This window comes from Gossypium raimondii, chromosome 6 (genome assembly GCF_025698545.1).
Source record: "Gossypium raimondii isolate GPD5lz chromosome 6, ASM2569854v1, whole genome shotgun sequence".
NCBI classification, from domain to species: Eukaryota; Viridiplantae; Streptophyta; class Magnoliopsida; order Malvales; family Malvaceae; genus Gossypium; species Gossypium raimondii.
In genome coordinates this window covers 28015842-28073612 of record NC_068570.1, presented here as the reverse complement: position 1 = coordinate 28073612, position 57771 = coordinate 28015842, and the positions used below count along the sequence as shown (strand labels likewise).

At 33.5% G+C, this 57771-nt stretch overlaps 2 protein-coding genes and 2 long non-coding RNA genes across 8 annotated transcripts; 1 reads left to right on the top strand and 3 right to left on the bottom strand.

Annotated features, from left to right (window-relative positions):
• Positions 1-3888: 3888 nt before the first annotated feature.
• On the bottom strand, positions 3889-26168 carry LOC105772551 (4-alpha-glucanotransferase DPE2). Of its 2 annotated transcripts, none has more exons than XM_012593867.2 (23): positions 26005-26168; positions 25519-25878; positions 23582-23699; positions 23450-23505; positions 23224-23351; positions 22988-23114; positions 22697-22893; positions 22264-22342; positions 22111-22149; positions 14935-15054; positions 14719-14820; positions 14476-14559; positions 14105-14347; positions 13831-13956; positions 13650-13724; positions 13123-13191; positions 6832-6951; positions 5970-6067; positions 5685-5844; positions 5482-5580; positions 4715-4912; positions 4481-4574; positions 3889-4338 (listed from the first exon to the last, which is right to left on the bottom strand). In XM_012593867.2, the coding sequence occupies exons 2-23, from the start codon at positions 25870-25872 to the stop codon at positions 4181-4183; spliced, it is 2844 nt and encodes a 947-aa protein (XP_012449321.1). In that variant the 5' UTR covers positions 25873-25878; positions 26005-26168; the 3' UTR covers positions 3889-4180. The 2 variants fall into 2 exon arrangements, with proteins under 2 accessions (XP_012449321.1, XP_052488321.1); XM_052632361.1 differs by having other exon boundaries at positions 25519-25905; positions 26005-26145.
• Positions 26169-26533: 365 nt separating this feature from the next.
• Positions 26534-30072, top strand: LOC105772550 (uncharacterized). Of its 3 annotated transcripts, none has more exons than XR_008196764.1 (3): positions 26534-26923; positions 27901-28349; positions 29711-30072. It is a non-coding gene; the product is annotated as an uncharacterized LOC105772550 (long non-coding RNA). The 3 variants fall into 3 exon arrangements; XR_008196763.1 differs by lacking the exon at positions 29711-30072 and having other exon boundaries at positions 27901-27924; positions 28256-29247; XR_001126810.2 differs by lacking the exon at positions 29711-30072 and adding an exon at positions 29003-29247.
• A 501-nt stretch (positions 30073-30573) lies between these two features.
• Positions 30574-35227, bottom strand: LOC128041850 (uncharacterized). Its single transcript, XR_008196765.1, has 3 exons — positions 34962-35227; positions 31581-31656; positions 30574-31452 (listed from the first exon to the last, which is right to left on the bottom strand). It is a non-coding gene; the product is annotated as an uncharacterized LOC128041850 (long non-coding RNA).
• Positions 35228-35787: 560 nt separating this feature from the next.
• Positions 35788-42725, bottom strand: LOC105772548 (lysine-specific demethylase JMJ30). Of its 2 annotated transcripts, XM_052632553.1 has the most exons (7): positions 42114-42725; positions 40119-40328; positions 39289-39328; positions 38348-38499; positions 38116-38259; positions 36922-37014; positions 35788-36210 (listed from the first exon to the last, which is right to left on the bottom strand). In XM_052632553.1, the coding sequence occupies exons 1-7, from the start codon at positions 42597-42599 to the stop codon at positions 36019-36021; spliced, it is 1317 nt and encodes a 438-aa protein (XP_052488513.1). In that variant the 5' UTR covers positions 42600-42725; the 3' UTR covers positions 35788-36018. The 2 variants fall into 2 exon arrangements, with proteins under 2 accessions (XP_052488513.1, XP_012449320.1); XM_012593866.2 differs by lacking the exon at positions 39289-39328 and having other exon boundaries at positions 38348-38482; positions 42114-42724.
• Positions 42726-57771: the final 15046 nt, after the last annotated feature.

Sequence of the window (57771 nt, the reverse complement as noted above, 5' to 3'; positions counted from 1 at the left end):
TGAAGCAAACAGATCGCCTAAGGTCATACGAATTGTGAGACGAAAGGTCTAGTCCCGTAACAAGTGGTATCAGAGCTGTTGGTTCGAACCAAGTGGTATTCGAGCTGTTGGTTTGAACCAAGTGATATCTAAGCTATTGGTTCGAAGGCACCATTGGGATGTCGAAAGAAGTTGTTGATCAGAATGAGCCAATAGAGACCCGTGGGAGGGCCAGAAAAGCAAGTCGCTCGAGGGACATGCTGACAGCTTTGGAAAATCGAGTGGTTAATCTTGAGAAATCTGTAGAGAACATGAAAGAGACGCTTGAATTGGTCGAGGGACACACGGATGGGTTTGACTTAATGGAAGAGCAACTCAAAGATTTTGTGTTGGATTCTCTCGGTGCCAATGCAGAAAAGATGAATGAATTAGTCAATTCTACTGCGAAAAAACTGGAGGAGAAGGATGAGAATCTCAAGGATATGATGTTAGCCATGAAGAACGAAATGGAAGAGCTCAAGAGGGAGCTCATGATTTATAAAGTTGCTTTGAGTAATGGGATGTTGTCTTCAAGGCCGAAGCAACAAGCAATGGATGTTCCCAAATCGAAGAAGTTCAAGGGTGCAAGGTTCGCAAGGGATGTGGATAACTTCTTGTGGGAAATAGAGCAATACTTTCGAGCGATGGGCATCGAGGATGATGCCATTAAGGTAAACATTGCTTCAATCTATTTTACTAATGTGGCTCTTTTGTAGTGGCGTCATAGGTCCACGAATGAGAAATGTAGTGGTAACGTAATTGGGACTTTGAAGGAGTTCAAAAGAGAGTTGAAGAAGCAGTTTTACCCACAGTATGTCGAGAAGGAGGCTCAGGCTAAGTTGCGTCGTCTCATGCAACAAGGTACTGTTCGAGAGTATGTTTGGGCATTTAGCGAGTTGATGCTTCAAATCTCCGACTTAGGCGAGAAAGCGTTCTATTAGTTTGAGGATGGGTTAAAGCCGTGGGCAAAGCATGAGTTACGAAGGCAAGAAATCACTGAACTTACTATAGCCATGGTCGAAGTAGAGTCCTTTGTTAAGATTGGTCTAACGAAAGACAAGTTTGAATCGTCTAAGCCTAATGGAAATGGCAATAGTGAGAGAAACCATGAGGAAGATGAAGAGAGACATAGCGATGATGGCAGAAGTACCGATAGCACAAGTGGTAATAGGAAACCACGAGATACGAAGCAAAGATCCAACAACCCAAGGGACAAGGGGAAGAGGATAAAATGCTTCATTTGTTAAGGACCACACATGGCACGAAAATGCCTGAATAAATCGATGATTTCGATAATCAAAAAGAAAGATGAGTCAAAAAAAGAGGCAAAGCCTATTGAGGGAAAAACATCGAGGTCAATTCGATGGTGCTCATTCTTAAGAAAAGGAATGGCGAAGAAGGGTTGATGTTTGTGGACATCAATATTGTGGGTCAAAAGCAGAGTGCTCTTATTGATACGAGAGCATCGGACTTGTTCATATAGAAAAAGGCTGCGAAGAAGCTTGGTCTGTCGATTAAGAAATCGAATAAGAAGATCAAAACAGTAAATTTCGAGGAGGCCCTAACTGTGGGAGTAGTTCACAATGTGGAGCTACAAATCAGCGAATGGAAGGTAAGGAAGACTTTGAGGTAATCCAATTAGATGATTACGATTATGTACTTGGCTTAAACTTCCTTGACAGGATTTAGACAGTTTTGTTTCCATGGGCCGATCAAATTCATATTGTCACAAGTTCGTTAACAAGAATTGTTATGCCGGTGCATCGGGATATGAAGGTTAGGACCAAGGTGTTGTCGTCAATCCAACTAGTCGAAAATGTTTTGTATGGAAGAAACATTAACTTGTTAGAACGGAATGCTACGAAAGCTCCTTCGGAAGTGTTAGTGGCGTAAAAGATCAATATGAAGCCTACAGATTCGACTGTGGAGCTGACACCTTTGGGAAATGTGGGTTGTACATCGGGATTTGAGGGAAAAAGAGCGATGCAAAAACAACCGGGATGAGTAAATGCTGCGAGTAAGGTACATTGCAAACACTCTGATAGTGTTTTGAATTCTGGCTTGTTGGCTTGGCAAGGTTGTAGGGACCCTTTCAAAGTTCTTAAGCAATGAAGCCGAAGGACTGTGGGCGGTACGAAGCCAAGATGTGAGAATCCAGGGGATTCTAATGAGAACAAGTCAAAATTGGGGCAAGTTAGAGCGAAGACTTCTTGCTAACGGGATGTACCAACGAGTGCAACGGTTCAAGTTAAGAGGGGACGAAAGTCGAGGCCAAAATTTCGAAGGAAGGGACAACCCAATTGAAAGACAAGTCGGGAAGAAGCCAAGACAACGAGAAAGTTCTAAGGTGAATCAAGTTAGTGTCATTCAGAAATCGCAACAAGGGCGTTGCGAGAATAGGTGGGGGAGAATGTCACGGGCCAAAGTGCAAATCCCGTGACCATGGCACAAGATACACCCCTTGGAGGTCTATCGATTAGATCGGGAACATTTAGCCCACGAAAACTGGTCCGATTCAATGAACTGTTGGAGAAGCCTATCAAATTGAAGCTTGGTTGGCCTGATAATGAAGATATGAAAACTTAGGCTAAATTGGTAACTAATATTAGAAGATTGAGGGAATCATATCTTGTAAAGATTAGATTAAATTTGATGTGACATATCTTGTAAATCCCTAAAATCAAGGGATATTGTTAATCTCGTCCGTCGATGCAAATGTATCTTGACCGTCGATTTTTGGGAGAGCTCAATTATAAATAGAGAGCCTCCATCTCATTTGTACTATCCATTGTAAGTTGAATTCTTAAGAGTAATAAAATTCTTTGAGCATTTACCCAAACACTTTGTGTGCATTCTTTCTTTGGCTTTTTGTTGTTCATTTGTAGCTTCTTTTGGCACAACCGCTTCCGCTATACAAATTGGTGCCTTGGAGGAGTTCTAAAAGGATCCTCACTTTTGGGCGTAAAGGTTGACTTAGGCGAGTTTGAAGCGAACGGATCGCCTAAGGCCGCACGAATTGCGAGACAAAAGGTCTAGCCCCGTGACATAAGTACAAACAATATCAATATTTTGTTATGCATAAAACATGCCAATGTTGTCAAGGACATCCAATGTTACAACCTCTTAGGCGTAAGGCACAAAAAAAAATTGATCATGATCACTCAAGTAAGTTAAGGTGCAATCATATAAATATAAATATATATTTAAAGTATACATAAAAACATATGTAATTAATACATATAATTAATAAGTATTAATTAATTAGCAAACGAAAGATATATTTTAATTTTATTTTATTATTATTTTTAAAAAACACTTTTGAGACAAAAGCATAAATAAACTAATTTTTTTAAAGTGTAGTGTTTGTCTCAAGAAAAAAATTGGCCCAAAAATAATTTTTCGAGAAGCTGAAAATTTAAACTTCTCTTCAAAAATTTTTTTTTTTTCAAAAGTACTTTCGAAAAACTTTAGTTATGATAGGCGCCAAACCCAAGTAAAGGAGGATGTTACACTAGGAGACTTCACGAAAGGTGCAGGAACTACAATTCTTACATATAATACGTATCTATAAGCAGCTCATCGAGGGCTTCTAGGGTGATCGAAAGGGCTTGAGCTGCTTTTGTCTTACCTTCTATTATATTCGTAAAGGGCGAAGGAGGAGCGCGTGAAGGAGCTCTTTTCAGTGTAGCAATTCACGGTCTTTGAACCAAGATCCAGGTTCCCAATGCTTTTTTTTAGCCATACTCGTGTCCTTGTGTTAATAAAAACTATCATATCATTGTGTACGTGTTGTATTGAACATTTCAGTGTTCATGCTTCATAGGTCAAAGGTGAATCACCATCATTGTTTTTCATGGCTGAACTTTGCAATTTATTAAGAGGCAAGTCCTTTATTAGTACTGAATAATAATAATAATAATAATAATAATAATAATAATAATAATAATAATGTGTTTCTGACCTATCCATAATTGTAAAGCGAGCAATGGAAATACTAGGCTCTCTTCGTTTACAAGGATTACCTCCCTTGCTTGTTATTTAGTAAACTGGAATTCCAAAGTAAAGAGCTTACACACGAACAACCTTCGTTTTGTAAAGGATTACCAACATGTCCTTTCTGTGAAACTCGACAACAAATTATATCTGGACCACTCACTTGGTGCTACTGCTTCCCCAGAGCTAAGGCTGCTGTTTCTCGACTCAACTGCCTTTCAGCTTCTCCAATGTGAGGATATGATCGTCCACTCCCTTGTATAAGATCTTTAATGGTCGTTTTTAACTCTTTATCCTTTATCAAGGACTCCATTGTAACATGAACACCTGAGTTAGAAGCAGGATAAAGTATTTAAGTGTACCACTTTCAAGTAAAGCATCATTATCAATATCAAAACAGGGATGCTACTTGAATGAAATAATACAGACAAATATCAGACCAATTTAGGGGAGGGCAAGAGTTACATACGGTATCTCCAATAGTGCTTTGGATTTGTTGGGTCATTTATCGTTTCCTCTGTTGCAGGGCGAGTCATGTACTCTTCCTTAAGAGCTAACAAATCCTGATCATCAAACCCACTGTTTCAAACACTTGTGTAATAGGTATTGTAAGGCTTACATGAAAAGGGACACCAGCCAACAGCAGTTCCAAGACAAAATCATTGTGTTTAAGTTGATATTGCTACCATGTTGTATCACGAACCTGAAGGGGGAAAATTGCCCACATTGATGGAGACTCTATATGTTGCCTTATGATCAAATGTGCCAAATCTGGGACACATTGACTCGGTGGTAGATCATCTGACCCAATCACAGACTTGAAAAACCGGTGTCGTCTCTCTTCATCTTCTTCCCACCAGGCACGCAGGGTGGAGCAGTCATGACATGATGGAGCACACACCTGAAACATATTGTTATAGCCAACTCCTCAATTAAGTTATTTCTTTTTATGGGAGCAACTCTAGTTAACAGTTCAGTGAAAGCTAGGGATCAGGAAAACTGAGGAACAAAAACTCCATTTAATTGCCAAAGACATTACATGATTTTGGGGTAAAAAACATTACCCATCCTTCCCACGGAAAAGAAGAAAATTTTGTAACTTCTGATGCGCACTGTTTAGCCAGTAATACTAAAACAACATGCATCTCAGAGTAACAAGGACATTTATATGCTCAATGACAAGCCACACATTCAATATACAGACAATGCCCTAGTGTCCAATGTCAAGTATTTTAAGGTAAAGGCACACTGACTTTCTAATCAATGGCCAGAAACGACTTTTCAGATTAGGACAAGAAGTTTTCATTTCCATAGAAGAATCTCTGACAACGTACTAAATACTAATTAAAATATACCAAAATTATATAAATAAATTGTCCTAGTATCTTCACCTACTACATGATGAAGCAAAAATGAAGCTGATTGACAAATAATATGTGCAATTGAAATCAATGTGATATTGGCTCTTACTGTCATGTAGCTGTACTGAGAAGGAATACCAAATTCAAGATCTGGTTCACTGGGCATACGTTGAATCCGCAAGCCAATTAGGCCAAGTTCTTGCATAACCTGTATATTTAGATGAAAGGAACAATTATGGATCATACAATATATGCTAATTGTAAGAAGAGAGGGAAGGTCAATCAGGTTTGGGAAGCTTCAAATAAACATACAGGATGAACACAAGCCGGAATAAGACCTAGATCCTCCCCACAAGCTAGCATATCTGATGAGTTTAAGAGCGCAGGGAGCGTCTTCAAAGCATTTTGCTGCCACAACTTGTCTTGCCGGTGGAAATAGTAATCATAGTACAATCTTTTCAGGACATTTTTGCTACATTATGCAACAAACATTTAGAGATCCATCAATTGTTGTGTTTCAAAATCAAAAGAAGGCTATGAACTGAATATTATGATTTTGAATTTGACATAGAATAAGAGTTAAAATTATCACACTACCTGTGATCATCCAGATCTCTAAAACTGGAAGTATCTTCCAGATTAAAACGGGGATAGAAACTTTTGTCATGTTCTGGATCTCTGATAAGAACTATGTTCTGCATAATGCGTTTGGGCAATGAAGTCTACTATTAGGGCTATGACATATTGAACGATCAAAAAAAAAAAGGAAAAGCACTCAAGTTTCCACATGCTTTTTATAAGATGACTATGAATGACTCTTTCTGACATATTAGCTTTTTACTTTAACATGCAATTTGCACGTGAACCATGATGTTTCATCTTAATTATTTAAATAAATGATAAAACTTGAAGAATCGAGATTAAAATTAGGATACAAAGTTTTTGCATGCTTTGGATCTCTTGATAACAACCACATTCAGCATTAAGAATTGATAGGACTATGAAGTCAAAGATCAGGACTGTAAAATATTGAACATCAAAAAAATTGAAAAGAAAAAAGCTATATCAATGAATCCAACATGCTAGCTCCTACTTGGCATGCAATTTGCACATCGACCATGATGTATTATCTTTATTATTCAAAGAAATAATATAATATACAAGTTATTCTAGTCAAATAAGCATTTTATCGACTTCAAATTTCAATAATTGTTTTCAACTAAAATTTTGTAACTAATTATTCTATAAATCTTTCTCCAAGTTAATTCCTTTTAACCAAGTAGTTTTACTAAGTTTTAGTATTTATCAGTTTGTTCAAGGTTGTTTGTTAATAAAGATTATAGAGATTACTTCTATTAATAACAAAATGACATGACTGGAATTTGATTAAAAGTTAAAGGGCAATAGTTTCACATCCTTTAAGCCACATTTATTTATAACATGGATATATATTAGCTACCTTTAGAAGATCAAATAGATCACAACGTATCTTGTCTTCGCTCTCTGGTAGCAAGGACTTCTCTGCACATGAGTGCACCTTGGCAGCAATTTTTTTCTCTGTGTTGCACTCCTCCTTGAACTAGAATTTCAGGGAAGAAGCAATGAAATGATTCAGTGTTGATTCTAGAATACCTGATCTTTGCTTTATAAAACAGTAATGCTAACAACCCATAAAAAACAAATGGTGAAAAAAACAACTAAATTAAGGATGCCGATTCACAATTCTTTCTAGTGATAGAAATTGATGTTTCATAGCCGCAAGGAAAGAAACAGCTAAAAGCATTGGTTAATAACAATAAGAATCCAAGGGCAAACATACATAAAGCTTCCGATTAAAATTAAGAGGACAAGATAGAGGTTTTTACATAAAAATAAGCTCACATTATATTTCTCTCTTTTATATTTAAATTTTTTAAAGATCTTTTACAGGATATACACCATAGATTAATAGTACCGTAGAAATTAAATTTTATTAAGTTCATTTAAAGAATGTGAAGAGAGAAAAGGCTAAGAGAACGTATTTTTTATTTCTCGATTTTCTGCTTAACCTGCTGCTACACAGTAGATGAAGACAAAATGCGGAGACAGAATCAGTGGTTACCAGATTCTCCTTAATTTTCAATTTAATTCTTGATTTTATTATATGAATTTTTGGGATTTGGAGATCCCCTACTATTCATAAAAACAACACGCCTTCTCAAGCTGGGCTGTAGATGTTGAACAAGCCAAGCTTGGAACTGAGAATCTTGAATGTGATTCTTGGAAGCGTCTTTGTTAAGATATCAGCAACCTGAGCTGATGTAGGCACATAGAGTAATTTGATCGACCTTTCTTTTATTTTCTCCTTTATAAAATAATGATTGACATCAACGTGCTTGGTCTTGTCATGTTGTAAAGGATTATTTTGCAATGTTTTACGGATGATAGATTGTCACAAAGCATCTTCATAGGACAGCTGATTTCAGCCTCTAGCCCCTTTAGTACTCTTTCAAGCCATATTCCTTCACATATACTATTGTGTCATTGATCTATATTCTGCCTTGGCACTACTTCTGGAAAGCACAACATGCTTTTTGCTTCTCTAGGTGACAAAATTCCCTCATGTTGAAGTACAATATCCAAAAGTTGATTATTGATCTTTTAGTGAGCCTACCCAGTCCACATCAATGAAACTTCAATACCTCAGCTGGTATTCCTCTTGAAGTAGAGACCTTTTCCAGGAGTCGTCTTTAATTATCTTAGAATTCTATAGATTGCTTTACCGTGTTTTCGCGGAACATTCATGAATTAGCTCACACCACAACTGAGAAACCAAATTCAGGCCCTGTGTGTGACAAATATATCAAATTTCAAACAAGCCTCTGATATCTGCCTTTGTCAACTAGATTGCTTTCATTAGACTGCAATTTTTGACTTGTATCCATTGGGGTACTTGAGAGTTTACATCCAAGCATCCCTAATTCTTTTAACAGATCAACAACATACATTCTTTGAGAAACAAAGATTGCATTCCTTGAATGCGCTATTTCCATCCCTAGAAAATATCTTAGTTGTCCAAGGTCCTTGATCTCGAATTCTTTTATCAATAACTTGTTTAAACTATTCATCAGCACGATATCATTCCCTGTTATGATTATATGATCTACAAGCACAATAAGAACAAAGAGTTTTCTTTCTAACGTATGTTTAAAGAATAACGTATGATCTATTCGACTTTGAATGTATCCTTTCAATTTGAACAAGTAGATTGCTTGAGCCCATATATTTGCATACCTTGTTTTTTGTGGAATGTTCATGTACCCTTCTCCCACTAAACCTCCATTCAAAAAAAGAATCTTAACATCAAGTTGATGTAAGGGCCAACAAGGTTTGCTGCTAAGGAGAGCAGGATTCTTACTTGTGGAAAACATTTATCTTTCGATTTATTGTATATATCTTGTAAATATCTTGTTCCTAAAAGTTTAGGGATTAGATCATTGATTTTTAGATAGATTTTATTCTTTCCTTTTACTCACTCTTAGCGCTCTTTTGGATGGGTAGTGCGTTTACCTATGGTTAATGTAAAAACAGCGGTGGCGATGAGATTAAATATTGTAGCAATACTGTAGCGTGAGACAAGAAAAAGCTAAACGCACCGCACTGGAGGTAAACGCCCATCTAAAGGAGCCCTAAGTCTATAAAATAGATGTGTAACTAAGGGAATATACAAGACAGAATTTCAATTTTACAACATGGTCTCAGCTTAATCAATTTTCCTAAATTTTTTTTGTTCTTCCTTCAAAATCCACTGCTGTGGCATCTTGCTTGAGGCCTTAATTACCTCACCTTTTCCTTATTCCATCAATTTTTTTCCTTGCGACAATAAACTTAACGTGGCCTTCATTGCCACAAACCTTTTCTTTGGCAACCAACAACAAATTGAAGGAAGAGAAGAGAGATCCAATGCTTCTTATATTGTGGTCCGCATAAGGTGCAAGACTACCCACAACGATTCAAGTTTATTGCAAACAACAAAAAAGAGGAAACGGAGCTTAAGAAGGGTAGACTATTGAAGCTTGGGTCAATGTTACTCAATTATGCTAAAGCGAGGAAGGATTGCAAGCAGAAATAGTTAATGTTTGTGGACATCAAAATCACAGGCCAAAAGAGGAGTGCTCTTGTTGATACAGGAGCATCTAATTTGTTTATATTGGAGAAAGTCGCAGATAAACTTAATCTCTTAGTTAGCAAATCGACTAAAAAGATCAAAATTGTAAATTACAAAGGGATCCCAATAGTGGGAGTAGCACAAGAAGTCAAGCTACAAATCGGTGAGTGGAAAGATAATTTATTTAGATAATTACAAACTCGTGCTTAATTCGAATTTCTTTAATTGGATTAATGCTCTATTGGTTCTTTTTCCGATTATCTATGTTTTTTGGATGCTCATCAACAATAATGCGTTGTTCTGATAAGTTGTGATAAGAAAAGCGGAACCAAAGTATTGTCAACAATCTAACGAACTAATAATGTTTATTGTGGAAAAAACATTGACTTGGTAGATTAGAGTGCTACGAAGACCCCCTTGGAAATGCTAAAGGTGCAGCAAATCGATATTAAGTCTGTTGAGTTATCAGTAAGGCTACCACCTATGAGAGGAGTTTGTGCATCAAACTCAGTGGGGGAAATGACTATGCAAACTGAACAGTCAAGAAAAGTAAAAGCTTCGAGTGAAGTAAATCTCGAACATTTTCCTAGTGTTTTACATTATAACTTACCGTTGATTTGGTAAAGAAATAGAGATCCTTTCAAAGTTCTAAAGTGGGTAAACCAAAAAGTTTACAAACTAGAGTTGGAAGCAACACGCGAGGTTAATCCATATTCAATGTTGATATGCCTAAGCTTGTTTGTGTGGATTAAAGGGATTTTAATTGAGACAAGTCAGAATGAGGGCAAGTAAGAGCAGAGGGCACTTGAGAAAAGATGTACAAAAGAGAGAAACAGTTCAAGTTAGGCGATGACGGAGACATAATGCAAGTCAAATGTTTCAAAGGGCAAAACTAACCAATAGAGAAATTAGTTGGAAATTAGCCAATGCATTGAAACAGTTTCGAGATGAAGCAAACCAATGTCATTTCGAGGACACGACGAAGGTGTCACAAAAATGGGTGGGGGAGGATGTCACGGGCCGCGAATCAAAACCCATGACGAATGCTAATAAAGCGTCCCATGGAGGTCAATTGATTAAATGACTCATTTGACCCATTTGAACTAGTTCGGCCCATAGAATATGTGGAAAAACCCATCTACTAAAAGCATTGATGACCTAGTAAAACATTTAGTAAAATTAGAGTTACCAGGGTAAATGTGTAAAATAATCTTAGAAGATTTTGTAATCTTAGGGGATCTTGGAAAATCCCTTAATCTAAATTTATAAATTAGTTTTAATCTCAATAGTTGATGTAATTTAAACGGTAACGTTCAATCTAGGGAGGTCAACTATAAATAGAGGTGTTTGCTCTCATTTGTAATCATCACATTCTTGAGTAATAGAATACTTTTAGGAACAATTGCTCAAACACTTGATTTGCTATTACTTTCTTGTGGTTTTTGTTTGGAATTCTTATGTCTTTTGAGTTTACTTCCAATTTATTTCGGTGTCTTGGAAATTTTTTTTTTTTGAGAATTCTCACTTTTTACGAGTTAGGCTGATTTAGGCGGATTTAAAAAAAAAAAAAAACCTAAAGCCACGCAATTTGTCAAACTAAAGTTTTAGTCTCGTGACATTTGGGTATGAATCATAATTAACTCCTATATTAGCTGGATGTAAAACAATACTTGAATGGAGATTAAAAGAAAGTGTTCATGAGCTTAACACCCAAGTTCAAACAAAAGCTTAGAAAAGAAAAGGTGTCCAAATTAAACATGTCTTTTATTGACTTAAACCACCTCCTTAAGCTTATTTGAACATTTTGGACAAGCTATAAGGAATCATAGCTATTCTTAGAGTCAAGCAAATCACATTGTATTTTATAAACACTCGAGGGAAAATAAAGTTGCTAATCTAATTATTTATATGTATGACATAATTTTTACAAGTGATGACAATGCAGGTTTCAAAGCATCGAACTTGAAACCAAAAGCTTGGGCATAGTGAAAAAGTTCTTTAGGATGGAGTTCACTAGGTTTAAGAAAGGTATATTTGTCAATCAGCGCAAGCATACACCTGACTTACTTGGTGAAACAAATATGCTTGGTCACAAGGCAATTGAAACATATAGAAAGAAGATACGATAAACAAGGAAAAAATATCAAAGGCTTGTTTGGAAATTGATACATTTATATCGTGCATGCCAGAACATAGCATTTGCAATGAGCCAGGTAAGTTAGTTCATGCACAAATTGGGAAGATACCACTTTGATATTGTATATCAAATCTTGGGAAGATATATAAAGGAGACTCCCAAAAAGGGATAGTTATTATTAATTTTTCTTCTTTTTCGATAAAAGATTGTTATTTAAAAGGTCTAGACATCTAGAAGTTGAGGCTTATACAAATTTTGACTAGGCTAGAAGTATAATTGATAGGTCAACTTCGGATTACTACACCTTTTTTGGTGGAAATATAGTTACTTGGTGTAGCAAGAAGCAATGCAAAGGCTAAATTTAATCCCTTACTCAGGATCTGTGAGGTAATGTGGCTAAAAGACTATTTGGAGATTTGAAGCTATTAAATTCTTTACCCATAAAGCTTTATTGTGACATCAAGCAGTTATCTCTATGGCACACAATCCAGTTTTACATGATAGAATAAAACATGTACAAGTAAACAAGAATTTTATCAAGGGAAAACTCGATAGAAGACAGATTTGCACGCATGCATTCCTACAACTACTAACATTGTTGATATACTTACAAAGGGACCTCATAAGAAGCAGTTTGATGGCCTAATTAGCAAGTTGTCTATGGAAGGTATCTTCAATCCAAGTTGAAAATAGATACCTTGAATGCAAGGGAATTTAATTCACTAATTTATGCTTGTAACTAGGGATTAGATTTGGGGAAATTTTATGAGAATTTATTATTATGTAAATATTTTGTTTCCTTAATTAGCCTAGGTTGTAACCTGTAAATATGTACTATTTTCACTCATTAGAAATATACAAAAGACTTTTCTCCTTTTAGCTTTTAGTTGTCTCCTTTCAGCTTTTCTCACAAGTGATATACAACGAGTAATTAAATCTCATGCAGGAAAATCAAACTGTGCATTAAATCTTAGGGCCCCTTTGAATGGGCGTTTACCACTAGTGTGGTGCGTTTAGTTTTCTTTTTGTCTCTCGCTACAATATCTAATCCACCGTTGTTTTTACACAAACCGCAGGTAAACGCACTGCCCATCCAAAGGGGCCCTTAGTATTTTGGAATACACCAAAGAAAATGCAGGTTCTAGCTACATTTGTATGCATCATTAACAAGCCTTCCATGATAAGATTTCCAAAGACAAGTTAATTGAATAGGTTACATTAATAATCTCATTTCCTTAGATCCTAATGAATTCCTTCTTCGCATTCATTTGAAAATTACTCCAAATGTATCTAGATAAATGACTCCACAATATAAAGTTACAAGTCAGTTCAATAGTAGTAGTTGTTAATTAGTTGAATTAGCATAGCCATCCAACATTTAAAATTGGCAAGAATTCACTAAACAGAAACTTCAGGAGTGGAATGAAATGGAAAACAAACTATAGAAAATGAAGTATGAACATCACCTCATAACGGTCTAGGTATTCCTTAAAAAAATTTGCCGCAATCAAAATCCAAGAATCTCCAAAATTTTCCTGAAATATGACAAGAAAAAAACAAAGGTAAATATGCATGAGAAAGTAATATCCAATATAGCTAGAAGGAACTTGAGTCTTAAGGGAACTTACAAATGTTAAATATTCATTTTGGAATCCAATATTTACCAAATTATTATTTCCAGGAGTTAACCTGTTATTTCATAACCACAATGTAACCTCATTTCTATCAATTTGAGGAAAATTGATTCATATCCATACATGTTGGTTACCTTCATGTGGCTACTATTAGTTGCATTATTAATAATAATCACCTATTATTCATCAATTTTTCTTCAATAGATAGAATTGAAAGGGTAGCATACTAATTTGAAAGAAAAATAGATTTTTTGAAATGAAAATTTTGATAAACATTAAATCTTAAAGCAAGTATTTAGCAGTTAGATTCAAAGAAGTCAATACTCTTCATGAGAAATCAGTAAATGACTTTCCCCTACCTGTAAAAACTCCTTTCGAACATATGGGCGAGTCAAGCGGTCAAAGTCCCAAATACCCTCTCTTTCAAGTTCTTCCTGAAATCAAAGCATTATTCAGTTACATCAAGAGCAAATTTTCATCCCCTTGATGTTATATACCAGCATATCCCTTGCATATTTCAAGGAATTTTATTTTCTATACCTGGCTTAGAGGGATAGAGGGTCGGAATTTTCCAATCAGACCCGTCATAGCATGGTCTGGTAGTTCCCAAATTCTAAAGAAGCCTAATATATGGTCTATTCTATAAGCCGTAAAGTACTTCCCCATCTGCATTAAAAACAAAGAACATTATCAAATTTTAGAACTGAAAGGGCCATGGTTTTCCTTCAAACTACTTGAACAAGCCAAACAGCTTATTACATGTAGGCTGAGAATTTAAAAGAAACCTGTATGAGAAAGAATAAAATAGAAAAACCTGTGTTAGGCGAGCACGCCACCAACCATAGTTATCTTTAGACATTTCCTCCCAATTATAAGTAGGAAATCCCCAATTCTGGCCATTTTTAGCAAAATAATCTGGAGGTGCTCCAGTAGAGGTGTTCATGCGGAACAAAGTTGGATAGACCCAAGTATCAACGCTGTTCCTGTCAACGCCAATAGGTAGGTCTCCTTTCAAAACCACCCCTTTAGCTCTTGCATATTCTGCAGCTTCTGATAACTGTCCAATAAATTACCCGGAAATAAACACCAAGAGACCAATTTGTTTAACAGCAAGAAAAATCATGCACCAATAGGCAGAGAGAATGAGCTACACAACATTTGGGAAATAAACTAATTTCTAATTACCTGCAAATGTAAGTGGAACTGGATGTAATAATGAAAGCAAATTGTATCATAGTGCAAAGCATCTTTAGAGACAAGTTTCTCAAGCTGTAAGAAAAGGAGAGTGAACATTTTGTTAAGACGAAGAAGCTTATCTATGCAAAAAAACCTAGGGCAAAACAGATATATAAAAGATAGGACAAAATAACTATATTCAACAACCTAACTCAACTTGGAGGTTCAAGTAAAAGTAGGAAGGATCAGTACCTTGTCCTTAGAATAATTAGAAAAACAACCCCACTGACTATGATCTGATGTTTCAAAAAAGTCCCGCAAAAAACAGAAAGCCGCATATGGTTTTAACCAATCCTTTTAACAATTAAAAGTACTGTCAGAAAAGTAGTCATGTATCGTAAAACAAAATATTAGAAAGAGAGATGGATATTGAACCATTATATGGAAGAAATGAAAATTTTAGAAGACCTCATTCTCAGAAAAAAAATTATGGAAGGAACTTGAGTTAAGTATTAAATCCTTTTCTTGCATGAAGACTTTCTTGGCAATTGAAAATTTGGTAGCCATTGTAGCCTCATAATCAACATCCTGGACATACCAAAAACATGTCATTAAAACCCTTATAATCATAAATATTAAGATAGGATACAAGAAATGCATATGCTAAAACTTACATCATCACTGAAGATATTGACTTTCATATGTACTCAACTTAAAGTTCTTTTCTCATTTTCTAACTTTCAATGTCTAGAGTTGGGTTTCATAAAACTAATAAGTTTTGAAAAATTAAGAGATTAAATTATCAAGGATTCTATTTTGAAAAATTACGTTATATGTGTTGACAAAAACAGAATCTGACAGCCAAATTAGTGATTTGGCAATGTTAACTAAATCATAATCTAACAGCCAAATTAGTGATTTGCAGGCTGATATGTTTGCTAATTGACAGTTTTTTTAGCTTGATTTTAGAATATCCTATTCATTGTAGTTTCCTAACTTAGGCTCATATGGTATATATAAGTACCCATGTAAATTGTTATTCTCAACACACAATAGAAGCAATTTCTTCTCTATTTCATGATTCTATTCTTTCTACAAGGCATCAAAGCCATAAATCTAGATTTACAGTTCACTTTCTCTTTTTTCCCCAATTTTGGCAAACCCTAGAAACCAAAATTTGATACTTACCCCCTATGAAGCACGAATACGAGCACATAATACAAGTACAATATGACTCAAACACGACACATTAATTTTGAAAATTTGATGACTTGGACATTGCATGACACAACAATAAAATAATTCTTTTATATATATATATTTATTTGTATTAATATTTAATAAATATATAAAATACTAATATTTTGGTAAACTACACTCTAGGTTATTAAACTATTAGTAAGTTTACATTTTGGTCGCTCAACTTCAAAAAGTTACAAAAATAATCATTGAACTATTTGAAAGTTTTTATTTAAATCACTGGCCTATTAAATCGTTGCTGTATGACCTTCTCTGTTCGCATTGCCTACACCAATCAAAAGCTCTCATTTCCCTTTCTTTTACAATTCAGTTTTTTTTTCATAAAACAGCTTTAAACGTCACAAATGAGCGAACCAAAATCGAAACAGCTTTCTTCTCCGATCTTTGACACTAACCTATGAGTTGGATTAGTCCAATACTCTTTCTCCTATGGCCAAACTATCTTTTGTTTGTCTATTTATTTCGTTAGCTAGTTCAAGGAGTTGGCCCCCACACCAGTTAGTTATCAAGAATGTCTTTTTTTCGTGGATACAAGAAAGAATGTCTTTCTTCATATAAAAAAGAATGTCTTTCTTCAAAGAAGAGGTATATATGGAGCAACCACCTAAGTTTGTTGCTCAAGAGGAGTATGGGCAGGTATGTCATCTGAAGAAATCTCTAAATAGGTTGAAGCAAAGTCCTCATACTTGGTTTGGCAAGTTCAATGATGTGGTTCAAGAATTTGGATTGAAAAGAGTAATTGTGACCAGTCATTTTCTATACACAATAGAAATTTGTATCATCCTTTTTGTGGTGTATGTAGATGATATTATTATTACAGGAGATGATAATGTGGGAGTCTCTTCTTTTAAGTCCTCCTTGCACACCAAATTTCACACAAAAGAGTTGGGGCAATTGAAGTACTTCTTAAGGGTAGAAGTAACAAGGAGCAAGAAGGTTACTTTTATATGAAGAAAAGTCACGAACGAACAGAAATGCTCTAGTAAATTATTAGCAATTTAATGGGTTGATTATTTCCTTGTAAATTGTTGTAACATTTGTATATATTTTCATACAAATCAATAGCAAAGACAGATGTAAATTCTTCTAATTCTCCACTATTATGTAACAAAATGCAAGTTACCTTTTAACCGAGTTGAGTTATATTATGTAACATACTCAATACTTGTTGGGTTCTCCATGGATGACATTCCTGCCAAAACCAAAATTCTCGATCTTTGCTCAGTTACTCAATCTCAAGGAGATGATTTACTCCTTTTACCATCCGCACTAGAAGCTAAGTCTGTTACCTTGATGGGAGCAGATTATGGCAAGTACCTGCAGAATCAAGCATTGAAAACAATCTTCTTCCTCCATAGCTTCAGTTGCACAACCTGGTAATTCCTTTGCTTGCCTAACAAAGTCTTCCTCAAATGGTACTTGGATATTTGATTCAATTGCTTCAAATCATATTTCTAGTAATAAACACATTTTCTCTACCCTCTCTTTTCCAATTACTTCTTCCACAGTCACATTAGCCAATGGTCCTCAAACTGTTGTTAAAGGAGTTGGAGAAATCCATCTTCTTCCATGCATTCCATTAAAGTCAACATTATATGCCCCAAAATGTTCAGACAATTTAATATTCATTAGTAAACTTTCTCGCCAATTAAATTGTAATGTCATTTTTTATTCCCATTGTGTTTGTGCAAGATCAAAGTACGAGGAATATGATTGGTGAAGGGTGTGAGTCACACGGATTATACTACCTCTACTGTGTTGCTCCAACCGCTTTGTCTTTTGATACCTCTGTTGATCTTCTTCATTGTCGCTTAAGGCGTCTTAGTCTCTCCAAACTCAAAAGAATGGTTCCTGGTTTTTCTGAGCTCTCATCATTAGAATACAAGTCTTGTCAACTTGGGAAACACACTCGTACTTCTTTTCCAAAACATTTGAATAATAAAACTTCTTTGTTTAATCTTGTTCACGCCGACATATGGGGTCCGAGTTGTGTTGACTCAACTTTGGGAATTTATTATTTTGTTACTTATGTTGATGACTATTCCTATTACACTTGGTTATTTTTAATGAAAAATAAGTCTAAATTGTTTGAAATTTTCAAAAAATTATACTGAGATCCTTAATCAGTTTGGTATTATTTCTTTTCAAATTTTGCGAAGTGTATAAAATATCTCAACCTCTAAAGGGATTTGATACGAGTCACAAAGGCTCAACCTAAGTTCTTGAAGGCAAGGCCCAATAAGAAGATTCCAAGCCCAATCAAGAAATCCACCCATACTTAGTTGAAAATCAGGCTAAATTGTCAAAGTGGCCCAAGTTGTAAAGTTTTATTTTTATTTATTTATTTATTTATTTACTTAGTTTAAATTTTTATGTAAATATTCAGTCCAAGAGTCCCAAATAAAGACCTTTGACCGAATTTCCATATTAAAATAATTAGGAGTTTTTTTATTTTAGTTTTCTAATTAGATTAGAACTAGTTATAAGGCTTATTTAAAGGCATGGCTGGCCACCTTGTAAACCACTTCTCAAATATATATTAAATTTCAGATTTGTTGAGTGCAGAATTTTCTTTGAGGTTTTCTCCAAGAATTCTCTCTTGAGCTTTCTTTAGAAGTTGTTTTAACAATCTTTTGATTGTGGGAGCCATCTTCAACCTTCTTCTTGCCATTGATATTCTTTGGAGGGGAGATTAGAGCTGTTTGAAGGGAGTTGTGAGATCTTTCGGGATTTCAAGGCTTCTTAGAACTTATCTTTTAATTTCTTACTGTCAATTCTCTCTTTATTTCTGCTTGTGCCGAATCTTTATCTAATTTATTTTCTGTTCTTATTGTGTTTTCAGCCTTTTTCTATCTTAAGGAATTAGCCCAAAAATTCCCAATTTCTAGGGTTCTTGCCGATTCATCCATACTCTTTTTGGGAGAAATTAGATTGCCGAAATTTGGGGAAAACTATCTTGGTGTTCAATTGGGTAGAATCGCAATCTCCTTTAGGATCTGATTGTTTAGAGCTTTCGTAGGAGTTTCCCGTGACTTGGCAACTCGATCTTGGTCCGCGCGCAACCCCTTATCATTTGGTATCAGATTTTGGGCGTTTTGGGTGTCCTCGGTTGATTTCTAAACTGATCTCAATTTTTTAAAGCACAAACAGCAGTTTTACCCAGAAAAATTGTTCGAAAAAAATTCATTTAAGTGGGTAAATGTTGTCCAATTGATCTGAAATTTTACATACATATTTGTGGCACTGTGATTGAATATAAAAAAATTAATCCCGCAAAAAAATCAGTCAAAAAAGTCAAAAATCAAAAAGACAAAATTCAATAAAATTTAAAAAAAGATTCATGGGTTGAATTTGGTGCCCAAACTTTCCAGATCAAAATTCAATATTTAAGGACATTCAGATTTAATTTCATGATTTTTTGAGATCGGGAACACCTCGAACGAAGTTGTCAAGTTACTCCGCAATTTTTCGGATTTTCTGTTTTCAGCAATTTTTATTGATTCTTAGCTGTAGGTTTTCATTTGTTTGCCTTTATTCTCCCTTTATAATATTTAACACCTTCTTGTTTCTTGTGTTAGTAAGATTTAAACGTGTGCACAATCCTTCCTCGGTGCAACACGAATCAATTGGTGTCTCGTCAGTTTTTGGCATCCTAGTGCAAATTAGGATTCTTTGGTAGTTTGGTTCACACTCTCTAATTGGTTGATATAAACTCTGAAAAAGAACTCACAAGATTGAATTCTACCTCATTAAGAATTTGAATTTTCTTTTTGAGTGATTAACGGTGAGGTTTGCTGACTTTTATTTTTGAGTGTTAAGTGTTTATTTTTTGCAGGTTTTTGAAAAATGTCTAAAGATGACCATAATGATACACTTATGGAAGTCCAACAACAGTTAGATGGACATGCTGCTGCAATCACACAAATAAATGCTACACTTCAAGCATTGAATACTACTTTGAATGAGGTACGATTGAATCAAGAACCTCAATATCGAGATCCAATCAAGGAAGATAGGGATAACCAGCCCTATAGGCGCGGCCCTCGACGTGTCCCTAGAATGGATGATGATTTTCATGATCGTGGGCAACCTTCTTTGGCAAAACCAAAGAGCGAGCAGCAACGAGAACATCTCTTTCATACTCACTGCCATGTACAAGGTAAGCTTTGTAGAGTTATTATTGATGGTGAAAGTTGCTTGAACGTAGCCAGCACGACGATGGTGGAAAAGCTTTGCTCATTTGGGGATTTTTAATTTCAGATCTGATTCGTTTTAATCTTATTCTGTGTTTTGATTTTCAAATCTGTTCGTTTAAAGTTTTCGTAGGAGTTTCTCGTGACTTGGCAACTCGATCTTGGTCCGCGCGCAAACCTCTATTAGGATTATTCATCACACTTCATGCTCTTATACCCCTCAACAAAATGGAGTAACCGAGCGCAAAAATAGCCACCTTATAGAAATTGCTCGCACAATGCTCATTCATAACAAAATAGCTCTTCGTTTTTAGAGGGATGTTCTTACTGCATGTTATTTAATTAACTGAAAGCCTTCTTTTGTCCTACAAAACCAAAGCCCTCATTTCATTGTCTTCCCTAGTTAGTCTTCTTATCCTCTTCCTTTTCGGGTGCACATGTTTTGTTCATAACCACACACCAGGAAACGATAAACTTCTTCCCAAATCCATTAAATGCATCTTTTTGGGGTACTCTCAGCATCAAAAGAGGTACAAATGCTATGATCCTTGCACTTAAAAATATTTTATTTCTGCAGAAGCCGATTTTTTCCAAGAGCTTGGTTTGGATGATTCAGTGTTGTTATTCAACAATTTGGGATGAAACAGAGTGAAACAAATCACTCAATCTTTTATCGTCATAACAACCATGACAAGTGTATCTATCTGATTGTCTATGTGGATGACATTGCTATCACCAGAGATGATCATGAGGGGATAGTGCAACTCAAGCAACATATTTTCAGTCTTTCATATAAAGACTTGGGAAAACTGAAATATTTTTTGGGTATTGAGGTGGCACAATCAAATACAGGCATTGTCATTTTTCAAAGGAAGTATGTGTTGGATATCTTGAAAGAAACAGGGATGCTGGATCGTAAACCTATCAATATGCCTATGAACCCTAATGTTAAACTTGTTCCAGGACAAGGGGAGTCGTTAAGCGATCCCAGTCAATATCGAAGGTTGGTTGGAAAATTAATCTTCCTATCACCCGATCAGACATCTATTTTCCAGTGAGTGTAATAAGTCAATTTATTCAAAATCCTTGTGACAATTATTGGGATGCAGTAATGCATATCCTTCAAAACATTAAGGGTACACCTGGACAAGGTCTGTTATACGAAGATAAAGGCAATACACAGATTGTTGGATGTTCTGATGCTGGTTGGGCAGAATCTCATTCTGATAGAAGATTTCAGGATCTTGTGTTTTCTTTGGAGGGAATCTAATATCATGGAAAAATAAAAAGCAAGATGTTGTAGCAAGGTCAAGCGCAGAAGCAGACTATCGAGCCATGGCCTTAGTCACTTGCAAACTTATCTGGTTGAAACAACTTCTTTAGGAATTAAAGAGTGAGATTGACAGTCCAATGCAATTGATATGTGATAATCAAGAAGTCTTACATATTGCAACAATCTGATGTTCCATGAGAGGACGAAACATATAGAGATTGATTGTCATTTGTTAGACAGAAGATTGAGGCAAAGTGTATTGCAACTAGATTTGTTAATTCTAATGATCAGTTAGCAGATATCCTCACTAAAGCTCTCAGGAAACCTCGGATTGGATATAAATATACAAGCTAGGAGCATATGATCTATACACTCTAGCTTGAGGGGGAGTGTCAAGATATGTATAAATCTTACACAATAATTTAGGGGATCACAATAGACTGAAATTTAGGAAATTAGAAAATTATCTTTCCTTTTTATGTATAGTTTCACTTGTATATATTTTCCCTATGTTTGATGATAATGAGAGGCACACAGATTTGAATATTTTCTCTTTTTTCTCCCTCTTTTTTTCTCACAGCAGCAGCCACCTATGTTCTACCATTTCTTTCTTCTCAAATTAACAAAGAAAATGTGTAGTTTTTCCACAATTCAAAAATGGGTATCAATAACAATAGAATGAGGAAAGGTCACATGATTGATGTCGTAAGAATAACTCAATAGCTGCAAAATAAACTTTTTTGAGTTTGACATTAGTTCGCACTAACTATTACCATTGCAACGGCTAATGACCTCTAACATCCATCATCCTATTTCCATAATTCTTTTTCCAGCAATCTAATTGTACGATTAATGCAACCAATATATCAACAAAAATATCTTACTAGCAATAAAACATTAGAAAATTGGAGAATCTACCTTTCCATCTAGGCGTTCTTTGGCATTTCTAATCTCACTCTGAAAGGAAAAAGGATTAACAAGATGATTAAATTTTTTTTTTTAAAAAGGCCTATCAGAAACATGAAATCAAAAAATAAGTAAAATTTAAGGTTGAACAGGCTATCAACCTACCTTGACATCCTCTGGCAAATTTTTCGAAAGGGCTTGCAGTCTCAGGTATAGTGGATGCAATGCAAATACGGACAATGAGCTTCCAAAAATAAGAGAGCACTATTAAAATTCAGCATTACAACTTTAAGTTTATGCATGTTGTATTCAATAATAAGCACTCTTAAAGGGGAATCTTAATGGTGTCAAATATTAGATAGCATACTTCCTTCTATTAGATAGTAAACAGAATCAGAAAAAAACTGTAACATGAAAATGCAGACATGCTGCAGCCAACAAGAGCTCTGGAAGGGGAGAAAACAAACAGCAGTCCATGAGTTCAAAATTGAAAACATCAGCTCCACCTTCCATAGAGTGAAGACAAACAGGCGGGGATAACTTTTAATGATGACATAATTTGAGCCATTTTATCTACTATCTTATTTATGGGCGTTACCTGTACGGATATGAATCCCACCACATCCTATGTACAGATGTATCATTGATTGGTAGAAGCTGAACTAAATGGAATCCAGACTCCACAGCCCAATCTACAAGTAGCTTTAGGTCAAGGAATTCACCAACACCAATATCATCTTCCGATCGCACAGAGAACATGGGAACAGCAACACCACAACCTCGCCAGGGCATTTCCTACAAACCCAGTTGACATATTAGTACCATGATCACTACACATAATGCACATTATACTATTCACTTAACTATTAAGAAATCTTCAGTGTTGTACCCTCAACATGCCATCTGAAAGGAAAATATATTGTGATTGACTTTTAGAGGAATTGACAGAGAGCTCCCTTGTTGAACCAACTTCCAAAGAGAAACATCCATTCTTGCCATATTTACAGTACTTATATGTGAAACAATTGTTAAGGAAGAGGAAAGAGATAGATAGCAATGAAATAAACAAATTCCAGATGAAAAAGTATATTTTTGAATTACAGAAACATATATAAGAAAGGATATCTTATTGGAAAATCACCCCTTGGAATTACACAGTATGCTTCCCAGATATATTCACCAGTATAATGTAGCTTAAGCCCATCCTGAACCTTCCAATTCCCCAACTTTGTAGAGCTACCAATCACATACACCTGCGTTGGTCAAACATCATAAATAGATGGAACATCCAGTGAACTTCTAAAATACCAATTAATGCACCGTAAAACTCCTTTGGGATAGGGAAGCCTACCGATGTGCCTTCTTGTACATTTGGACAACAGATTTTGAAACGTACAAGGATTGACTCTGTATCAATTCAAATTTCATGAACAGTAATTAATTAGCTAAACTTTTTTTTTAAAAGGACAAATGGTGAAATTACCTTGCTGAACCAATTCATCATGAAGGATTGCTTCAGGCCTATCAATGTTAAAGGTAGAATTTTTGCAAAATATGACATCTTTAAAGGCACTTCGGAAAAGAAGAGCATCAGCACCAGTCTGGATTTTAACAGAAAAATTTAGGTTCAGTTTCAAATGTCAATGTCAAGAAACTAGCACGCTTTACAATGGCCAAATATCACTCAACCACCAATCCAGCATCAATCACAAAGCTGAAAAAGCATCCATTTAAGAAAACCAGTTCTTTAAAGAATACCAACATTGTTCTAGAAACACCTTGAAGAAATTTGTTGACAGCAGATTTGGTGAGCCAGACACCCTAACTGAACCTTTTTGATACCTAACATTAGGATGAAGAAAGTAGGACCTGGAGGACAGGTAGGCTGATAGCAAAATATCAGAAGATGTGAAAGTTGATTCGTGAAAGTAGTTCAGCCGGGATGCTATAAAGCAGTATTTATTTGCAAAATGTGCCTACATTACTTCTGAGCATTGACGTTAGCAATGGTTTGCCAGGCAGCTAGGAAATGCCAAATGATCAAGAATTATGAAAACAAACAAGTAATTATAACTGGCCATTGGCAATTAGATTTTGTAATAAGTTTCATCTAACCTACAAGTCCTTTGCAGTTGTCTCAGAACTAATATGTCCATAGGAATTTGAACCATTAAAATCTTAAAGAATTTAAGCAGATTTGCTCATTTTAACCTTGCCAACAACAGTCAGAGACTAGTGTTGATAACCCCAACCCCTTTCCAGAAAGAATCTAAAGAATAGGTGGATAAAATGAATGCTTTGTGGCTTAACTTTTCAGTATTCAAATTCAGGGGAGAAAATCAATAATTTTCATCTGGAATGGATAAAAGATGCAAGGCTGTCAATTATGTAGGTAGATGATGGAAAAAAATACAGAATTGCCCAAGAAATACTGCATGAAAGAGAATAGTTTTACTATTAGTTCAACAAGAAAGTCAAGAGTAAGTTGCAAATTTTTTTTGGCAAAATCATCAACAAAAAGAACTCCACTCTGATTACTACAAGTTGTATCATTTAATTGTTCCCAGTTACCATATTCATTTCACAAGATACAGAGCAGTGCATGTTAATTGTAGAAGGAAAGGTTAATGCAGACTACTTTTTTCTCGTCTTAGATCCATTGATAAATAGCCATCAATGAAGATATTAGAAGTCCATCACAGCAAACAGAGTAAAAATGTAGAATTATGGAATAAAATACCATTGACCTTAGTTAAAAAATAGATATATCATTGACTTGAATAATTAACACGGTCCAATTCATAAGGAACTTGGAGCTGTCAATTAGTGATTTGGAGCTAGTTTAGTAAAATTTTTTTTTTTTGTTATGTAAAGTTTAATAAAGAGATCCCTTGAATCAAGGACCTATCAATTAAGGGAACTTCATACCATATTTAGTGGTATGCATTCTCTATAAATTATATTGAATTTACAGAATGTAGTACGCAGAAAATTAGTCTTTTGTTCCAAGTTTTTGCTTAGTTTTGCAAGAAGCAGCAAAGCAAATTGGAGGCTAACAGGAAAGTTGCCATTGAAATTAACTTCTGATGTCAAATTACAGATTAATTATTTGCTTCCTAAAGACTTCCAGACACGCACAAGTGCAGAACAGAAGACAACTTAGTACAGTATAAACGTAAAAGGTCATATCAATCTGCACTAGAAGAACGAGAATAAGCTTATCTGTCTATTGCTCAGCAGATCTAGAACTCAACAACAAAAATAAGAACAACAATAATAAACTATTATTCATATAGATACGGTAATATACGTACTTCCACAACAATGGGAGCAAAAACCGTGCTTAAGAAGAATATTGATCTGAAAAGCAATTGAATGAACGAAAAAAAAAAGGATGGACGAATCAACTGAAAGTAGCACCTGCCAAAGATCATGAAGCTCGAGAGTATGACCCTCCGGAAGCAGGTGAGGTATTGACAACCGACGCTCGTTTCCCATCTCCCATCTCAGTACATTTTTGGCATCATCCACCACATAATAACGGTAGCCGCAACTGAATTGACATGGCACTGCAATGGTTGCAGTCCATATGAGTTGATCATCTTGATGAACAGGGCTCAGCAACAACCCTTTCTTAACGTTCCATGAACCAAGCATTGGTTCGGAGCCGCATACCAGCAGGCTTTGGCCCCATTCCGTGAAATACGGTATTCTAAACTTGAGTTTCACAGATTTCATAGACTTCGCCGCTGAGAACAATCCCTGATTCGCCATTTCTTACTAAAACAGATTACAACCACGTTATTTCTGAAATTTAGGAATTGAAGAAATTCAACAACACGGGTTAAACTGAGACGTGGCCAATTGCAAATTCACACAATTGGGGGCAAACAGAAAGAGAGTCACCTTTACTTAGATTGAAAGTTGAAAGCTATCTACTCGTCCAGTATCCTCTTAAAGGAACGGTGAAGTTGTGTGTGTATATATAATTTTTATTTTATAAAAGAGAAACAAACGAAACAAGGCTGCGAAAGGAGTGGGTCTGTCCGCTTCTAACGTCCCCATGTGTAGCAAAAAATCTATTTTATCATTTTCTATAGATATTTTTATTTCGAACCAGAAGAAATAAAATCTGAAAAGACGGGTGTTATTTTTTTAGTATTATTCATTTCTATAGACTTTTTGTTTAAAAAAAAATATATGGGTGTTAGTCATTTTTTTTCCCTTTTTGCCAATATGAAAGTGTTGTCGGAAAGAGTGTGATGCAAACCTGAAAACTTCAAATCACGTTCAGCCGCACAGCTGGCTTGAAAGCTATTTAGTAATTATTTTATCTTTATTTCATAAAAGAGAAACAAACAAAAGAATGCTTACCGATGATTTTTTAAATTCCATTTCTTAATTGTTTATAAGATTGGACATGAGTTGACATTAACGATAGATGCCTGCACCGACTGTACCCTCGCTTATTTCAATTATTTGTTAGCATTTTTGCTTGGATGTATTAGTCCTTATTCAATGGGCTAATCATAAACAATTGTCGAATGGAATAAGTCTCTATTACGGCATGGCGTGTAATAGCAATTTAAGGACTTAGGGTCTAAATTAGCTATTCAATATCACCCGTAATTATATTTTTTCCTTTTTGGATCAAAATATCTTGGCTTCTCACCTACATTGTTTTCACTCTTCACTTCAAACCATTTCATTCTTCCTCGACTTTTTTTCCCAAAGTGAACCCTAGAAATTAGCTTATTAATCGACGACAAATCAAGCATTCACTCACCATCTTCATCTTTCTTCCAGTTGAACCTCCTTATTTATGGTAAGTGATGGTCTAATTTGGGTACTTAGAAGTATGAAATTGACCTGAACAAGCATAATCAGTACTATTCTTTTGTTTCTTTTGCTTCCCTTTTCTTAAGCTCCACCATGAAATTTGTTTCTGCCTCAACAAAATCTCTCCTTTTCCTTTTTACTTCTTATAGAGTTTTATTTTATTTATTTTTCCTTAAATTATATTTTGTTCAGATCGCATATCCTTCAATTTATTAACAACAATGAATCTTCGATTAATAAATAACAAAAGAAGCAAAAAGAACGAAAGTGATTAAAAAAACCTCTAATAAGAAGAAAAGAGACGATTAGATGAGTAGAGTTAGTAGTTATGAGATGAGAAAGCGTCGTTGAAAATACGTTTGGTCTATATCCAATCGTACTACAACTCTTGTGTATAAACACCAATTCCTGTTTCAAAAGCTTGATTGTGTGCTTTGAAGATATAGTTTTGCTCTGTAATTTTTGTAAGTTTATCATCTGGACATGTTGCATTCTTATGGTTTGTAATTTGTGCAAGGATTTTTGTTTATTCTTTTTAACTTTGCATTGTGTGCTTTGAAGATATAATTTTGCTTTATGTTATGGTTAGTCTTGTTATAAAGATTGGATATTGTAATGAATTATAGGGTAGTTAGGGGTATTTGGTTAGAGTAAGAGAGTGACTAAGACCGCGTTTAAGAGTTGCTTAAAAATGATGTTCAGCACAATTCTGGGGATTTTATTGCCTATTATGTCATGAAATTGAATAGGAAAAGTTACTGATCAAATATATGCATCACATTCTTATGTGGTTTTATTTCTCTTCCTTAATGGTTGGTTAACTATATGGTTACATTTTTCCCTTTCTTTATAATATTGGTAATGACTAATGAAAACTTATGCATCCTGAAGAATTCCTCTGTCAAGCCTAGATGTCATCTTGCCTTACCTATACTAACTATTGCTTTATAAATGATTATGTAGGTTCTGATTGGGGGTGTTTTCAAGGTAATGAGCATGCCATTCGTATTTTTCATGGAAATTAATTTGATTATAAATTATTAAGTTATTTGAATTAAGAAAACAGGATCATTTTTAGGTGATACATGTTTTATGTTTTGTGAGCTCGAAATTGTTAGTAATTATAATTTATTTTATACATGGTAGGTGTTTTCTTCATTTATCTATGTCATCTATTGTATCAAAGAATTTTGCACCATTTACCATATGTGTTGTAGTTTAGATGCTCCTTCAATTGTTACTATTTGAAATGGTAATAAATTAAGTTTTGCAATCATCATTCTTATCTGCCTCATTGAAATAGTTGTCCCATGTCCAGATATATATCATATCTTCATTTGGCACACATTTATGAACAAGGTTATCAGGTTGCTTTAGCATATTTCGGAGTTGCAATTGGATTCTACCAGGGGGTATGAGAGTAAACCTAAACACCTTCCCTCTTATATAAGATCTTTGGTTAGTTCTATGTTTTTCCTTAAATTGTTTTTGGTCCACTTTTGAATTGCATACTTCAAGCTGTCAAGTAAATGAAATCCTATACTTCTTGCTTAATATAAATTCTAGAAGTAAAAAATTTATCTACGATATTTTAGATGTTCATCATTAATTTTGTGAATCCTACTTTTTCCTGTTGGTAACTTTAAACTGGATGGGGGTCAACTTCTATTTAAGGGCTAACTAGTCTTAATAGAATCTATTGAAGCTTTTTCTTATTTCTTTTGTTGAAGATGTTATGTTGTTTATAAATCCACATTACTTTTACTTTTTTAATTTATCTAAGAACTTCATCTTATCAAGGGCATCAATCATACCATTTTTCTCCTCTCTTCTTCTTTGGCTGAATTTTTTTTACAGAGCACCCATTTTTCTCTTTGGTTGAAGTGCAATAAATTTTGAACTTAGAGATTAAGACATATTGCAGTCAATACCTTTTATTTATTTGTAGTCATGGAAGTAAAAAAGCGAAAATGGGGAGCTTGGATGAATTGATGTTGGATTATACAAACATACACTAGTTAATAGTTAAAAATCAGTAACTCTTTGTTGACATTTTTCTTTTCAGAGTCGAGGCTATGAACTTTTGGGTATTTAAGCTATGCCTACTTAATCTAGTTTTTTCTCTTTTAAGGGGTTATCTTGCTTATTTTTTGTAATGTGCAATGACCATTTTGTTTATTTTTCAAATAGAGGGATTGTAATGCAATTTAAGATATAAGACAATGACTTGTATAATATTTTTACCATTGGTAATTCATTTTACAACTAGTGGGATTAATTTATTAATTATATGGTAATTCTCTGAGCATATATTTTGTGAAAGAAATATTAATTTACATTTAGCTTGTCTTTTTTCTCCTTTTTATATAGTAATACGTTTCTTAGTTGCTAAGTTTTAAATCTTAAATAAAATTTGAATCTTTTAATTGGCCCCAAAATCGAAGGCCATCCTTGGTGTTGATAATGAACGTAACCCAATCAATTTCATGGGCTATTGGAACGTTGAATATTATAGTTTTTGGTTATTTTAATTTTATTTATTTACATTATCTTTAAATATTTTAAAATAATTTAGTTATCTTTAAATATCATTTTTAAAACAACTATAATTTTTGTTCAAGACGTTGTTATTTGCTAAATAAAGAGCCGGTTTCGTTGAATGAAATTTTATAAAGAAATAAATTTTAGGTTTTTTACTTGCAAAGAAAGTTGTAATTTCTATTTTGTGCTTTGCAAAGACTCTTAATATGTATTGTTCATTTTTCTTTGTCAGTGTGTTATTGCTTTCTCTTATTCTTTGGCTTGTTTGATTGCTTCCTCCACCCACACCTAAGCCTCTTGTATTCACTGAATCATTGTAAGTTCTTTTGCAATTAAATTCTTTGATTTTTTTTTTATTGTTATTGAGAGTAGTATTGAAGAAATGCGACCATTTTCCTATGATTTGAAGATATGTAACACTTACAGTAATGACTTGTCTGCCTTTAATAGTACAAGTGAGAGGTGTAAATGTAATACCCCTAACCCGAATCTATTGCCAGAACAGGGTTACGGAGCATTACCAGAGTTTACAGATCAAATAAATAAACATTTTATATCAGATAATATTCATGTCAGAAACCAATCAAAATCAAACATATTGTCCCTTATGTGAGCCCTCGAGGCCCAAAATACGCATTAGAAACAAGTCGGGACTAAATCGAATACTCAAAGAATTTTTCAAAAAACATTAAAAATTTTCAATACTGCAGGGGTCACACGGCCGGGTGACTAGGCCATGTGGAGACACACCCGTGTTTTAGACTGTGTGGACATTTGAAATAAGGACACACGCTCGTGTGCTAGGCCATGTGAGTATACTGACTTGCACCATTAAGAAGATACAAGGGACACACGGCTGTGTCACCTGACCGTGTGTTACACACGGCTGAGACACACATCCGTGTGGACGAAAAGAGGACATTTTTCAAGCCATATTTCTCACCCAATTTGACACCAACCTAACTCTAACATTTTTGCACATCAACAAGTCATAACAAGGCATTCAAACAAGTCAAAATCAAATCTTAAACATGAAATATCACCACATACAACTAATATGCCCTTAGGCACTTCGAATGACAACTTAAACACATGTCAACCAAGTATTCAAACTTACCTAAATTACCAAATACATATATGCATTTTCAAACCACATTTTACTTTCTTTCATTCTACCATATCAAACACACATCAAATATGATAAGGCATCATATATACACATCAAAATATACCAAACACAAGCCATATAAATGGCTAATCTCAACAAAACAATTATATGCCAACATTGGTAAAATTAACATATACATGCCATTATAATCGGAATTAATTAACCAAAAGTACCAAAAGAGCCGATGGATAGTGTGATATAGCTCCGACAAGCTTCCAACTCGTACGAGCTTCCAAATTACTATAAAACATAGAAAATAACACAGAGTAAGCATTTAAGCTTAGTAAGTTCGTATAAAACAGAATTTAACTTACCATATATCCGTAAAATAGGTAAGTAAACAAAGCATATCTCAACCAATTTGGCCAAAAGCCTAAACACATGATCACCAACATATTAGCCATGAAAATCACATATAAGATCCAACACACATGGTTGAATTCATCAAATAATCATATTTCATGTATTTCATGTAAATACTAGTAATAGTTCATATCGAACTCATATAATCTCGTAACAGAACTGTACCCGTTGAACCATTTAGAATATCGTTGGATACACGGGTAGTACACATGAAGTGTACTTAACTGTAATTCGTCAATTCATATACATGTATACTCATACGAGCTGTAAATAGTAAGCTCCTCCGAGTTGTATAATGGGAAGCTCATGCGAGCTGAATAACGGGAAGCTTATGCGAGCTGAGTAACGGGAAGCTCATGCGAGCTATGGTGTGTCCGCAACACATGCATGACCCCAACCAAATCGGTAATCCTAATGACATGTCATTTGTATCCTGCGAATTCCTAAAATTCAAACGGGACTCGGTAATTATCGGATATGCGATTGGTATTTATACATAATAATTATACAAATCACATACAAATGATTCAATTAAAACACATAAATACTCAATTTAATTACACGAACTTACCTCAATAAGTGTATGTAAATACGGAGGCGTCTAATCAGATATTTTCTCTTTGCCTCGATCCAACTCTGTACGAAGTCTGACAGGATTTATATGAATGAATTTAACTCATTTCAATATAATTCTCATTCAATTTAATTCAACATGGAACTTTTGGAAAAATTACCATTTTGCCCTATACTTTTAAATTCCTTTGTAATTTAGTCACTAGGCTCGAAATTTTTTTTTATGCAATTTAATCCTTACTCAAGCCTAGTCAATTTTTACACATATTAATAGCAGCCCATATATTTCACAATTTCACAAAATTTACCATAAATTTATCACCTTTTTAATTTAGTCTCTAATTAATGATTTCATCAAAATTCTCTTTACAAAAGTTGTTTATGTAACAACAACCATTAATTTTCTATTATCAAACTTCAAAATTCAAGCATATTCATCAATGGCAAAACCCTAACACTTTAACAGTTTTGCAAATTAATCCTCGAGCTAGCTAGATTAAGCTACTACAATATCGGAAACATAGAAATCATAATAAACGGGACAAGAATACATACCTAATTAAGCAAAATAAGCTTGCCTAAATTTTCAAACTTCCATGGCTAGGTTTCTTTTCTTTTCTTTTTTTTTTTTGGTGAAAGATGATGATGATTGTCTTTTTTTTTTTATCTTAACTTTAATCACTAATTTCCAAAATTAACCTTAATAATTCATTCAATTTTAATGATGACTATTCATGCTTAACCATTAATCAACCTTAATGGATAATTATCATATAAAGACCTCCAATTTAAAATTTTATAGCTATTTAATCCCTTTAGGTATTAGAACTTAACTTTTGCCCTTTATACAATTTAGTCCTTTTTATCAAATTAGGCATGTAAACGGTAAAATTTCTTAACGAAATTTTTATACGAAATTTTTATCATACTGTAGACCATAAAATAATAAAATAAATTTTTTTCTCCAACTTCAGATTTGTGGTCCCGAAACCACTGTTCCGATTTCATTGAAAACGGGTTGTTACAGTAAAAGAATTGATCTTACATTGACAGTATGGTTGCAAATGTGTACAGTTGCGAGTTGTTTCTTAGTTACATTAGGTGTCGTCCATAACCTACATACTTATAGACCAAGGATTAGATCATATATTTTAGATTTTTATACAAAATGAGATTATGTGAAAAGACTTGTATATGCTAGTGACAAGAACAAGTTAGGATGAATAGAATTACTTTTTTAAACTATGTGAGATGTTCCAGACTTGTATATGCCATTAGTATTGTTTATCTATTTATTTTCTATTTAATTTATTTATTTTATATTTTTAATTACAAAGTAATAGAATTTTTTTGAATTCATATATGTTCTTTTTGAGAAGACAATGTTTAAAACTATACATAGTCTCTCTCCAACCTATAAATAAGAGGATAATGAGATTCAGTACACTCGAACCCATGTCCTCTTATATTGCTATAAAATTAAATAAAATAAATTAAGATAAACTACCTAGTTGGTTACCCAACTTTTAAGTGCTTTCATTTTAATCCCTCAAATAAAAAAAAACTTGTAATTTAGTCACTACCGTTAGAAAATTCTTTTTGAGAAGACAATGTTTAAAACTATACATAGTCCCTCTCCATAAATAAGAGGATAATGAGATTCAGTACAATCGAACCCATGTCCTCCTATATTGCTATAAAATTAAATAAAATAAATTAAGATAAACTACCTAGTTGATTACTCAACTTTTTAAGCCCTTTCATTTTGATCCCTCAAATAAAATAAATGTAATTTAGTTACTACCGTTAGAAAATTCTCACTAACCTAACTCTTTTCACCAATAAAAAATTTCTCTTCCTTTTTTTTTTCTTCTTTTTTGTCATATTTCATTCTTCTTCTTCCCCAACCCGACCCAACTTTGTTTCCCTCCCATGCTCCTACTTCCAACACCTGACTTGATCATATCATCCCACACCAACTTCTGAGAACCAAAGATGCCTTCCCCTGCTTCAGAACTACCCTCTGTTGTTATATGCATCTCATAGCTATCTTGATTATCTCTTTGAGGTTGTGTTGGTACTAGTTTAATTTCCATTTTTGGTCCCTGTTCTTGCTTGGAACTTTCATGGTAAACAATCTAATCGTATTCTCCCATCAAAACCTAAAATATAGGTCATCTGTTAATAGTTTGCAATGTTAATAATCCCACCTTGCTAACAAATATTAAATTCTTTACAATTTGGATAATTGAGAGTGTAGCCCATTAGTTAAGTGGGCTTACCTATTAGACTTTATGTACATATTTACAGGTCAAATGGTAGATTCTTGGGCTTTATGTACATATAGTTATTATTTTTATTTTCAAATAATTATAACAATTATTTTATTTGCGTTGAATAAATATATTTGAATACCAAACTTTCAGAAAATACATTAAATGAAAAAACATAGTTTTTCTGAAAAGTTACAATGTTAGAGAAAAACGTAACTTGTACCACAGGTTACGTAATAAGTGTCTATATGAAGCAAATTAAAGCCAAGTCAATGAATCACACTTCAAGCCTATTTGTTTCTTTCCTTAATTTTACTTTCTTACTTCATAAGTTTCTTTTGCGTACCACCTTTTCTAACATCATAAGGACAACAAATTATTGTACAACACAAAGCCCCAAGAACTCAATCCAAGGTGTAAATAATTTCAGTGGTGATCGTAGCCAAATACGCAAACGCCCATGAATAAGCAATCAAAGTAAAAGCGGAATCAGTAGCTACATACTCAACAGTACCACCCAAAATGATCAAAAGAGACATAAATGTGAGCTTTGAAGGACAAGGTTTGCCTCCTAAAGGTTGTATCAGCCAAGGCAACCCAAAAAGGGTGTCAGTGATCTAAACACTATCGAAGTATCCACATTCGCATGGTTCATGATGTAAAAATCCAAATTTTCCCAAAAGCCAGACCCCTAAAGCAGAAGTTAAGTAATGTAATGCAGTCAATAAACCTAGGTAATTGAATTTGGTTATAACAGCAAGTACGCTTGAACAAAGTGCATAACCAACTACTAAACTGCCAGTAGCATATTATTTTTTAGTGGATTCAAAGCTAATAGCTAACATTTTGGAAACCCACAAAAATTATAAATTTATTCTCAAAAAAATAACAAACACCCCAAGTTTAAAACAACAGATCTTAAACGAAATTGACAATGTCAGATACATTAATGGGAATTATAAGAGGATGTGGATAGTGAAGAAATTTATATGATTTGACAAGAAAATAAATACTTTGATTATGACAGAAAAAGAAAAAAGAAAAAACAAATTTAAAAGTATAATGATGAAATTAAAGGAGAGATATAATAGAAACAGAGTAGTTACCGATATGGAAACAGAGATCCCAAATGAATGGCTGTGGGAAGAGCTGAAACGAGATTTTATGGAGAGATGAAAGATATGGGGTTGGCCATTGAGGCGTAAAGGGTGTGTACTATAAGCAAAATCAGCGTGTTTGATTCGATAATACCGGTAAAAGGGACAGTTCCCCAAGTCCTACATCTCTTGCTAGGGAAGAATGATGAAATATGACCAAAAGAAAAAAATGAAAGAAAAATTCAATTGGTGGAAAAGTTATATTAGATTGGGATTTGCTGTGCCAAGACAGATGTCCTTTTATGGGATTACTGAGAGACTTAAATAAAAATTTCTAATGATAGTTAGACTAAATTATAAGTTTTTAAATTTGAGTAATTAAAATAAAAACGTCTAAAAGTTAGATGATTAATTAAGTAATTTACCCAATAGATTATTAATAAAATTGCATACTTAAATAGTGAAAAATAATTAATTTAAAATTTAATTAAATTTATAAAAATATTTATCATTTTCAATATAAATTAATACCTCTACTTTTAATTTTTATTACATATTTAAATAAATAAAATTATTAATTTTAAAATTTTAACAATTTATGCTAACTGAATCTTGACTTGATTGGCATCGACATTATTACCAACGCAAAAGGCATAAATTTGAACACACTGGAACATGCTTATCATTCTATTTAAGAATTGAAGAATGGACTATTTAAGAGTTGAAGAATGGATACAAGTAGTTCTAAATATTATATAAAAAATTAACAAATTATATTAAAAAAAAAGATGATATGGATAATAAATCATATTTTTGTGTGGGAGAGACAGAGAGCTTGCTTGGAAAGATGTTCGATATCAAACCTATCCGGTAAACTAGGGCGAGTTCAAAGATACAGTCAAAAACTCCCCATACACGCATAAATACACTATTATCATTGTTTCTCTTTCAGGCTGGCTGCACGTAAATTTTGCTAGCAAAGGTTTTGATATACATGAAGTCCACTTCTCTTCCAAAAAGAATTTTACAACATAGACATAGAAAGAATACTAAATGTTTACATATTCTAAGACACCATTGAACTTCCAGAATCAGTACTCCACCAATAGCTGACTGAAAAACTTGTCGTTAATGATCTCACATAATGCCACCATTTCGGTGGGATATAAAGCATTTCACCTTCCTCTAAAATGCAGTCTATGAATTCTAAGTCACGCACCTTTGGAAACTCTACCTCATCTATGTTGTCCAGATCAACCTTCATAACATACATCTTTGGTCAGTGTTTGTTGCTAAAGCTTTTCATATTAACTGATAAAAGACGCATAACAAAATAAACAGCTCTTATAAAAAACATCTCTATATGAAATTCATAAGTAGTTCAATGTTTTCTTTTTGTCCCAACACATCAGATTTTACCGCCCAACAGTTGGGAGAAATTTAATTTTTTTCTTAAGAAACAAACAATGTAGCACACCAATGAACAAAAATCTATTAAAGCAAGTGTTCCTTTAAAATCAATACAAGACATGCTGCTCCTTGCCTAACCAAAGTCTGATCAGCTGTAAATTAACAGAGCAAAACATATACTACAGCTAGAAGAAATCTAAAAAAGTACCAACCTTGCTGAAAATGGTTATAAATCAAACTAAAAATCATGACCAAGCCCTTAAATGAAAAAGTGGTCAATCTAATTCTAGATGTGCACATTGGATTCGCCAAGACAATAGAAAAAAAGGTGTTTCCATGTCCAAGTGAGTGTCTTTTTGTTCATGTCTTAAGAGTATACATGGATGGAACACTGTAATGCAAATTTTATCATGAAAAGTATTCAGGCAAGTCATTTACTTGTCCAAGTGAGAGAATGTGCATGTCTTAAAGAGTCTCCACGGATGAAACACTACAATATCAGTTTTATCTCTTACACAAAGTTCATCAATCCAAGAGAGGGGATCAAGTAAGTGGATACCTGGCTGGAATTGTAGAGCATGGTTTCGCTGTATGGGTAAAGCTCCTCAGAATATGTAGCAGAGTAGAGTCTCACATACTTCTTACCAACAACCTAAAATAAGGAGCAGAATATCCATTGAGTTAAATCCATGCAGAATTAAACTGGACCTGCTACCCACCAACAAGCGTTCATAGATAATGCAGCATAAGGGAAAAGAAAATTGCCTGAAAACCATTTCAAAAGCTTAAAAAAAAGTTTATACAAGAGTCATTGTAATTGAGCTGTTGAAAAGTGTAGAGCTAAAATAGCTAGTTGAACAATACTCATGAAGAGAAGCATAGGTCAACAATCATCAATGAAGAATTGATGCTCTTGAAAAACATAGCTCAAGAAATGCTACATGCTAACCTAACACTCACTATTACCCTTTTCCTACTGGAGATGCTAGACTGAAGGCCCCTTATCATTGCATGTAAGAAATATGGCCCTAGAGATGATTCGGTGCTTACCAGAAAGCACATTATGTTAAAACTTTGAAATTTATTCAAAAAGAAAAGTAGATGATTTAAAAGATTAGAACATTTCAAATTTCATGCAAACCATTCCAAGAAAATGCCATGGTTTTTATCCAATGACCCCAAATCATCTTTTAAACTAGTAGTCTGGATGTCTAATTTTGCACAAATCTGAAGCAAAAATAAAATGCATGATGACCTAAATGTATCAAAGAGCATAATGGAATATGCAACAATGTTGATTAAGATGTTTTCCCTGATTAAAGAATCCCCTTCATTCAATTCATTTCAAGGAGCCCTTGCATGCTGCTACTCATAATTTACTAAAAATAAGAAATTCTCTTTTGTGAACTAGTTGGATGGTAAATTACTCATTTACAAATCTAAACCAGTTGGACATATACCGATTTGGAGCCTACTTTAAACATGAGTCCATAATACTAAAATAATAGCACAAGATAGCATGTCAATAATGTAATGCAGCATGGGGAACATGAGTCAAGCTACCGCTACTTTATGATCTAAGCTCCAAAACTGAAAACAAACCTACCATCTCAAGACTCATGAGCGAGTATATTATGGTGTGGATCATGGTGCAAAGGTATTTGTCTTAAGACTCATGAGATATGAAAAAAGTTTCATCGGAGACCATGATTCACCTTACCATTTGTTAGGATTAATCAATGCATGACAGTACCTGAGCAAGGATATTATGGTGTGGATCATGGTGCAAAGGTGTAACCGTCCCAGCTGGACCAAACCATGCATTGAGAGATCTCAGCTCCCCACCACCAGCACAACAATAGTCAGGAATAGAAATGTCTTTCCGCAAATCATTTATCTGCATTATTGTAGTAGCATTAATGCAGCTTCAGTACATAACAGTGAAATTAAATCTCACAAAGAATAAAATAAGAGGATAATACTACCTGATCAAACAATTGGTGTTGTGCCAAATATGTAGGGGCCTTACTACTGCAGCCTGTAGATTGAACCCTCTCAAGAAACTCGGAAAATGTAACAAGCTCTTGCTTCCACTCTGAACACAAGTAGTTTTTTCCTACCTGAAAAGCATTCCAAGCTTTACCAGCTTTCAGTTTAATTATCTTCATAGTAATAACTTGCCAAAAATAAATAAAGGAAATAGAATTAAATAGCTTTCAATAATACAATCTCCATCCATAATAGGAATTCTTAGTGACAATAACTAGGTAGTTAAGTGAAGAATAACTTTACAATTTTAAAGACTTCAGCAAACCATTTTATTTCCGCTCCTAAGTCCAAAAGTGGGTGGCTGAACCATCTAGACCAATCCTTAAGTTCCTTCAGTTAACCATTTTTAGTATTGGGGCAGGTTAACCAATCATTTCTTACAGCAAGAATATTATGAAAAGATTCTAACTAGATTATGGCATTACCCATGATGTGGGTGGAACAAAAACTTATATAACAAATGTATTTATAAAAAAAGTAATAAAAAAAATAACTGAGACTTTGGTTGAAATAGTGAAGTTAAGTTATTAAAGTCAGATGTTTTAGGTTCAAACCTTATTTTGTGCATTTCTCTAGATTTTACATAAAACATAAAAATGGCAAAAATAGTCATATTAATGTTTGTTATTTTATTAAAGGAACAGGTTTCCGGTAATTTCCCAATTGAGTTGGGACTGGGTTAATGGGTGACACTGACCCAATCAGCCCTTTAAATAATAGTGTACGTACAAGAATTCCTTTTTGTTTTGTTGCTGAATAAATGATGAAAGCTTGTTTAATTCACCAAACACCCAACTACAACGTTCCCTGAAAGATTCATCCGTCAAAGGAAAGATCTGAAGCTTTTTTCCATTATGATCATTAAGAATCCTATTACCTGGAGAAGGATTCCATTGCTCAACTAAATTGCCTGAGAACTACACATGATCACATAATCATTAGTCAAGCAAAACAAAGTAAGCAAAACGATATGATAACTGACGGATTAAGAAGGGTTGGGTTTAGTGGAAAGCTTAAATATTTGCAAATACTGGGTGTGAGCCCACTTGATTGTCTGATTGTAACAAGGTAAGTACATTAATCTAGATGTAGAAGGATATCTGGGTTCAATTTTGGCAATAATGGCTCCATCCGCTAAGGAATAATAATTAGTTGGGATACACTAGAAGATCAACCATTTAGTAACCTTACAATCAAGAAAACACTCAGGTACGTGACTCTTTGCAAGTGCCTCAAGATTGAGTAAATTCATTACAATGCCCACAAAAAAAAAAAACTAAAGCATAAGGATCTTTAACCTAGCAATCGCTCATTGAGCATATGAAGACACAAATTGCCTTCGGAACCAAACTAAAACCATCAGGATCTATGTAAGAATACAAAAAAAGATGAGCCACAAACCCACATTAGATTATCAAGATCCACACAAGAATGCGCCTTAGCTTAAATGCTGTGAGAAAATAATTAAGATCGGTAACAGAGAAATATTCCCAGTTAAGTGACTTAATATGTAGAAAAGATCAAATAAATATGTTTAAAAGATCAAATTATGTAGAAAAGATCAGATAAATTACTGTTTAAAAGAGAAAATAGTATATATGCAGGTAGGAGAACATATGTGAGGAAGAGATAATGTACCAAAGCATTTGTTACAGATTTGATCTCTACTGAATTTTGAAAAAAAAAAAAAACAGGAAGATTAATCACCTCAACTGGGACAGTACGATCACCAGCAATCCTTCTTAAATAATCCATATCATTCCACCTTGTCCTAGCTGGCCAGTGAGCCATACAATCAGTAATTATAACTGGAGAACCTGAGAGGAAATATTCACATAGAAATGCCTCCAAAGATAGGGCGGACCTCTTCCCCACAATCTTGGAAGACAATGACCTTATTGGTAAAATTTGTAGCACCTATAGGATCAGAACGAAACAGAAACAGAGATTAAACTCAGATATCATGCTACCATACCAATTTCTCTTTATCAGAAATATTCAACCATCCTATTCAAAAAATAATAAATTACAGGAAAAAGGAGCTAGCCAACATGATAAAATGATGTAAACTATTATTTATGTATGTAAGTATATAAAAGAACTAAAGAAATGATAAATGGACAAGTTACCCTGTTTTTACTTTGAAGAATAAAATAATACACACAGCTACAACTTCTGAAAGTAGCATATCACGGTTATACCCCCTTTTCCTTGTGAGCATGTGTCTGTATGTGATGGTTATTGTTCATTTTTAACAAAATAAAAATAAGAAACACCGTTGTTAAACTACCTGGTGGATCCTTGTACTATAATTTTAGGAGCTAATATGTAAAATTATAAACGACAGTAAAGTTATGGTGTTAAAAGATGCTGACTTGTCATGTCTAAAGTAAGCAAAATTTAGTCCTTGTGGCGTTTTGAAAATGCTGAATTTTAGTTTTATATATTTTTCCAGATCACTTTAAAATACAAGTCAGAATTTTTTTTAACATTCAAGGTTACCTCATTGTTTCAGAATTAAATAGACCAGGACCAAAAAAAAAAAAAGAGAGAGAGAGAAAGACCAAGACAATATTACTCAGTTTTATAATAGAGAGCCTATTTACACTTCAATCTATAATCCAGGGACTTGTGGGGTAGTTTAACCAATAGAATCCACATAACAAGTCAGCGATAGATGGAAACCATGGTATTTATATTGTAAGCATCAAATCAAACTTAACCACAAAGAGAAGAAAAAGTAAAATTCTATTGATAATATCCTCAATGTTTTATTCATTTAAGGCACAAGCATAGATGAAGCAAGAATCAAACCATCAATACATACTCGGAAAAGAAAAATAAAATTGTTATAAATAGTATTTATTTATACTATATAGAATGTGTCTAATTGAGCTAGTGTCACTAGTTAAAAGCGCAAACTCGGTAAGAAAAGTACAAAAGAAGACCAAAAATTATGTTATAATAACAAAATGGAATTAGAGGAATTTAGGTCCTCTAACTTTAAAAAAGATGTCTACCCACTCTGTTTTTATAATTATACAACAAATCAGATGGACGCTGAACTCTCATAAGCATAAGAAACTCAAAGGGATTCTGCATTTGAGCATTTTCTTTTTCTTCCAATAATCTGATGAAGTAAAAGTTTGTTCTAACACATCCACAAGGGAATCAAACAACAGACACTATAATCAATTCACAGAAGAGAAAAACTAAAACTTCATATAGTTTTTGAGTTTTTATTGACATTAAATTTGTTCTGAAGTTGATAAAAAGCAAAAGAAACTAGTAAAACTCATAATCTCATTCAATTAGAAAATGTAACCCGAATTCATGTATAAGTATATCTTATTATTAAATACTAAAAGATCAAAAACTTTCATTGTCAACTATTAAAAAGTATATTCTAGCACGCATCCAAACATGCTTTTGGCTTCAATATCAAAAGCAATCTCCACAAGGAAACTACAATAAACCCTAAATTTAACCAATTAACATTATAACTATGTTTATACTATCATAAACATTATTACTAATCATGATTAGTTAAGATAATATTACAACAATTGGTTTTTCATTCCAAGGAAGAAGAACATTTTCAATGCATTTTTCTATCTATAAGTACAGTCTGTCTTTAACAATATCCAATTTCATTAGAACAAGCAAAAGATTTTTTTTTTAAATGTAGAAAACGAACCTTACCTCGGACTTATCGAACTCCTGTGGAGAAATCAGCAATCGGGACCCTGCCTCTCCGTGACCTTCTTTATCATCATCAGCTACTCCGTTATGATAGTGCCTGGACTTGGCGGCCAAAACGACTTCGATTGCGGAGTCCAAATCTTTCCTAAGCAAAGGACCGCCCATTATGATGCCCATGTCCAAAGACCTAAGAGCATCTCTGAACTCACCATTGGAGAAATGGAATTTGGCCACATGTAGGCAGGCCATGGAGTAAGCGTCACGCCAGACGGGGAGAACAGAGTGCCAAGGACCGGAGTGAAGTTGCTCCCAGGCCATCTCACATGCGGCCTCGGCAGCGCGTTGGTCGCCGGCAGCGGCTAAAGTGGCCATGCGGGTAAAAGCGTAGCCTCCATGGGAGGTGATGGATTGGAGGAGGGCAGGGGACTCGGAGTCTAGAGTTGGGGTTGAAATGGCGGTGGCGATGTTGGCGGCGGGGGAGGACATGGGTGAAGGATGGCAGTTAAAGTGTTGCAGTGGTATTTTTGGGGAAGATAGTTGGTGGTGAAGGACAGGTAGGTGCGGCAATGCCCTTTTTAATGATTAGTCAAGACTTTTGGGGCTTTGGAGGAAGATATTTGATGAGATATTTACATAATAGATTATGAAACTCAATCCTTTTTTTAAGTCTACAATTTTCCTTTTCTTTCCTTCTAGAAGCTACGGTTTCTCTTTTAACATTGAAAACGAAATGCAAGTAAATTATAGTATTACTAAATTTTATCATGCCTACAATAATTATTATAGGTTTTGATAAGAATTTTCATGTGTCTTTTAATTATTTTTATGACATTAACTAAGTCATTTATTTTGTACTTTTCTCTCTACCTTATGAATTTTTAAAATAAAATCTCGATTCGAGAATCTTAAATTAAAATTATAAATCAATTTAATTTGCTATAGAAAAAAATCAATAAAAGGAACTAAAACAACTCTTTTCATCTATTCTTCTAAAACCAACGTAAACTAATAACAACAAAGAAATTGATTCTTTAAAATATGTTTGAATTCAAGAATTTAATAGAAAATCCACTTCATCGAGATGTAGTCTTGAAGAGAATATCAAGTCGAGAGAAAATTAAGAGGATTTTAGAGTGTGAAAAAAAAGTGTTTCATGGAAATGAGAAAAACAACTTCCTCCAACTAATACTTCAAAATGAGAATTTTGCTAATATAGACTTAGTCTAATTGAAAACAACCTCTAATTCTTAAAATTATATTTTAATATTCACACATTAACACCATTAATTTTGCTAACTTTATAATCTAGTCCATAAGTCTTAATTATTAGGCTTTCTACTCAAACCCTTAATAAATCTAATTAATGCCTACACAGTAATCAATGAATCTCCATCACCTTATTGAATACATCCTCGAAATCTTCTCAGTTTAACTTCCCAAAATGACTCAGTTTAAGATATTCAGTCCAAAATTGAAATTTTTGACACCAACAAAATCGAGTCATTACAGTTTTTCTTTATAGAGTTTCAATTCAATACTTGTATTTGTTTGTGGAACAAAGTCTATTCATCATTTGATTCATGAGCTAGAGGATAGTGGAGAAGATTTGATCGGTTGAAAATAAAGTTGAAGTTATGTGAGAGTCCAAAACCAATCTTGTAGGATTCCACTAGGTAAACTTCGAATGAACTTTTGGATATGCTCCATCTATCTTTTGGGGTGATTCTCTAAATCCTAGAGCTTCAAGTTCTCTTTGAAATGATTTTTGAATCACTTGATTTTGTGGCTTGTAGACCATGTTATGATCATTTTCATAAAGGAGTGCAATTAAATGTGGGAAGTTCGAGATTACTCTATGGGTTTTACAATGGAAACATTGAATTGACTTTTCGAGACCTTTCAACTACCTTTTTGGGCTATTCTTCTGCCCAAACAATAGATCTTTGAGTCATGTTTGAACCAGTTTTTGAATCACCTGATTTTGAGGTTTGTAGCCCGTGATATGGTTGTTTACATAAAAGAATGTAGTTCATTGTGGCTAGTTCGAGTTCAATCGCAAAACAAATTATACAACTTATTATTTATAGTGACTTTGTTTAGTTGCCTGTAATCAATATACAACCTAAATGACCCATCTTTCTTTTTCACTAATAGAACTAGTGCACCCCAAGGTGACACACTTGACCGTATGAAACCTCTACCAATCAACTCTTGCAACTGTGTTTTAAGTTATTTTAATTCTATTGGTGCCATTTTGTATGGTGCAATAGATATTAGAGTAGGCCTTGGAATTAAATCAATCACGAATTCAACTTCCTATTTTGGAGATAACCTAGGCAATTCTTCTGGAAACACATCCATAAATTCATTAACAGTCGGTACCTGATCAATCTTCAATTCCAATTCTCGAGTATCAAGAATGTAAGCCAAAAATGCTTCACAACCCTTTCTGAATAATTTCTAAATAGAGATTACCGATATAATATTTGTAGCACAATCAGGTCTATTAGATTCGACAATAATCAACTCACCATTCTGACATCTTAAATCAAATTGTTTCAGCCTACAGTTTACCACAGCATCATGTAAAGTTCACCAGTCCATACCTAGAATAACATCAAATTCGTGAAATGGCAATAACATCAAATTAGCAAGAAAGTCACAACATTGAATTCTTAGTGGACACTTTTTACATATTAGATTGACTATAACACTTTGACCTAGACGATTTGTAACTCTAACATCAAATCTAGTTGTCTCAACAAGTATGTTCTTATCTGTTACTGATGCAGTGCAAATATATGAATGTGTTTGCCTAAGATCAATTAGTGCATATATAGTAACATTAAAGAAAAAGAAGGTACCAACAATAACGTTGGGTGAAGAAGGTTCTTTTCTAGCTCGAGTAGCATACGCTCGGGTAAGCACCCTAGCTTTAGACTTGACTATCGTATCTTTGGTTACACTACGATTTCCTCCAGGTGACACTGGTTTACTGTTCTGATCATTAGTAACACCAATCTTCCTCGGGTAGTTTCTCAAAAAATGCTTTGTTGAACCACATCGAAAACAGACATATGTTTTAATTCTGCATTCACTGGCATGTGATTTCCCGCAGTGCTCACAAATAGATCTAGAAACATTACGAACATTGCCAACATTGTCCACTAGAGTAGTCTGAAATATCAAATCACTCGACCTCGTCTTATTTTCCCTAAGAACCCTGATGGTGACGTGAGGCGACTAAAGGCTTCCCTCGATTTCTTTGGTGGTGGGGCTAAAAATAGTCTAGATACACTCCGTTTACTAGAGCCCCAAAATCTCATTTCTATTTGTCTCTTCTCATTACAAATTTCTTCCATCTTTTGAGCTCTTTTCGATAAAACTACAAATTCTCGTAGCTCCAGTGCCCCGACTAACATTCGAATTTTGTCATTCAACCCAAATTCAAAATGATCACATATTTCGCCCTCTGTCGATACGATTTCACGAGCATATTTACTTAGCTACACAAATTCTCGTTCATATTCGGACACAAATCGATTTCCCTGCTTTAGTTTGAAGAATTCTTTCTTTTTCTTGTTTAAGTACCGTTTGCTAATATATTTCTTTCAAAATTTAGATTGAAAAAAGTCCCAGTTAATTCTCTCATTCGGTACCATAATTGTCAATGTCGATCACTAATGATAAGCCTCATCTTTTAACAGTGATACAACACACCTCAAATAATCGTCTAGTGAACATGCCATCTTGTCGAAAACTTTCTAATTATTTTTAAGCCAATATTTAGCCCTAGTTGGATCGTTGTCTGTTTTACCTCTGAACTCTTCGGCCCCACATTTCTGAATCTTGTCTATTGGAGGTCTATGAACATGTATGTGAGTTTAACTTTGAGGACCAAGAGGTGCTGGGAAGAGCACAGTAGGGGGTGGAGGTTGTGAAGCCATAGGATTGACCCAGATAAACTCAGAGAACCATTGACTCGTCATGCTGAAGAGGACATTTTTCCAATCATTTTTGGGCATTTGCAGAACCGAAAAATAGTGACTCGCTTCCTGTTCAGAAGTCGGTACATTACTGGCTACCTCGTTAGTGACAACACGATTAAACTCTATTGACATCTTTAAATCTATAAGAAAACAAGGTTAGATCAAATCAAATAGCACCATACTATCACACGTTAATGTGGCATGTATTTTCTAAACTCAATACACGCTACGTTCAGTCCTAGAATCGACTAAACTGTAGCTTTGATACCATTAAATGTAACACCTCTCACCCGGTCCGGTCACCGGACTCAAGCTATAGGATGCTACAATAGTTAACGAAGCAAATCACATACAATTCCAACTTTAAACATTCAATTAAACAATAAAAACAGTTCATAATCCATGCATAATATGATTTACAAACAAATCCAAGTCTCAATTGGGCTTACGAAAGCTCTTAAGTAGACCCGAGTATAAATAAGGACTAAATTGAAATTTTTTCAATAAGTAGGGAAATTTTTCAAAACTGGGTCACACGGCTGTATGCCTAGACCGTGTTACAAACGGTGGTAATATAGAATTGGAGCCATACGACCATGTAACTCATTGAACCATGTGGACCTAAATGCAAAATTTCATCAATAGTTACACGGTCGTGTGGCTAGGTCGTGTAACAAATTGAGACCATGTGAAAAATTAAATGGTCAAATCTATAGTACTCACACAGGCGTGTGGCCAGCATGTGTGCCAGTCAGAAACCGTGTGATACAAAAGCTTCCTAATTACCGATGAGCACACGGCCGTATCACTTACTTGTGTTTGACATATGGTCATGTGTTAGCTCATATGGTGCAAAAATGTGCCTTTTAATGCAAGCTACCAAAACCAATCTCTCAAATAGGCCGTGCATATACAACTAACCACTTTTAGACTTGTCTAAATTGTATAGTATCATTTCAAAGCATATCACAAATCAACATCATTAGCATCTAAGCAATATGCCTTAATGGCACTATCACACAACATGAATCAACTTAAATAGTTAATCCCATCTCATGCCAATTTAGATTATGACCACATATATGCCCTATATGCAATTAAAACACCAATTTACAACCACCTGTAAATGACCATATTACCAAAATTAATAATGTACAAGTTTGGCACCAAAACCATTCCATGTATCATGCATATATCATCCAAATTAATCACCAAAATTACTATGTCTTATTTATCACTAAGACATAACCTATTTGTACATATCATGACACATTCAAAAATACCATTAACTCATATTGTTCCATTATATTTCCATATTAAATAACCACAAAATACCCATATATAAGTTTGGTTAACCACATTCAAAAGTTACCATTTAAAATTATAAGTTAACACACCAACTTGCCAACAAACACACATTGTATATTTCACCAATCAACATTCAGCTTCCAACAAAACATATATAGTTACATGCCATATAACCGAGTTTGAACTATTAAATTTCTACCAAGATTGAAGTGGAATAGTGTGAGCTCTGGGGTGATATGATAGACGCATTCCACTAAATGTCAACTATAGAAAATAGAAAACGAAACAGAGTAAGATTTAAATAAGCTTAGTAAGTTCACAAGTTTTAAAACATTAAAACTCACCTCCTATCATAGTAAGATATAAATTATCTAATATACAGATTCCTGCCAACATATTTCACATATAGAAGGTGAGTGTATCACATTCAATAATATAACATTTGAATTCGTTTCATACCATGAAATTCCATTTCATTCCATAATACACCTATGTTATATCACATTACATCTATTACCATTCAATCAACAGTTCATTTACAAAAACCATTTAGCCCAATGAACTGTAATAAATAGATGCGGATGCATGAGTAACCACCCAAAACACACATGATTGCTCAAACGAGCTATACTACCAATACACACCTAGGCACTGAGTGCCAAGCCCTTAGGCTACCACTCCAAAACACACCTGATCTTCGTAAAGATAATAAGTAACAGTGGTCTCCGTGGAGATAGTATCGATAATCTACAATAAATGTTAGATTTCGGTACAACCAGTGTATTCTTAGACCTCAATCATATCTCATATATAATCTCATACAACACACAAATAACCCTATTGGCATGCCAATTGTATCCTATCCTATGTACATCCAGGCTCAGTACACATATCAATATGACTATTTACAAATCAGTCTATTTTCCTCACCTTTTATACCAATTTGTAAACAATTTAAAATATATATTTTTTTACAAGTCAACCATAAACAATACATAAATATACAAAAATATACCGTATGAACTTACTAGTTACAAATAGCAATAGTAGAACTGTCAGGGACTAATATGTGATTTTTCATTTTTCTCGATTATCTACTGGTTGATTCGATTCTTGATACGGTAATTCATTTCAAATTATCAGTCCTAAATACCTTATAACATTTTGTTTAATGCATATGATATCCTATTATCACTTTACGCAATTTCCCTAAATTTTGCAATTTATTCAATTTAGTCTCGAAAACTAAAACAAGCAGATCTTTCACATTTAAACCCAACTTTTCAATTTGATTTCAATATCATCCCTATACATCTCTCAAGCATATATATTTATAGAAATTTCATGCTAATTTTGACATATTTTCAATTTAGCCCCTAAATTAAAAACTAACAAATTTCACTTCACAAAATAGTCCTATTCCATATCAAAGCTTCAAACTCTAACACTTAACATCCAAAAAGCTGCAAAAACAACAATGGTAACTTTTAAAATCTTTGACAATTTTACAATTTAGCACCTGAGTTAGCTAGATTTAGCTACAATGATCTAAAAAATATAAAATTTACGAAAGACAGACTTAAAATCAACTTACATGCAAGGGCTGAATGGTTTGAGCATTCAACAATGGTGGTTTGGTTATTTTCCCTTTAGAATTTTTGGTGGAAGAGAAACAAAAGAAGATGATGACTATTTCATGCTTATTTTTATGTTTTATCATATTTACCTTAATAAAATAATATAGTTTGTAATACTTAATTCATTAAAATCAATTACTAATTGTCCACAAATATGGAAAAATGTCTATTTGACATATTAACCTTTTAAAAATTACTAATTAAACATTTTAGCTAATAAAATTCAATAGGGATTAACTCTTACAATTTTTATGATTTAGTCCTTGTACTCTAATTAACCATCCAATCATTAAAATTACCGAACCAGAATTTAATATAACTCTATTGTAGACTTGTAAATACTAATATTTAATATTTAATGACTCAATTATTGGAAAATGGGGTTTTAAATCCACTATTTTTTATACCAAGAAAATGGGCTGTTACAACTCCCCTTAATAAAATTTCATCCTCAAAATTTCTTACCTGAAAATAGGTTCGAATCTTGAGATTTCATCAGCTCTTCTATTTCCCACGTAACTTCTTTAATACTATGATGGTGTCACAGAACTTTCACTAACCATACTCTTCTTGTTACGAAGTTCTTTTACCTCTCGTGCTAAAATCTTTACCGACTCTTCTGAATACGATAGATCAAACTGTAATTCAATCTCATTGAGAGTAATTATATGAGAAGTGTCCGATCTATATCGTATTAGCATAAAAAATGGAAAAAATTATGAATCTTTTAAAGATTTAGAGGTACTGCCAGGCTATAATCTATTGGACCAATTCTCTCGATAATTTCATACAGCCCAATAAATCTCAGACTAAGTTTCCCTTTTTTACCAAACCGTAACAATTTGTTCCACGAGGATACTTTTATAAATACCTTGTTGCCAGTCTGAAATTCAATATCTTTTCTTTTTAGATCAACATATGATTTCTGACATTTTGAAGCTATTTTTAGACAATCTCGGATCATACGGACTTTGTCTTCATTTCTCTAATCAAGTTTGTCCTGACTAGCTTTATTTCGCTCAATTATAACTAGTATAATGAAGTTCTACAGTTATGTCCATATAAAGCTTCAAAATGTGCCATTTTAATACTGGACTAATAGTTGTTATTATAGGTGAACTTGATTAATGGTAGATATTTTTCCCAGCTCTATGAAACTTGATAACACATCATCATAACATGTCTTCCAGGATTTGAATTACGCGTCCTGATTGTCCGTCTATCTATGGATGGGAAGCTGTACTAAATTTAAGTTCAGTACCCAGGGCATCATATAGTTTACCCCAAAACTTGGAGGTAAATCTCGTATCTCAAACAAAAATAATGGATAGTGGCACACCATGTAGTCTGGCAATCTCGAAGATGTACAACTCAGCTAGTCTCTCGAGTGAGTAGCCAGTCTTGAAAGGAATAAAATGTGTTGATTTCATCAGACTGTCAATAATTACCCAAACATAATCTTGCTTTCTTAGTGTCAGAGGCAAACTCGATACGAAATCCATCGTAACTCATTCCTTTTTCCACTCTGGAATCATAACATGTTGTAAGAAACTTGACAGAACTTGATATTTGACTTTCACTTGTTGACATACTAAACACCTCGATACAAATTTTGAGATCTCACATTTTATTCCTGGGCACCAATACATTTTTTTCAAGTCATAAAACATTTTAGCACTACCCGAATGAATTAAGTAAGTACTACAATGAGCCTCAGATAGAATGTCTCGTTTCAATCCTGAATCATTCGTACACACATTCAATTTTGAAAATATAGACTATCGTCATTACCAACACTGAATTTAGTGGTCTGACCATTCTGGATCTATTCTAGTTTAACTAACAAAATTGGATCGTCTTTTTGCAGCTCTCAAATTTTCTTACGGAATAATGGTTTAGCCCTCAACTTGGCTAAAATGATACCTTCTTTTCCAAACTCAACTGGGCATTCATCGACCTCAACGCGAACAGAGAGTTAGGGCTTAAGGTATCGACTACAACATGAACTTTATTCGAATGATAGTCAATTACATGCTTGTTCAAAAGTAGGCATTAAACTCAAACCCAATATGATTTAAACTCGAATTAAAGCCCGAAACTCATAATTTCCCATAATAATCTCGTCCAAAAATTTTGCTCAGATAGCCTTTAGTAAAATGGTCATAACTTGAGCTTCTAGACTCGAAACTGAGTGATTCAAAGTGAATTTCAAAGCTAAGAGATAGATCTTCAAATTTTATGTAGACATCTCAGCCTAGAAATGCTTAGATCCATCCAAAATTCATCACAAGTGAATTGATCTTCCAAACTTGAGAATTGATAGCTTGGTTGAATTAACTTTAATAAATTTCACTCAATCTGTGCATGTATCAGTGTTGTTCATAGATGTGTGAAAAAAGTTAAATTTCCTCTGTGCACACCCACTACATTTTCCCCACAATAAAAATAGACTTCTAAAGATTGTTTCAAACTGCCTTAGGCAATTTGAAGATAATATAGTAAAGTTTCCTTGATATGTTTATATCCAAAGAAATAGAAAGTATAATTAAACTCTTAAAAAGGATTTCTCAATTAAATTTAAAGGACCAAAGTTTAGTCATAGCCGAAGACATCATAAAAAAGGTAAAGGACCAAAGTTTAGTCATAGTCTTATAAATATTTTGATATTATAGTCAATCAAATTTTTTAAAATTTTTCTTTGATGAATTTCGAACTAAGATAGTTAAAGTGCTTATTTGTGCAATGAAGGCATTTTCCTTTATATTAACTAACTTCATGAATAAAACTACGTTATAGTTCTATTGAGTTTCCATTGTAATGATAGTTGAAAACTTTAATTGGTGTTAATAAAAGTTTTCATCCATTGATAAATGGTTTACATTTTAATAGCGTAGTAAATGGCTTAAAAGATTTTTAAAGATAGATAATGACTAATGCCATAGTTTGAAATTATGGATCAATGTTTAAATATTATACTTAAATGATGTATTTTGTTAATTCTTGTCATTTCTTAGTATATGGTATATTTAGTGCTTGTGTGAGAACCACTGAGCTTCGAGGAAAGCTCATTGTGTGTAATGTTTACTTTCAGTGTGTAGGTAGTTGATTACTGATAAGGAAGAGTTATACTGAATTACGTCATTGTTCAAGGATTCATTTCCTTTTGTAATACTTATCCTACCTTGAAAATTAATAGTGACATATATAGGATGTTTATTAGTGTATATTTTGGAAACATGATTGATTCTGTATTAATGGGGCAATAATGGCCATTGGTTTTGGGTTTGTATCTATATTTGGCCTTGTTGCTCAAGACTCATATTTTGGTCCTGTAGTTATGGTGAGTGTTCATAGGTTTAAAGTTTAAGTATTTGACATTTTGGAATGGCTTGTTGCTTACCCTTTTCAAATGGTCATTATGGTAGAAATTGTGTAGATGTGTTGGTAGTGCTTGATGCTAAAGTTAGGTTCATAGGAAAATGGTTTAGGTTTGACCTTGAAATAAGACTTTGATGTGTATTTGTTTGTTTAAGATAAATGTTAGCAATTGATACTAGCTGAGCCCTTAAAAAGGGGCCATATAAGTTATAGGAACCTTATAAACAAAGTTAGAGCAGTATCTATGGCATTATAAGCCTTTCTTGCAAGCAAAAAAACCTTAAGATGGTCTTTCTTGTACTATTACTATAACACCCCTTACTCGGTTTGGCGACAGTCTTTTGGTTAGGTAGCGTTACATTTGATGCTTGGAGTTATGCTCGATAACTCTATTCAATTATGTACTTTTTTTATTCTGCCTTTTGTATCAATGGCATGTATATCACATATAAGCATCATTCCTATGCACATCACATAATTAAACATTAATTCTATCATACCTTAACTCGTTTATAAATAATATGCCAACCAATAAGTCCCTTATGGATATTTATCATTAAAACAAAGTCATTTAGGAATATTCAATAATACTGTCTAAAACATTCATTTAAAATTTACAGTTAACAAATAATACCTTTATAAGCATATTAAATGTTATGCAATTCAATTTCCTTAAGTATGGACAATTATAGAGCTCATTTTAGCAATAATTTTGGACATATGTTAAAATTGAGTTCGATCACTTAGCAAATATCATTAAATAATATTCTCACATATTTTTCAATGTTCAATGACAACTTTTAACATTCTATTAATACCCTATTAAATTTTCACGTTCTTAACTATTTATATTGAGTAACCAATGTCATGATCAATCCTTCAATTATCAAGACTTGACTTAACTTCTTTCAAACTTTATTTAGCAACAATGTTTCTTATAAATCATATTTCATTACATTTTCATACCTCACTTAGTTCTATATGTCATTGCCATGCCACCTTTAACGAACCTTATACTCTAACTTATCAATCGAATAATTTAATTATTCAAATCTAATTTCTTCTTTGTTATCAATGTTACTTTATTTCATTTATATGTTTCTCGTTTATGTCACATAAATCATGCTTCCTTACTAATCCCATTTTACACTAGTAATTTATGCATATACTTACAATCATTTTAATATTATTCAATACATGAACACACACTACAATAATAAAGATTTTTGGTGACGATATAATGGTGACAATAAAGAATTTTGTTAGAAATAGTTGATTATTTGTAAAATTTTTGTATGTGATTCATTAATACTTGGTTACTATTTTAACAATAGTTGTGATGGTTTAAATTGTATCACAAGCTTTTTAACAATAGTTGTGATGGTTTAAATTGTATCACAAGTATTTTAAGAATAGTTGTGATGGCTTAAATTGTATCGCTAGTAAATTGTCACTATAGATGTATAATTATTACCAAATCCATTAATCATTGCCAATTCTTCACTAAAGAAATGTTAAAAATCAATGTGAAGTTTTCTTTCCTTGGGGAATGATGTAATAGTGGCAACATCTATATTAGACACTATTATTAATTATTATTGTGATAAAATTTTTTGTCACTAGAAAATTTAGTTTTATAATCATGTTATTATGATGATTTAAATTATGTCACAAGTAAATTGTCATTATAAGTGTACACTTTTGACCAAAGCCATTTGCCATTGGCAATTTATCATTGATGAAATGCTGAAATTGCCTCCAAATTCTTTTTTTGTCTTCGAGAATGATGTGATAGTGACAACATATCTAATAATCACTAGTAATGTGACCATGAAAATTTTGTCACTATATAATTTTACTTTTTATAATGATGTCACATGTAACGATTTAAATTACCTCTCAAGTAAATCACAACTATAAGTGTATAAATGTGATAAAATCCATTTGACAGTTACTAATAAAATGCTCAAATTAGCGTTGAGTTTTTTCTAGGAAATGATGTAATAGTGACAACATTAAATATAGTAGCTATTATTATTCATTATTGTGATGCTAAAATCAATTTCACTATAGATTGTACTTTTAGTTACAAATATTTTGTCACCATTAAACATTACAATTTGATGTCAATTACATGTAATCCCAATTATGAGTGTCTTTGTTATGACAATGAAACAATTATGAAAATTATAATGATTAAAAACTAATTTGTCTTCTAACATAGTAAAGAAACTAATTTGTTACTCTTTATACGAGAAATCAATAAATTGTCATTTATAGCAATGATAATTTATATATGAACAAATTATTGTATTTTCAATATAAATTATTTTTGTAAAATTTTATTAATATTTAAAATATTGAGAACTCATCAAAGTATTCATAGAAAATTTCTAATTGAAATGTATAATAATTACACTATTTTCACCAGGGTAATTTAGTTGTATGATGTCTGTTAACACACTAAAATTATCTAAGTCACATTTGTTGGGGCCTTATTTGTTATTGTATCTGAAGTTTCTCCTCAAATTTGAACAGTTCCTTAAATGATATGTTCTGTATCCCTTGTTCGAGCAATAGTATGGACATGACTTTATGACAACTAAATGCAATATAAAGTTGGCATTTTTTCCTTTGATTTTCATGATGTGTTGCACTATCAGAAAATAATCCTCAAGCCATGTTTTATTATATCTTGTTTTTTGTTGATTGAAATTGGGAAGAGTATAAGGAGGATGGATCAAAATTCCATGTTAAAGCCTTATCCTTATCTGAAGCCTTATCCTTTTACTTGGTGACTAAGTTAGTTGTTTTTTCTTAGAGATGAAGGAAATTTATGGGATAATTATTAAAGATAGTTCAAGAGATAAATTTAAATTTTAACTAAGAGTTTTATCTGATCTTACTTGGAGAAGCTATCATTCTTGGAATATAAATAGGTTGAATTGTTGCATATGTGGGTGTTCTTGTTGGAATGCTTTTGACTGGTTATTTGTGTATCTTATACTTAGTGTTTTTCACACTATTTTGTTATGCTTTTCTTGGAGAGTAAAATTTGTTGTAAGTGAGGTTGTTTGAGGTGAGTAATTTGTAACAATTGCAAGTCACTGTTGCGGTTGCAATAGCTTCTTTGTGTAAAGGTAGATTGGGGTTTAGCCAATAGGTGATCCAAATGATTGTTGAATGAAATCTTTCTTTGAGTGAGGATTCAAAGAGTAAGATTGGCGAATCCTAACTTTGTTAACAAGTATCACATGTTGATATGTAATTTCAAACATTTGTCCAAACAGTAGTTGGGACATCAATTTGAGTAGAAATTAAATTGATGTGTGCTCTTTCAATTGGTATTAGAGCAAACTTTGAAAGTTGTTTGAAAGTGATTCTGTGTTTGGTTTGCTACTATAGAATCCATGAAGAAAGGTAGTTCAATTACTTGACCCCCGTTGCTATTTGGTACAAAAATGATGCATATTGGAAGGCTCGTAAAGGACTTTCATCATGTCTAGGAATAAAACTACTTAGGTAGCTATTGAAGAAATGTGGACTTTGTTGGGTTTGGTTCCTTAAGTGTAGTATATTAATTTGTAAACTAGTAATTTTTTCAAACAGATTGATTAATAGAATAATTCATGGATTACATTAATATACTTTGTATAATTTCCTCATGTGGTTTTTGCATGCAAAGCAAAATAGAAGCAAATATTATTTCACTGTTTGTGTAATATTTAAACTAATACTAAGTGATATTAAATGGTTTGATCGTAATATAGAAAGACAACTTATATTAGTAGATGACCCTAAACATGTCCTTAGTCTAATCGGAAATAAGCAAACCGATTGAAGACTGATATGTCGTCTATCAAGTCTAATTGGGGAGATTCTTTGTCTTAGGCATTGAAGTAAATGACTCCCAGAAGATAGAGAGATGTAACTGACTAGACTAATATTGTTCCCTATTCGACCCCAATTTAATTGTAAAGCTTACCTCTTTATTTATGCTTCTCTCACCTTTCTTATCTCTCCTAAGATTTAAAAGACACTGTTTGACATTGACGCATACAAAAATCTATCAAACACTAACAAATTATGAATCAAAAGATTTGCTTTTAAGCTCGAATTTGATTTTTCCTTTGAGATATTTTTTCTACATGTTTCATTCTTTCACTCACAATGCTTTTAACTCATATTATTTTATTTCTTAATTTTTCATTTAATTTCACTTAGAAAGAGTCTATATACACTATATCAAACAACCTATTCTCTTTTCTCTCAAGAACAAAATGAAGCCACCAAAATGTCTTTACCTACCCTCAATATCCATTGCTCGACGTCCATTTCATAATGCGTTTAATGATTAGGGATAGAGAAGGGTTGAGTTTTTAACTCAATTTAGGCTCAAGTCTTCAAAAATAAGGCCTATTAAGAAAGGGATATTGAAGGCTTGAATTATGGGAACTAGGGGTCAATAGCATAAAGGTAAGTCTTTCTGACTCTAGGCTATTCAAACAATGCCTTAGGTCCTTCCTGAAAAATTCTACAAGACACGTTTCCTATCATGCATACATTTATTTGAATGAACAAAAATAATTTCAAGCTTCATTTATCTACAAGTATCCACACAATTCATTTATCCTATGACACCATTTGCACATTTTTTATTACAAGTATTTGCCTCTAGTTTATTAAGCAAATTACTTATTGAACTAATTAGTTTATTCCTAAGAATACCAAATTATCTAACATTAGTCAAATTTTATATTCTCAGTAGTCCAAAACACTTATTCAATATCTACATCCTGTGACCTATTTCTTAATTCTAAGCCAAACACCATGCAAACACGAGAAAATCAAAGAAACAAAATAAACATTTTGTTGATAAATTTTGAAATTTTTGAAAAATTATCTTAAAAGTTAAAAACATGCAATTAAACACACAAGAATAAAGAAAACAAATAAAACTAAAATGATGTACATCCCCCACACTTAAACTACGCACCTCATTGTGTATTCGATAAAAAAATAAAAAGGTGAGTGGGCTTCCTTGAATGGCGTGATAGTTCGTGATCTTATGCTAGGGTCATCCACCTTCATGTTTTCACTTGGTATTGTAGTGTAGTCACTGAGGGAGTGGCTTCATAGAAAAACAAACAAAAACACACAAGAAAAGCAAAAGAAAATAATAAAAGAAAAGAAAAAATAACAAACAAGCAAGTCCAAATCCGTCCCCAAAAAAATAAATTCAATAGTTTATAGTTACATGCTACAGAAAAAAATAAAAGAAAAGTATGCAAAGGCATGCACTAGTCATCATCTCCAGATTGGGGCTTTGGTTTGGCCCTCTCATTT

What these genes read in the sequence shown, in the direction of transcription:
- LOC105772551 (XM_012593867.2), bottom strand. Translation starts at nt 25,872, where the DNA reads ATGGCGAATCAGGGATTGTTCTCAGCGGCGAAGTCTATGAAATCTGTG. An exon ending in ATTTTTTTTCTGAGAATGAG is followed by an intron (nt 14,821 to 14,934) that starts GTCTTCTAAAAT and finishes AATTGTTAAAAG; the next exon opens with GATTGGTTAAAACCATATGC. An exon ending in GGCGTGCTCGCCTAACACAG is followed by an intron (nt 13,957 to 14,104) that starts GTTTTTCTATTT and finishes TTTTTAATGCAG; the next exon opens with ATGGGGAAGTACTTTACGGC.
- LOC105772548 (XM_052632553.1), bottom strand. Translation starts at nt 42,599, where the DNA reads ATGTCCTCCCCCGCCGCCAACATCGCCACCGCCATTTCAACCCCAACT. An exon ending in AGGAGTTCGATAAGTCCGAG is followed by an intron (nt 40,329 to 42,113) that starts GTAAGGTTCGTT and finishes CTGATCCTATAG; the next exon opens with GTGCTACAAATTTTACCAAT. An exon ending in GCAATGGAATCCTTCTCCAG is followed by an intron (nt 38,500 to 39,288) that starts GTAATAGGATTC and finishes AAGCTGGTAAAG; the next exon opens with CTTGGAATGCTTTTCAGGTA.